Here is a 60948-nt window from a genome sequence, read left to right on the forward strand (position 1 = left end):
TTAAATGCGTGTGCTCACGTGCAACACACGTTACGTAAAAGAGTAATATTATCAAAGAAATGGACAATTTATTTATTAAAAAGCGGTAGAAGAGTACTATAAATAAAAATTTGAAGTAGCGAATGGAATTATGACAATTAACGTCGTGTCTTGTAATAAAGAAAGGAAATCACAGCCATTGATTAAAGAAAGGAAATCACAGCCATTGATTGAATATTAAAATCACAATAATCTTACCAATATATGGTTGTTTGATTTTAATGTGTGATTATTATCCATCTTTCAATGTCAACATCCACGATTAGTGTTCACATTTAAAAGTCTTTTCCCCAACTTTTCATTAATAAAATAATTATGAAAGTTATAAAAAATTAATTTTTTATTTACGTATTTACAAGTATTTCAATTAAATTTTGAGGTTGAAATAGATCACACTTTATTTCGAAAGAAAAGCTCGCTTACATCATTCGATTATTTTTACCTTTTCATCTATAACAACGATACATTCTTTATTTAATTTTTTATAATAATTTGTTTTCATAAATTTTAGTAGAATTAATTTTATCTAGGCGAATAAAAATAAAATAAATTTATTTAAGATATTACGTCAATATATTTTATTAAATAAAAATAATATTTAATAAGAAAAATTACATTTATAAATTTTATTAATTCACTAATTAATATCATTAATATATTATAGTTTTTTAATTTAATTTTTAAAATAAATCAAATATATATTATTTTTAACATAATTTTAATAATTATTTTTATGAAGGTGGTCCCTAACTAAAAATGAAAAAACAATAGCATTGGGGAAATTGCTTCAACTTGAAATCATAGATCCACGAGTAATAAAATGGGACAACCTGGACACTAACGCCCATATTATTGTTTTTTTAAGCTCTTTTTTTTTTTTTGGCTTTTGCACCTTAGTCCTTTAATTTTTCTATTATTGCACATAAGAAAATTCCAAAATTTTGCCTATTTTGCTCCTTTTTCTTTTTCTATAATATTGCTAATTTAGGCTCTTCATGTCTCACTACAAAGACCAAACCACTAATTGTCTCATTTTATTAGATATACTTTAACAAGATAATATTATCCATGTCATTCATGCTTCACTTAAGATAAGGTCAACATTTTACAACTTTGACATTCTAGATTTGAATTATATTTTATGTAAATTATTTGTGAATTTTTTCATATATTTTACAATATTAGGGTTAATATAATTTTGACATTTAAATTTAATAATAGATTCAAATCAACTGCTGAATTTGGTAATTAAGTTCACTTTAGTCCTTAAATTTGGATTTCAAAAAAGTATGATGATGTAGCACTTTAAGATTATGCCATATCATCACTTATTTTTGGTGATGACGTTGTATAATCTCGTGGTGACATGTTATAATATTTTTACATAATCTAAATTTATAGATTAAAATAGATCTTATTGTCAAGTCCAAGTATCAAAGTAAACAAAAAAAATAAAATTATTGGAACCAAACTAGATTAGCCAATTAGATCGGTTGAATAAAGAAACAATTGATATACCAGTTTGGAAAAAGGGATTTGATCTGGTTCTTAACCGAACTCTCGAAATTGATAAAAAATTGAAAAATAAGACAAGATATAAATATTTTAATTTTTGTTTATTAATTTTAACTAATTAACTATTGAACTAACAGTTAACTTGGTGATCTAATTTATTCGACTACCTATCTAAATTTTAAAAACATTAAAAATATATAAATACCAAATCAGACCTAATTGTAAAGTTTAGTAGCAAAAATTTATTACTCCCTTTATATTAAGGCTTAATAGAATAATTTGTACCTAAACTTGTTTTTTTAATTTGGTACCTAAATTTTTTAGCCCATTTGGTATGTGAACTTTATATTTTTCTTAATTTGGTACCTAAATTTGTTAAATGTTATACAAATTATGCAAAACACTAACAGTGTTAATTTTTTTTGTTATGCTACAAAATATTGTCAATATTAGAGGAAATTCATGTAAAAATAGGTATTAAGCTATGCTAAATGAATTAATATTAAATAAGAAAAAAGGTTTTTATAAACCCAAATTAAAAGAAATTTATTATTTTAATTAATAAAATAATTAATTAAATAAAACGAAAAATAATTTAACATATAAAATACAAAAAATATCATATCATCGTGACATGCCACCATACATTAATTATTTTTGCTAACTCATAACAAAATAACATTGTTAGCATATTGGAGTAATTTGTAAAACGTTTGACAAGTTTAAATACCAAATCGAACAAAAAAAAAGATTAGGTACCAAATTAGGAAAAAAGAGTCAAGTTTAGGTAAAATATTAAGTACCAACTTAAGAAAAAGTGTCAAGTTTAGGTATCAAATTAGAAAAAAGTGTCAAAGTTTAGGTACAAAATTGAAACAAAAAAATTTTAAATATCAAATTAGAAAAAAAATTAAGCTCAGGTACCAAATGTCATATTAAGCCTTATATTAATATATGATGAACAGTAGGGAACTTAATTAAGTAACAGTGGGTGATATTATCACTATTTCCAATAATAAATAAAAAGTAAAATAAATAAGAAAAGAAAAACTGAGCTCAATCACCAATGACATACGAACATTTACTGAGTCGACAGCGAGTGTGAAACATCCTCTGAAAGCGAAACTACAAAGGAATGTTCATCATCATCATCCCCTTCTTCTTCTTCTTCTTCTTTTAGATTCTAATTCCAAAAAAACCCAAAACAACCCAATTTTTTTTCACAGGTAAATTCTTAAACTATGGGTGGGGTGACGTCATCAATGGCTGCAAAGTTTGCGTTTTTCCCACCCAACCCACCTTCATACAAGCTGGTTAAAGACGAAGCAACCGGGATTTCAGTTTTAGACCCTTTCCCTCACCGTGAAAACGTCGACGTATTGCGTATCCCGACTCGCCGTGGTAACGAAATCGTTGTCGTTTACGTTAGGAACCCCATGGCTACCTCCACTCTGCTTTATTCACATGGGAACGCCGCTGATATTGGTCAAATGTATGAGCTTTTCATCGAACTCAGCATCCATTTAAGAGTCAATCTCATGGGGTATGGTTTTCTCGGTTTTCACTTAAGAACAAATTTTGTACATTACGTGTATGTTAATGGATTTGGTGTCAAAATTTTGTGGAAGAAATTAATAATTTCTAAGACCAAAGTGTTGATATTCTTGGGGTTTTTTTTTCTTAGTTTTAATGAGCTTGAGATACCACTTTAGATTATTCATAAGATCAAATTTGTTGTTCCTTGTACTTTCTTGATGTGGATGATTATTGTACATACATGATGTTTTTGGGGGCCATATTTTGTGGAAAAAGAAATAAATATTTTAAGATTAAAGTGTTTATATTCTTGGGGTTTTCTTAGTTTTGTTGTACTGCCTTGATTGAGGGTTAGATTTGTTCTAATTATTTCATTTAGTGAGAGCTTGAGATATGCCACTTTAGGTTGGTTCAACTTTTGAACTGAATTAGGAGTTTGACTTCTTACTATTCTTGGTTTCTTATTACAGATCTGTTTGCATAACTATAGTGCAAAATGGTGGTATTTAAGGAATCTTTGTTGTTATGCTTATACTTTGGTTTATCAGTTAAATTGATGATCGAATGGCGGATAAGGGGGAATGCTCTAGTACAATAGTGTCAACAAGGGATCCATATCTTTTAGCCTTTCATGGTTGTTGCTTTATCTTTTAGGAATTTATATATACATATATATTGAATTTTTGAATCTAGGGTTTAATGAAAAACGGTAATTTCTAACTGTTTATGAGAGAACTTGGTGGTTATATTCGTCATGCATGAGGAAGCAAATGTTTTCTATGAAAGTGAAAATCTAGGCAGTACCATCTTTCATGATATTGTTACATGTAAAGTTATAGTTGACATGAAATGTAGAAGAATACGGATCTTTCGTTTTTGTGTTAAACCGGCGTTGTTGTTTCAGTCTCCGTGAAACCAGTGTTATTTTTTCCATTAGTGTAACATATTGAAATCTTGAACATAATGTGTAAAATCTTTGCAGGTATGATTACTCTGGCTATGGACAATCATCGGGAAAGGTAATTATAGCTCGAATCCTCTACTCTTTACTACATGACTCAACTAATCAAATCTTACAGCTCTCGCTGAATTATATATATATGGCTTTCTTTAGCCTAGTGAGCAGAATACGTATGCCGACATCGAAGCTGCATACAAGTGTCTTGAAGAGAGCTATGGTGCCAAGCAAGAAAACATCATCCTTTACGGTCAATCTGTAGGAAGTGGTCCTACCGTAGATCTCGCTTCTCGTTTACCTCGACTAAGAGCTGTTGTTCTGCACAGTCCTATACTATCGGGTTTAAGAGTCATGTATCCTGTAAAACGCACATATTGGTTCGACATCTACAAGGTTCAACATTTTGCTCTCTATTCTATTCTATCTAATGTAAAAAGGGTGCATATGTGTATGAGCTTTATTTACATGTTTTTTTTGTAGAATATTGACAAAATCTCGATGGTTAAGTCTCCTGTGCTGATAATTCATGTAAGTCTTTGAAATTCAATATTTTGCATTTGTTAATGCATGAAACATTAGGAGGAATGTTACTTATTCAAGTTATTTCTAATTAAGTGCGAAAAATCTGCATTTGTATTTTCTCATTACATTAGGCATGTTGATTTTCTTCAGTTTGACCAGCGATGATCAATCGCATATAAATGCTTAGATTTCTAGTGTCTTCACTGTCTTCGTTTTGTTCTTATATGTTTTTTTCACAAATAGAAAAAGAATGACTTATACAACTTAAAATGTTATGACCTAGCTATGAAATTTCCTTATCTTTTACAGCTATTGACACCAATGTCTTTTTGGTAAAAGTCTCATGAAGGTTCTTGTATTAGGAGTTGGATTGCATTTTGTCTCTTTTACTGAAAAAATAGGCAAATCAGTCTCTATACATTAGACCGAAGAGTAAATTAATCTTTCTATTAAAAATTTTATTCATTTCTACTGTTAAAAACTGGTTCCTATATGTCAGCATGAGGTACACGTAGCATGCCACGTGTTAGTATTTGGTACATTTGTCAGCCATTGCAATTTTTAACAGTAGAAATGAATGAAATTTTTAATAAAAAGGATCAATTTGCTCTTTAATCTAATGTGCAAGGACTAATGTGCCAATTTTTTAGTAGAGGGGGCAAAGTGTAATCTGACACCTAGTACAAGGGACTAATGTTAACTCTATTCCAGTTTGGTCTTATTTGATTCTTTTTAATAGTACAGAGACAAATTAATCCATTTAATACTAGGACTAGTTTGATCAGTTCCCTATACTAGAGGGACCTCTCAAGTACATTTACCATTTATTTAGCTATGAAATTTGCTCATCTTTTACAGCTGTAGACACTGGATTCTTTTCAATGCACAAGTACATTTAATTCAGCTAAGGAAAACAATTTTAAATGTGAAAAAATACATATATTTATAGACACTGTACTCTTTTAAATGCACAAGTACATGCAACTTCAGCTAGGGAAAACAATTTTAAATGTGAATAAATACATATATTTATAGACAAATACATATATTTATAGACACTGTATTCTTTTAAATGCACAAGTACACGCAAGTTCAGCTAGGGAAAACAATTTTAAATGTGAATATGTATATACACGCATAAATGTATGCATTTATTTGTTTGGCCATGAAATTTGTTGATCTTTTACAACTGTAGACACTGGTTTCCTTTTAGATAAATGCAATTCAGCCAGGGAAAACAATTTTAAATGTGAATATATATACACATATGTATGTATGTATGTTTGCAAGTATGTAATATATATACATATATTTATTTAGGTAAGTACCATGGAGGCTCTTGTACTAGTAGTTGGATTGCATTTTGCCTCCCTCTCACTCAAAAAATGGGAAAATTAGTCCCTGTACATTAGATCAAAGAGCAATTTGGTCATTTTGTTAAAAATTTTATCTATTTTTACCGTTAAAAACTGGTCCTTATACGTCAACATAAGGTATACGTGTCATGCCATATATAATTGGTTATTTCATTTATCACACCAGTTTTTAACAATAAAAGTGGGTGAAAGTTTTAACAGAAAGGACCACTTTGCTCTTTGATTTGACGTATAGGGTTAATTTGCACATTTTTTGGGTGAGAGGAGGCAAAATGCAATCTGACTACTAGTACAAGGGCCTCCATGGTATTGCCTATTGGTTCAGTTTATTCATGGCTATTATGAACTTGCGAAGAATATCGGGAATGGATATTAACTTCCGGGATTGAAATTCAGGGAACTAATGACGATGTGGTCAACTGCTCTCACGGGAAGCAACTGTGGGAACTTTGCCAAGAAAAGTATGAACCATTATGGGTCAAAGGAGGTAACCACTGTGATTTGGAACTCTACCCTGAGTACATTAGGCATGTTAAGAAATTTATATCCACAGTCGAAAAAACACCTTCACGAAGAAACGGTTCTCGAAGAAGCACAGATGGTATCGAACAACTGAGGCAAAGCACCGACCATTATGAGCCACCAAGGAGGAGTATGGATCAAAGGGACAAACCACGAAGAAGCACCGATACCAGGGAGAAACCAAGGAAAAGCACTGATACCAGGGAGAAACCGAGGAAAAGCACTGATAGACCCCCAAGACTGAAGTTTCACGAGTATACGAAATTTAACAGCATTGACAAGCTTGAAAAGCTTAAAGTATCATTAGATCATATGGAAAGAATGGAGAGATCACGGAGAAGTGTCGAATACCATGATAAATCGAGTAGAAGCAACGATCAACAGCTCGAAAAAGGAAGGAAAAGTGTTGATTGGTTAGATAGAATCCGAGCAGATTAGAAGCTTTTCTTTTTGTAAAAGTTTGTTCAAAATGGAAGGGGGGAATTGGGACTGATTTCCACTAATAACTTAATTGTTTGTAGAATTGGAATGTTGTTATTCAAAGTTGCAGTTTAACAGTGTGGAGTGTAGAATTTGCTATCATTTTCTTGAGATTTGTTCTCATTTGATCTTTAATGAAAGAATCAAATCTGTCTGTTTCCGTTGTGGAAATCTCAAAGCTTGTAATTAACCACTATATGGGGTGATTGAGAAATTTGTGGGTTTTGTACTCTTTTTCAAAGTTTTAATAATATATTATTTTGTTTTATTTTTATGTATTACTTTATTATGTCACTCCCCTCTATTTATTTCATGTAATATAAAATAACTAAAATATTTTATAATAATGTATTACTTCTTTACAGATTTCAATTGTTTATAGGAGTAACCCAATTTTTTTGGCATTTTCATTTTAATTACCTAAATAAAAATACCTACAATTTGAGAAAATTTTCATTTTCGGCCGTTGACTGTGCACCCCATGCCGTATCATATTTTTCACCATCTTTTTACCCCCACTACTACTGTTCACCATCTTCTTCCCCTCTATGCCAAAAATATATCATTTTGCCTCAGCCATGGTATCAGATTTGATTTTTTGCAAACTTGGATTATAGGAATGCAATACAATATATCATTTTTCGAGCATCATACAGTTTGCGCTTTGCTTTCTTTCTGTGTACCATTGTATGTCTAATCACTTGTTTAATGAATAAAGGTGAACTTTCTGAACCATTAGCACAGGGATGCGTGCCCTATAGCATTTTTGTCTGTACAAAAGGTTCAAATATAGTAGAGAGGAGAAGGGAAGAGTGTATTGGGGTAGAAAGGCTCGGTTTAGTTAATAACAACTATAAATTGAAACATTGAAGAATAATGCAGCAAACGATGGTGGAAGCAGAGGTGGTGTGGAGGGGAAAAAGATGATGAGCAGTAGTAGTGGGGGTAAAAAATGTTCAAAAATGATAATGCGGCATGCATAGCCAATTGCCGTTAAGGATTTAACATTCAATTGACTATGTAACACCCCTAACCCATATCCGCTGCCAGAATAGGGTTTCAGAACATTACTACCATTTGCAGATCACTTAAAAAAATTTCACTTAAATACTTATCGATTCAATGCATCAATAAATATATTACCATTCAATCAATGGCTTGGCACTTGCCTAAGCATCAACAACAACACTTGTTAGTGTACTTGCACATATTTTATATAAATTCTTTTTTTCTCAATATGTCATATTTGAATTTAATACTCGTCTTAACTTATATATTTTCCTTATATTAACATATAAAAGTTAATCTCATATGTATATGTCATGATACATATCATTCTCTTACCGTTTCTTTAATAACATATATCATTCATTTCATTATATCAACATTTCATGTACCATATACTTTCCACACCATGTGTCTATATAACATGTACAAATCATAATATAAATTCAATACAAAGATAAATGATTGATGAGCTCAATAATTTCATAATTTTCATGTTCTTCCATTTCTCATATTTATCCCGTTGAATTTCTCGAAATTTCGATGGATTTTCAGAGGTACACTTTTAGTGTACAATTTCGGGTCCGTCAATTCGTACACATATGGATATACCCTTTTTCCAGAGAGCACACTCCCGCGAACCTCATCCTTACAGCGGGATTACCAGTCCAGGCTAAATCCCCTGTAATATAAACTCATAGAGTATTGTAGGGATTACCAGTCCAGGCTAAATCCCCTGCAACGACAATTACTCTAATGAGCTTGGATCTAAATTACCAGTCCAGGCTAAATTCAAACCCTAATTCGGATTTACCTGTCCAGGCTAAATCCATTTTCCACATATTCTTCGGGAGGGCTATATTAGGATAGGATCACCCGTCCGGGCTAGATCCTTTTTACCGTCTCGAGCTATTTAACAGGAAGCTCATAAAGAGCAATATCGGGAAGCTAATCCGGGCTATAACGGGAAGCTCAATAGAGCCGAAATCAGGTAGTTCACAAAGAACCATATCGGAAAGCTCACGAAGAGCCTATCGGGAAGTTCCGGATAGCCGTATATCAGGAAGTTCAAGCGAGCACTATCGGGAAGCTCACAAAGAGCCTATCGGGACGCTCTTAAGAGCTACGGTGTGTCCACAACACATGCGGATCACAATCTATCGGGACACTCCGACGAGCTATAACGAGAAGCTCGCAAGAACCATATAACGGGAAGCTCGAGAGGGCTAATATCGGGACGCTCTTTCGAGCTATGGGGTGTCTGCAACATATGCAGAACTACAACCAATTCGAGAAACTTACATCCATCGATTTTCCTTTGTTCAACGGGATTTATCATTTTATCGGGCATTATCAAATATATCCATATCAATTTCATATGCATGACAAAAATACAATTCACAAGTATAATCATGAATTTCATTCCATTCAATCGGGATTTATTTTCAATTTATATCGAGTATTATCATGAATTGAACATTCAAATCATATTTTCATCACATAACCACATATTTCAAGTGTTTAAAAATACAATTCAAGTTACACAAACTTACCTCATTGATTGTTTGTGTTTATAATTTCATTAATCCGATATCTTTTCTTTTCCAAGATCAAGTCTCGTATTTTTGTTGTCCGCATTTTTATAAATAAATTTGATCATCATTTTCATTCATTTCATATTCTAATGCATTTAATAATTACCATTTTTCCCCTAAACTTTTAATTAATGATGATTTCATCCTTAGGGTCAGGAAAATAAAATTCTTACAATTTAATCCTTATTTCCAGCTATTATTATCATACATATCGATAACAGTCCATGAATTCTATAAAATATCAGAATTTTTCCATAATTTCAACACTTTTCAATTTAATCCCTAAAACATGTTTTCCCCCGATCTTAAACTAAATTAATAATTTCATTAAATTTTGTAATTTAAATAATAAAATAATCCATTTCATGCAATTTGGTCATTTCTGACATTTTTATAAAATTGCCCATAAAGTTTTACTTATATTCAATTTAGTCCTTGAGCCTAAAACATGCAAATTAGCCATGCTAAATGAATATTCATATATATTTTCCTCCTCATCCTCTCCATTCCACATTCTTTATGTATATAACACACTTGTAAGTAACATTATCCATAATCTTTATTATTTACTTTTATGAATATTCAAGCTGTCCATCTGTGTCATAGTCACTAAATTATTTATATCTAGAGCTATATAACTCCAAATTAAGATCAATAAATTTTCCCAGAAACTAGACTCATATTTATTCTTACCATAAAAATTTCATAATTTTTGGTTGGGCCAATTAATACAGTTTATTCATTGAATTCTCCCATGTTCTGCTGTCTGACAGTTTCGACCCTTCTTAACTAAAAATTAATTATCTCCTTGTACAGGATCCTAATGATGTTTCCGTTTGTTTTTCTTGAAAATATACTCATTCATAATTCTAAACATATAAATTTAAGCCCCTAATTATTTTTATCCAATTTTTTATGATTTTACAAAGTCAGAATAGGGGAACCCGAAATCATTCTGACCTTGTCTCACAAAATTCATCATATCTCATGATTTACAATTCCATTGCTTACATAATTTCTTCTATAAGAAACTAGACTTAAAAATATTTAATTTCATATTTTATTCATCCTATAATTATATTTCTAAAATTTTTGATGATTTTTCAAATTTAGACTACTGTTGCTGTCCAAAACTGTTTTAGTGCAAGATATTAATTATCATGTTATAACACCCTTATTTTCTTTTTCTACACCATTTCTCATCACTTTCTCTTATTTTCTCTTCACTAACAGATCAAGAACATAGGACCTTATGTAAGAAAACTCTACTATAACACTGTTTCCATGCTTCGTCAATAATAACAAACTTAAAATCATACTTACCTTATTCTATTGATACTAATCTTTAACTTTATTTTCTCTCTCCTCCAGCTTCTATTTCTTGAATCCAACTTTATATTCTAACTCCCCATGGTCTCCTTAACATTTTTCTCTCTTAGTAGCTATGGAAATTCTTTTGATTTCTAGGTGAAAATGGTGAATTTTTGGTGGAAGGACCAAATTGTAAAGAAAAGAAAATTTCTTGCTTTTCCTTCTCTTCTAACGTTGGTTGCATGCATGGAAAGATGATGAAAATTCTTCATCTTCCCTTCCTTTTATACTAAATAATTAATAATAAAATAATAATGAAATAATAATAAAATAATAAAATATCTCATTAAAATAATATATATCTAATTAAATAATCATAAAAGATCATCAACATCACCATTACTTTCTATATTTCTCTCTCTTCCAATTGATTATTTTTCCCTTTATTATCTTTTAAAATTCCATCCTTGAGTCATCATTTAATTTGGTAAAATTACAATTTAGTCCCTCATAGTTCTTCACCTATTCAATTTGGTCCTAATTCATTCATTTTCCTTAGTTTCTAGATCATTCCACTCTTCAAATATTTACACTACTGGCCCTTCAAATTTTTCATATTTACACTTTAACCCCTCAAATTTTGAGTATTTACTCTTATGCAACAAAACTTTTCTCACTTTTACAATTTAGTCCTTTCTTGAATTAATATATCATAATATACTTCTCAATATTGACATAACTCAAAATTTCCCTTTTTGTCATTTTATTTCCTTATTTTACTATATCAAGGATAATATCTTACTGTAAAAATTTTCAGGGTATTACAGACTAAAATGAAAAAGATTCTAACAACGGTGATCAAATTGCATGTATTTTTATTTGGATGATCAAAATAAAAAAATTGGATGATGAATTAAGTAGTTTACCCTAATTTAAGTTACAATAAAAATGTAATTCAACATGAATATAAACTGTAACTTAATATTTTATCATACCTTGGCAATATCTTGGGCTTCACTTAGAACAATAATTTCAAGACAAGGCTCTACTAAGACTAAAGCACGAGAAACATCAATAGGGGTTGCACTCTACAAATAAGGAAGAAGTTTGGACATTAGATGCTACAAACATGAATTATGTTTGCACATACCCACATCAAAAGGTCTCTACGTTCCACTCTCCTCCTTTAAGCAATATAGAAGGAAGTTCAATATTCAAGTGATAACATACAAATTGGTGAACAAAAGAAAAATGTTCCTTTTCCTCTTCAAGTGGTTTTCATTCTTCAAAGGTAAAGCGTTATGTGACAAAGGCCAAGCATCAAGGTCTGAGATATTATCAAACAAAGCAACTTCTGATGAAGTCAAACTATTTGGATTATGAATTTCAACGTAAAATCTTTAAAAATTATTTTGGGACCGTACTTAGTTAAATCAAGGTAACTTTTATCTCAAATGATGAATTTATCTCAAACTATGAATTTGATCTTCGGTAAAACCTCCACCAAATAAATGAGGTAAAATCCTTATAAATGAAAGGATGATCAATTTAATTGAAAGAGGAAATCTTCAAATTTATTTTCTATAAGAATATATTTGTGGGGGGATAAAAAGTAAGATTTTTTGAAAATTTGTTTACTTCAAGGTTATGATTACCCCATGGAACAAAATAATGTATGCCACAAGAACCTTCAAAATTAAAGGTGGACGTGTTCCTAAAGTTGGCAGAAGAAGTTGGTTTTCAACACCTTTGACAAACTAAAAATACAGTACTAATAAATGCTAAGAATTTCTTGATAACCATAGCATCTATACAAACCAATTATGAAGGAGTAAATGAAAACCCACTTCAAACAGGTGTAAAGGGAGATAGAAGCCTCTGTTATTAGCTGTAACTTTAGTTACCCAATATGCTCCTAACAGATTTGAGAACTTATTTTTACAATGAGGATGTTTAAGACATCACAGTTTTAGCTACCTCAATAGTGGAACACAATGTTCTTCACTCACCACTGGACATCTCTTACTTGAAATTCCAAACAATCAAGCATGATAAAGATAAGAAATCTCTTGACAAAATACAATAAAAAGAAGAAAAAAGATCAAGTATAGATAAGAAGAAAATAAAGGTTTTGGATTCATAAAGAATCAAATGTGACAAAGAAATGATGTTATTTCAAAAACCCCAATTAGAGATGAATGGTGCCTAAGAACAATTAATGCATAGGAATAATGATAGAAACATTAATCATAATGCTTTAAAAGTCTCTTTAGGCTTCATCAAAACTTTTAAAGCCTCCTTAGAAATTCAACTCAGCCTAAGTCACTTTAACTTACCTTTCATTCAAGGGGCAATTGTTATACCTAAGTAAGCTAGACCCTCATGATATCATGCAACCTACATCACCCAATGTTAGAAAATAAAATTTGGCAAAGTTCGTTTTCGCCAGAAGCCTAGTCTTAGAGCCTAACACCATATGACATAAATTAGGTCCACACAATCCCCAAAAGATATATAGGGAAGAGCATCTGCTAATACCTGTTAATCCATCACCTTTCTAGGCCTGAAATCATTTACATCGGCTCCAACATTGTTCTTAGTTGACAACCCACCACTTTTGTAACAATTCAATTTTCAACGATGTCGAAAAACTTGGTTTTAAGATCAAATTTACTAAATTGAGGTCGCTAAAAATTAGAATCAAATAATTACGTTTTGAATACGGAATTGTAAGGGCAAATCAAAAAGTAGAACTAATTTGATTAAATTATTATATATAGTATAGGGACTAAATTACAAGACGAGAGATATAAGGAGATTTGATTTAGACTTTGAGCAAGTCCTTATTAAGCAATTAGACATGGTCGTAAATATAATTTAGCCATAGATTAAATGTTAATAGTGGATGAGGTTAATGACTTCCATTGACTTCCACTAGGTTTTGTAAGAATGAATCATAGCTTTTAGATTTCTATATTTGATTTTGTTGGGATTAAATCGTATAAACAATAAAATAAAAAAAGGTGGAGAATGATGAACACAAATTTTTTACATGGAAAACCTTCAAAGAGGGAAAAATCATGGGCAAAAGAGGCATCGACTTATCATTAAATGAGTAAACAAAATAATAGTACAATATAAAAAAATAAACTTAAACGTACTAAACTTACATTACCCAAAATCCCAAAAATAAAACCTTAACTCAAGAACAAAATTCTCTCCATAGTTACCGTATGAGCATGGGCTAAAGGAGGAAAGATAAGAAAGGTTCCATCTTTATTCTTTCGTAATAGAATAACTGGATGGTTGGAAGTTGTTAATGTTTTCCCTCAGGGTGAGTGGGGCAGTTTTCTCTTCGATATAGCGGTGGAGCGTCTTTTCAAGAAGTCAGGAAGGAGGCTTATGTGAGTGGTTAAGTATCTCGAAGTCTACCTTTGACTTTGTGTGATTTGACTGTCAACTGGTAATGGTGTAAGTAGTGATTTGTCTTGTGTTTTCTTTATTATTTTACGTGTTATTTTTTTTTGTGTTGAGGCATGTTTCTTAAAAGATTTTTTGTAATATTCTTAAGTTGCGTTAAAGATTAAAACATCTAGGTTTTCTTTTTTTCTTTTTATCTTTTCTGTTTTAACATTTATCCTTCTTTTTTTGCTTTATTCTTTTGAAGTTTCCTTTACTGGGGTCTGTGTTTTTCTGTTTTTCTAGCTTAGGGTAGTTATTGAGTATTAGGTTTTTTCTCATTTCTTTTCTAGATTAGGGGTTTTCTTTTCCTGTGTTTTCGTTTTTCTTTGTGCTTTCTTTCTTTTAGGTTTGTGTTTCTTTGTTGGCGATTGGTGTTAGCCGTTTCTCTTTTCTAGTGGGGTTGGGTGTTTCTATTAGTGTTTTTGTGGTTTATTGATAGTAAATATGGAAGATGATATAGTTTCAAGATTGGCGAATCTGAAATTCTTGAAAGAGGAGGCCAGAAGTGTTGTTAGTACGAAGGAGGACTAGCGATTCCAAAGGTTTTGAAAGCTGGGCAATTGGAAAATTAATGATGGAATAAAAAGTTAACAGAGAAGCTATGTATCGTGTTTTAAAATCTCTATGGTTCACAAAAGAGGAGGTAAGCTTTGTTTCCCTTAAAGAAGGCACCATTTTGGTAAAATTTAGCACTGAAGAAGATAGGAAGAGAATTCTAAACTTATCTCCTTAGCTGTTTGATCAAAGTCTGTTTAGTATGGTTCCTTTTGTTAAAGACAAAAATATGGAGGAATACGACTTTAATCTCTCATCGTTTTGGGTGCGTATCTTGAATATGCCAGTGGAGCTAATGGATAGAAAAATGGCTATGGAAGTTGGTAATGCGATAGGTGAAGTTTTAGCTATAGACTGGCGGGATAGAGGTGGAGGTTGGACAGAATTTATGCGTATTAGAATCATTATTGACATTCATAAGCCATTGCGAAGGGTTGTTCATTATGTTGATAGAGAATAGGGAGATAGTCTGTGCAATCCGGTATGAGCAACTGCCTAGATTTTGTTACATATGTGGCCTAATTGGTCATACGACTCAAAAATGTGAAAAAGAGGAGGCCAACAGAAAATTCCACAAGTCTGAATTTGAATATGGGAATTGGCTAAAAGTATCCCTAGGAATTACAAATCAGGACAGGGGGTTGTTGAGAAATGGGATAGAACTGATAAAAGAGTTTAAAGGGACTGAAAGAGAGCTATCTGGGAGGTCTTCTAGTGGGGTAGGAACAAATGAGCTGAATGAAAAAATAAAAATGGAACGAGTTAAAAACACAGAAGATGAGTCAAAATCGAGCACACCAAGAAAAATTGGCTTTAAAAATACGGAGAGATGGAACAGAAAAAATGAAGGCTAGGAGAAAGAAAGCCAGATGTAGTAATGGGGAGTTAACTGAAGAAAGCCCAAGTAGAAAGGTTCAGAGAAAATTGCAAAAGCCAATTATTAAATCTCGGGTGGAAATTTCTTTTACCCATTTCTCTCGGTAATCTATTATTAACAACTTCTTTCCAAGTTTGACACCTATAAAGGCGGCAGCTGTCAAACAGCCTCGCCAGGATCAATGAAGTTTTTAAGTTGGAATTGTCATGGGTTGGGGTCTCCTGCGACAATTCGAGAACTCAAGCAACTTATAGCTGCGAACAACCCTGATATCATTTTCTTATTTGAGACTAAAATGAATGCTGTTGAATTTCAAAAAGTTCAAAATAGATGGAGGTTACAGAATGGGCTTGTCGTCAATTCCGAAGGTCGAAGTGGGAAGCTTGCTATGATGTACAAGGATGTGGTTGATGTCTCCATACAAACATACTCTAAGCATCATATTGATTCTATTGTTAAAATAGGCAACAACAGAATTTGGGTTACTGGATTTTATGGGCATCATAATCCAAACGATAGGAGTACCTCATGGGGATTCCTTCAACGTGTGGGAGAGGTGGTTAAAGAAGAGTGGGTGGTGGGAGGGGATTTTAATGCAATGCTTAATGATGCTGAAAAGGAGGGTGGTCGCAGGATTGTGAGGGCTCATATTAACGAGTTTAGAGATTTTTTAGATGACTTGGCACTAGTGGATATTAAACCAGATCGTGGTTGGTTCACTTGGGTCAATAATAGAAATGGTGATAGGCTTATTAAGGAGAGGCTTGATAGATTCATTATGACGGTTCCTGCGATGGAAAATTATACTTTTACTTCGTCTAGTGTTGTGAGACGAATACAATCAGATCATGATGTTATTTTATTTGACTTGTATCGCCGTCAGCCTATGAGTTAACCCAATGACAATAAGATTTGGTTTCGTTTTGAGAAATGCTGGGCAAAAGACAATGAGAGTAAGAGAATTATTCAAAATGCCTGGAATACTGAAGAGGGTAACTACAATTACAAGCTAGAGAGAGTGTGTGAGCTTTTGGGTCCTTGATAGTATAATAAACACTGAAAAATAAAAAGAGAGGTCAGCAGGCTCCAGGTTCTCATTAACAGAATTATTGATACTACTAATAGGGTTGGTAGTGTTAAAAGTTTGAAGAAGACGCGTCGTAAGCTGGACTTACTCTATGCTCGTGAGGAAAAATATTTGGCGCAAAGATTGAGGGCCTAATGGCTTAAAGAAGGTGATAAAAATACTAAGTACTTTCATGTAAAAGTTACTGGTAGATTGAAAAAAAAATAGAATTGATAAGTTGAAAGATGGTCAATGTGGTTAGGCTATTAATAGCAATGATATTTATAAGGTGGCAAAAGATTACTTCTGGACCTTGTTTAGGCCGAATGACAACAATATCAACTATAGAGAGTTGGGTTTTATCAGCGAATGTATTATTAGAGAGAATAATGATTGGCTTACTAGGGAGTATATCGAGGCTGAAGTTCTTCAAGCCATCAAACAGATGGACCCTAGTAAAGCCCCTGGTGTCGATGGCCTCTCTGGGAGTTTTTTTAAACAACACTGGGATATTGTTGGAAATGAAACCTTGAAGTTCTGCTTGGATGCGCTAAATGATCAGAAGAATATTTCTTTGGTTAATGAAACCATTATTATTTTAATTCCTAAAACTAAAGATCCTTGCGATATGTCGAACTTCCGCACTATAAGTTTGTGCAGGTACATATACAAGATTGTTGCTAAGGTTCTGTCAAATTGGTTAAAAGCTATCATCCATAAGCCAAAATCAAAGCTCCTTTATTCCGGGGAGAATAATTCATGACAACATTTTAATTGCTCACGAGCTTATTCACTATCTTCAAAGTACCAAGAACGGGCCTAATAAAGGTTGTGTCATCAAACTCGATATGAGTAAAGCGTACGACCGCGTGGAATGGAATTTTATTGAGGCGATTATGTGGAAAATGGGTTTTGATAAACGGTGGACCGACAAAATTATGGCATGTGTTCAATCAGTGAGGTATTTCATTAAGTGTAATAATATGTTATCAGAAACTATTATTCCTGAGAGGGGCCTTTGCCAAGGGGGCCCTCTCTCTCCTTATCTGTTTTTATTTTGTATGTAAGCCTTTTCTAGGATGCTTATTCAAGCTCAAAACATCAATGCGCTTAGAGGCATTTGTGATAGCCGAAATGGTCTGCGGATAAATCACTTGTTCTTCGCTGATGATGCACTCATGTTTGTGCGTAACAAAAAAAATGATGTTGATTGTTTTGTTAACATCATTAGAAACTTCGCATCTACTTCTGGTCAAGAAATTAATTATGACAAGTCTATGGTCCTATTTAGCCCAAACACTCCGTCAGATCAAAAAAGTTACTTTGGTGATCTCCTTGGAATGAAAATTGTGGAGAAGCACGACAAATATTTAAGCCTCCCCATTTCGATTGGTAATAAGAAAAAAAAAGCCTTTTTTGAGATTACTAACAGATTTTCTTACAGGATAAACAGTTGGTCCAAAAGATTACTCTCATATTGAGGCAAAGAGATCTTTATCAATGCAGTGTTACAATCCATCCCTACTTATGCGTTGTCTATTTTCTTGGCCCCTAATAGTGTGATCGAAGAGCTTCAGTCTAAGTTAAGCAGAATATAGTGGTCAGGAAAGGAGAGTGGAAAATATTGGGCTATGCTTCCTTGGAAAACTTTGTGTCAGCCTAAAAGGATGGAGGGTATAGGAATTCGAGATATGCGGCTCTTCAATATTGCTCTTTTGGGTCGTCAAGTTTGGAGACTCATCAACAACAAAGATTCCCTTTGCTTTAAATTTCTGTCGTCCAAGTACTTCCCTGAAGGTAATATTTTTAATGCTAAACAGGTGGAAAAAGCTTCGTTCACCTGGTCAAGTATAGCTGCTGCTGTAGTTAAGTTGAAAAAAGGGTTCGGTTGGCAAATAGGAAATAGAGATAGTATCAATATTAGAGATGATAACTTGGGTTTCGAATATCTAAACGGGAGTACTATCATTTCAAATAACAGTGTTCATGAGATCAAAAGTGTTAGAGATCTTTGGTTGGTTAATAATAGAAAATGGGATATGGATAAGATCAACATAGTGTATGGTAAAGATTGGGGTGATAGAATCTATAACTTACCTATTGGTAATGAGGGCCAGAGAGACAGAATGGTTTGGTTCCACAATCCCCATGACTAGTTGGAGAATATGATGGGAATTTTGGATAAAAGAGCTATGGCTGACTTAATTACCATTTTATGGAATTGTTGGAATAGTAGGAACAATTTCATGTTTAAAGGTAAATTTGACAAAGCGCAGGCTATTTGGGATAGGGCTAGCAACCTTGGAAAAGAGTTTAGAATCTACAACTTGTTGTACACTCCTATGCTCCCCCAGAATGACAATATGAAGAAATAGGATAAACCTCCCAAAGGTGTTGTTAAAATAAACTTTGATGCTACAGTGAATGGTAACAGAGTGGGGTATGGGGTAATCTTTCGTGATAACAACAGCTTTGTGCTTGACGGTGGGGGGCTTCATCGATGAAAAAATGTCGGCCCAGGAGGCTGAGTGTTCAACTTTTGAGAGAAGTGTTGAGCTGCCTGGTCATCTAAATGTTAATGGAGACGTGTTGTTTGAGACTGACCATGCAAGCCTTGTCAACATCATGAACAGATGTAATACGGATATTACCATTACTGGGGATAAAATCAAGGCGTGTAGAGATGCTTTCAACAATTTCAAGTCGGCTAATTTAGTTTGGGCTAATCGGTCTGGTAATTAAGTAGCTGATTTCATTTGTACAAAAATATGTAGGAAAGCAAAAACTTGGCTTTTTGATATGGATTATCTTAAGGAGATCCACAATATTGTTCTTAATGATGTTACGTAATAAATTGTTTTGACCATTGTGGTCATCTTTTATTCAAAAAAAAAAACTCTCACCAAAACTTCATATGTGACTACATCTTATCGCCCTCAAAGAAAATTTATTTTTTAATTTCCCCCGCAAAACAAGGATACAATGACCCATTTAAATATACTAAGATTAGAGTTCTAATCATATTAAAATATCCCTAGAATAATTATGGTCTGATTGGGAGAAAAAGTCTTGCTTGAAGTCTAAAATGCGACAGCCAAATAAGAGAACACGCCGTGACGTCATTTTCTCCTCATTGTGACGTCCCGAGTCACGTTGTCACGACATCATGATCCTTCTCGTTGTGACGTCGTCATCTATTTATCTGAAAATATAAGGTACACCCCACAAATCTCCATATTAACTCGTATTTATCATGCCTCCTTTTCCATGTCCCGTCACGGGCCAAACTTGAATTTTGCAAAATGTCAACCAAGTTTAAACCGTGCTCGAACTTGGAAACTGAAAGACTCCTAGTCTGTAACAGCTTAATTTTTAGTGGTGTCAAAACAGTGATTCGAGATCACTAAATCCGACAAATGAGTAGGAAATATTATTAATTTAGTGAGTATAAGTTAAATGTGAAGTTAGGAAAAATTTTGAAATTGTGAAATGTACTAAATATATATATATTAAAATAATTAGAATTGAAAACGAGGTATCGAGACCCCGAGAATTTTAAATCGAGCCATAAATATTTTTATAAATATTTATGGAGTGTTAATAAGTTAGTATTAAAGTTTAGTCAAGAAATTTTAAAATCTTGATAGCTAATTGAACAAAAAGGACTAAATTGTATCAAATGCAAAATTGTGGGAAATGATTAAATAGCTTAAATGATAAAAGAAAGAGGGTTTAAAAGGAAAATAGACCCAAGGTCTATTTGGGCTGGACGGCAAGAGCATGAAATCACCAAGAAAATAAGGGGAATTAAGGGCAAAATTGTAAAATTGCAAAATTTACTTAATAAAGCTAGGACTAAAGTGGAATTATCTAGATTTCTCTTTATTTTTCTGCATTTTCATCAGAAAAAACACCATGGGAGAGTTTCCTTAAGCTGGTTTTTCATATTTTTACTGCAAGTAAGTTCAATTCTTGATTATTTCTTGAAATTTTTGTGTTTTTGTGACTTTTACAACTAGGTCCATTTGTTGAATTCATTAGGTCTTGATTCTATAAAAGAAATTGAAAGTTTCTATGAATATGTGCTGGAAGTATATGATGATTTGACATAGAATTAGAGCTTTAAATTGTTTATATGCTGATTTTATTGAAAGAATTGAATAGAAAGTGAATGTTTGGGACCTAAATTGTAAAAGAGTTTGAAGTTAGAGTTTTATGTGAAAATTCTGAATTTCAATAGTTATGAAATAACTTATAATGTCTAGGAAAAGTATTAATTGAGAAAATTAGTTTAATTGAGGGGTTAATTAAGTAAGGACTGACTTGTATGAAGTGTGAAATTTGGGGCAAAATGAAAATCAACATTTTGCACTAAAACAGTTTTGGACAGCAGCAATAGTCTAACTTTGAAAAATATCCAAAAATTGTAGAAATCTAATTAGAGGATGAATAAAATATGAAATTAAAGCTTATTGAGTCTAGTTTCTCATAGAAGAAACGTGTAAGCAATGGAATTGTAAATCATGAGATATAATAAGTTTTGTGAGACAATGTCAGAATGATTTCGGGTTCCCCTGTTCTGACTTTGGAAAATCATCAAAAATTGGAGAAAAATAATTAAGGGATTAAATTTATATGTTTAAAATCCTTAAAGAGTCTATTTTCAATATAAATAAGTAGGAACATCATCCGAATCTCGTACGATGAGATAATTAATTCTTAGTGAAGAAGGGTCGGAACTGTCAGACAGCAGAACAGGGGCAACTTTAAAGTATAAACTGTACTTATTGGCTAAACCAAAAATTTTGAAAATTTTATGGTAATAAGATAATTAAGTCTAGTTTCAGTTAAAATTAGCGGATCTTAATTTCGAGTTCTGTATCTTAAGATATAAATAATTTAGTGACTATAACGCAAATGGACAATTTTGAATATACATAAGTAAATAGTGAAATTATTGATAATGTTACTTGTTGCATGTTATATAAATTAAGGATGTGGAATGGAGAGGAGGAGGAGGAAAATATGTATGAATATTCAGCTAGCATGGCTAATTTGTATGTTTTAGGCTCATGGACTAAATTGAATAAAAGTAAAATTTTATGGGCAATTTTGCAAAAAAAAATGTTAGAAATGACCCATTTGCATGAAATGGATTATTTTATTATTTAAATTACAAAATTGAATGAAATTATTAATTTAGCTCAAGATCAGGGAAAAACATGTTTTAAGGATTAAATTGAAAAGTGTTGAAATTATGGAAAATTCTGACATTTTATAGAATTCATAGGTTGTTATCAATTTGTGTGAGAATAACGGCTGGAAATAAGGATTAAATTGCAATAATTTTATTTTATTTTAACCTAAGGATGAAATCGTCATTAATTAAAAGTTTAAGGGTAAAATGATAATTTTGTTTAGAGCATTAGTTGAATGTATTATAACATGAAATAAATGAAAACGACGATCAAATTTCTTTATAAAGATCCAGATGACTTGAATACGAGACTTGAACGTGAAAAAGAAAAGATATCGGATTAATGAAATATCTGATAAATGAATCGGTAACTCCGGTAATGCTCTGTAACTCTATTCCGGTGACGGATTCGGATTAGGGGCGTTACATAGTCTTTAAATCGAATTTGTATAATGCAACAATGACCAATAATACCCGAATGAGAGAGAAAACACTAACTCTCTCTACCTTAACTATAACCCTCTATGACCAACCTTGCCTCAAATACTCTACAAACTATTTAAGTCATTAAAGATAAAAAAGGGATGAGATTCTTCTCTAAATTAGGTACATGCCTAACATTTGACACGACTCCACATTCAAACGGATTATGTGGAGAACAACAAATCATCACCATTGTCTTTAGCCACATTAGCTACCTCTATAATTATTCAAAACTGTTAGAAACTGAAATTTGTGGTTCACTAAACTTCTCGATATCCAAAAATATTGTTGTGCCACCGAACGAGGCAATTTGCAAATGCTGAACTGCAGCTCTAATACCAATTTGTTGGGGATTGACCCGTATAAACAACAAAATAGAAAATGTGGAGAAGAACAAACACAAATATTTTACATAGAAAACCCTAAAAGAAGAAAAAACTACCAGGAAATGAGGCATCAACTTATTATTATATGAGTAAACAAAACGAGAGTATAATATAGAGAAAATAAATCTAAATGTACTAAATATACATTAGCCAAAACCTCGAAAACAAAACCCTAACTTGGAAACAAATTTCTCTCCATAATTACCACTAAAACTTCATATGTGACTACATCTTATTGCCCTCAAAGAAAAGTCATTTTATGATTAGCTTCGCAAAATAAGGATACAATGACCCCTTTAAATAGGCTAAGATTAGAGTTCTAATTATACTAAAATATCTCTGGAATAATCAGAGTCTAACTGGGAGAAGAAGTCCTGCTTGAAGTTTAAAATGCGTCTGCCAAATGAGAGAATATGTCGTGACGTCCCGAGTTACACCGTCGCAACGTCGTGATCCTCCTCATTGCGATGCCATTATCTATTTCTCCAAAAATACGAGGTACTCCCCACAGATTTAATTTAATAAATATTTAATATGGTAAAGTATGGTTAGTGATTGAGGAAAACAAAGGTTGAGCTTTTTATTTTTTTTCTCTACCGTTTATACTTTGAGAAAGAAAAGAAAATTTCCTTGGTTCATTCACAACTGCCGTAAGCCATACAAGCAAATTTGGTGAGCTTTTCTTTTGTGATTTTGCTAAATTTGGTGAGGGAACATCTTTCCTTAACTATTTGATTGGACTCTTTGTTAGGCCACCCACTATTAACAAGGGCGATCTCTTTAAGAGGAGACTATTTGAGAACCATGAGTTACCTATAAATACCCCAAAACACAATATAAAGGGAGACTCTCCTTCTCTCCCAACAAATCCTAAGAGGCTAAGTCCTCTCCATTCTCAGTTTTTCAACTCTCGACCCCGTTGTTGGTGAATCAGCCTTCTTCTATATGACCCTTTCTCTACTCTTATTCCTCTCCATTCTCAGTTTTTCAACTCTCGACCCCGTTGTTGGTGAATCAGCCTTCTTCTATACGACCCTTTCTCTACTCTTATTGATACTCTGTATCAATAGATATTAATGTGTTTTGGTGTATCATTTGAATTTATTAATATTTTTAAAAGATTTTTTGTACTTATATTTATTGTCCAATTTCTATATTATATGAAATATATTAAGTAAATAAATTTAAGTTAAATAAATTTTAAAATATTAATAAGTTAAATAATTTAATTTAATAATTATATTTTATTTTGAATATAATTCGGAAAATAAAAATGTCAAAACAAACGTATATTGATGTTATTTGTTTATGTTGTTATCATATATAACTTCTAAGGCGATAAAAGTATTAAGAAGGTCTCTGTATTAGGATTCAAACTGTATTTTGATTCTTTTACTTAAAAAATTAGCAAATTAGTCCCTATACATTTGATCAAAGAGCAAGTTGGTTCTTCTATTAATCCCCTCAATTTTTACTGTTTAAAACTAGTCTTTGTAGGTCTTTATACGTTAGCTTGAGCTATACGTGGCACGCTGCTGTCTAATTATACGTTAGCTTGAGTTATAAGTGGCACGTTGCTGTCTAATTATTCTATCAACTACATTAGTTTTTAACAATACAAACGGATGAAATATTTAATAGAAAAGATCAGTATGCTTTTTTTTTATCAACATATAGGGACTAATTTATCTATTTTTTAGTAAAAGGAGCAAAATGCAATATGACTATCGATACAAAAATAAAATACAATCTAACCGTTATTACAATAACCTTCATAATACTTTTACAAGTTTAGTAGCGTTGACTTAGGTTGCCAATATGGACTATGTTGCTACTCGCCTCATATCCATAGACACTTCTCATATAAACTATATATATTGTCCTTTCACGTTAGTGTAAACCTATAATTAATTTATAGATTTTTTCCTACCATTAATATTTTAACATTAAATTTATAAATATAATTGTATTCGTAATTTAAAATTTAAAATTGATAAGATGTTGAATTATTATAATAAAAATATTAAATTATATGTATAATAAATATAATTATATTGATAAATCTAATTATTGAGTTCTTGGAATTTTAATTAATTGAGGAGTTTTGAAAGTAAATAAATTAAATATAATTTTAGACTAGTATAATTGAATTCCTCTTTTTATATATATATATATATATATATATATTTATGAATTAAGTAAACTATATGAATAGTTATTTATTTACAAAAATATTTTATTATTATTGTAATGGCCAATTTTGGCCCAGACAAATAAAACAATAACAAAACCCAAAACAATAAAAAAGAGCCCAAAAATCTTAAGAATTTTCAGCAGCCAACCCTAGCCCCAAGCCTCCAGCCGCCGCTCCCCATGTGCTCGGGCAGCACGTTCAACGCTCAGCCACCACACCCCGCGCATGCCCTCCTCTTCAATGCGCCTGACACTCCCATAACCTGCAAACATTTGGAAAAGAGGAAAAGATGGCAGCAAGAAGCACAAGCAGTAGCAGAGAATAAAACAAACAATATTTTAATATGGGAATCGGCTATAAAGCCGAAATGAAACTGATTGTAAAGGGGAATTCGATATACAAAAATTGTATTACGCATGTTAAACAATCAAAAACAAAATACAAACAAAAAGGTTGAGATTAATCTCCTGTTTCGTTTTCTATTGTTTTCTAGTTTCTGTTATTTCATTTATATTTATTATTATTATTTCTTATTTTCTTTTACAAATCTATTAAACAAAACAAATAAAAAGAAAAAGGAAGAGAAGAAAGCCTCACCGGAAACGCCCGTGGCTTCACCGTCGGAGATTTCTCCTCCGTCGTCGGGGCTGAAAAGGGGTGGGGATCCTTTCTTTCGTTTCTTTTCGATTAAAAGGGCTAGGCTCATGAACTTCTTTTGGAACGCGGCCTTTCGGGTTCACCTGGAATGGGGCTAAAGATTCCTTTTCGCGCAACGCCAGCCATTGGCCCCGACGGTGGCGCGATGGACTGCTGAGAGTTCCTTCAGCCGAATAGAGAAAAGGGGGGGAAGAAGGAGTTGTGATCTTTTTTTTTTTTTTTTGTCAACTAAAAGATGAACCGACAGAATGAAAAGGAAAGAAATTTTTTTATTTTAAAGCATTCCAAATGACGTGATTTGGGGGGGGAGTGGGGTCTGTGCACTTTCCCTAAAAGGGAAATTTATGTGTTTAGTCCTCCTCTCTCGCAACCTTGTTCAATTAACCCCCATTTTCTATCTTCTTTTGTTTTTTAAAAATTTGGCCCTCAGATCTTGTTTGGTTTTCGTTTTGATCCCTAATTAACTATCCAATATTTATACTTTTATACCCCCAATTTTAATTTATTTTTAGCCATGTCCTAAATCTATTTAATTCATTTATTAACCCTTTTTAAATGTTTCATTTATATGTTATTTCAAATGTTTTATATGTTGTTTATTTACATCTATTCTAACTCATTTTAATGTACTATTTATTCAAATTCTTATTATTTATTTTAACTTACTTTATGTATATATGTCACTTTAATCTATTTTATATGTATTATTTATTTCTTTATTCCTTACCCATAATATATATGTATACATATAGTCTATTTCAAGCTTTTATATCCTTATAATGCTTCAAAAATTGTTTTGTTATATATACATTTCAAATTATTTTATATTTTAAGTTATTGTATATTATATATTTCAAATGACTCTCTTTATATTACCCTTGAACCGGTTACTATTATAAAATATAATTATATTGTCTATTTTGGTTCTTTTACGTATCATATATTTTAAATATAATTATATTGTCTATTTTTGGTTCTTTTACGTATCATATATTTTAAACTCCTTATTAATCATTTTTAAAATTAACTTATATATTATTTATTTTAAAATTATTCGTGTATGTCATTCTTTGATTTGCTTTGTGTATTATAGATTTTAAAATGCTTTATACATTATTTATTTTAAACTTGTTTTATGTATTATTTATTTTAAATTGTTTTATTGTTTACTTTAATTTCTTTCCCATATGTATTATCAATTTCAAAGTTTTATATGCATTATCTATTTTTATATACCATTTATTTTTAAAATGTTTGTATATTACTTATTTTAAATTTCTCACTACATAATATTCATTTTAAACTTATTTTCATTATTCATCTTAAATCACCTTACATATCATTTATTTTAAACCCTCTTTTACATAAGTCATTTTGAATTATTATATATATGTTAATCACTTTACATTTTCTTTTTATTTATTTATTTCAAACCCTTTTTATATATTATTTTGAATAGTTTATTATTTTAAATTCATAGAACGTTTGTTCTTAAACTTCTTGCTTTTGTATGGATCACTTATTTTTAATTTCCTATATTTTTATCTTAAACTCTTTATACATTATTTATTGTTTATATACATATATTTATGTTAAGTTGTTTTTTATATTACTATGTATGTATTTTTCATATACGTCATGTGCACACATTTTTCATATGTATATATATATATATATATATATATATATATATATATATATATATGTATATATTTTAACATTATTAGTTATATTCTTACTATCAAACATTATATATAGTTTACATACATACTCTTAATATCATGTACCTACGTACATTCATTATTTCCATTTCATATTTAATTCTAGTATCATATATATCTTTATTGTTTATAATATTATTGTCACATTTATATTCGCTTCAATGTACCTCTAGATTTGTCTTTTATTTATTTTTTATTTATTAATTTACTTTGCATTACTTCGAAAACTATATTCTTGTTTTCTAATTAATTTCAATAATCAAGGCAACGTACCGATTTAACATTAAGCCATCGATGTCATCGCTATGTTGGGTGAAAATTAATCAACTCGTGTTAAAACGGTATGTCCTTCTCAAAAATCAAAAGAATTGAAATTTCTTGTCTTTTCAATCGGATCACGATTTAATCTTATATTGAACTCGTATTTTTGAAAATCAAGACAACACGTGTTTATAAGATACCAATTTTTGGCGTCGCAAGGGTGCTAATACCTTCCTCGCCCGTAACCGACTCCCGAACCCTACTTTTTCTCTGGACTTTGACGTAGACCTAAACTCAGCCTTCCTTTTGTTAAAAAATAAATTTATTAGGTGTCCAATCACACCTATAAAAAAGGATCAGTGGCGACTCCCCTCTTTATTTTAAAATCAAACTTCAGTTTTCAAGTTTTCAATAAAATCGCCACAATTAGCGACCGAAAACGAAAATTTGTACGTCGCTACAGTTATCACTCAATTTTAATTTTTTTAAATTTTCTAGATAAGTAAAAAAATGTTTAATCACTAGAGCTTTTAAATTTGATTTTTGGTTTGTGATATTCAATTGTTAATAAAAGATTGATTTCAATTTTTTTATTGATACAATAATAAATTTAACTCTTTATATTTTATAAATTTGATTATAATTCTAATAAATTTAACATATTTAATCCTCAATATTTACACATCTGTCAATTTAGTATTGATTCTAAAAATATACTGAAATTTTGAAATTTTAAAATAACAATATTAAAATATATTTTAAAAATCTAAAATTATATAAAATACATAAAAATATAAATTATTTATTTATATTTTTAATACAACCTTTATCTAACAAAAAAAGGACAAACTGCAATATCAGAAACTATTAGTAAATTTATGTTTTGATCACTTAACTTTAAAAAATTATAAAATAGTCTTTAAACTATTCGAAAGTTTTTATTTAACTCAATGGGCTGTTGAGTTTTTTTTTTTAGGTCTAGCCAACGAACTTCAAGTGATGATTCAATGATTGGTGTAGTAAATCAATATCTATCGACAAGTAAAAAAACATAGTTTCGGTCCAAGTCGATCTAATGGTCAATATCAAAGATCGAAGAATGAAACTATTTAAATTTTAATTTGCAGACTCATGACATTAAAAGTTGAACTGTTAAAAGAGAGGAGGAAGGACTTTTCGATTGGTGCAAACGATACGAAGAGAGAAGACTATGTAACAATAATTTTAATAGTAAAATAATGATTTGAATAAAAATCTTAGAATAATTTAATGCAAAACATAAACTTACCATAAATATAAAACTAAATATCCACAATCAACGTCAGATATTCATAGCAAGACAGAAAACAATTGCGTTAAGCTTTTATTGTTCACAATTATTTATGGATTTTCATTTTAAGGTCCCCCAGAATTCGTTTAAGGTTTAGCGGCCTTGAATTTGGCTGGAAAAACGTGATAGGTTCATCATCTGACAAGTCAAACAAAAAAACTACCTTTATAAATAAAAAAATGAACGTTACTTTGCTTGCTATATTTGCAGAAAAATAGCTTCAAAACTCAAAAATGGCCACTACCGTCGACACCAACAACCCGGCTTTCGACGCCGACGAGGACTGCCCAATTAACCCATCTCACGAGTTAGCCCAGTTTGGAGCCGGTTGTTTCTGGGGAGTAGAATTAGCGTTTCAACGAGTTGAAGGTGTAATCAAAACGGAGGTTGGCTACTCCCAAGGTCATGTTCATGACCCGAATTACAAACTGGTATGCAACGGTTCAACAAACCACGTCGAGGTGGTTCGGGTCCAATTCGACCCTCAAATCTGCCCTTACGTTAATCTCCTCTCTCTTTTCTGGTCCCGCCATGATCCCTCCACTCTCAATCGTCAGGTATCTCAACTTTGCTTAAAATTCACACAAGTGTTCGTCTTTTTTACTCAATCAATGAGTACTTTTTTTTTTATAATTTTTTTCAGGGTGGAGATGTGGGAGCACAATATAGATCAGGGATATACTACTATAACGAAAACCAAGCTCGTCTTGCAAGAGAGTCAATGGAAGCTAAGCAATTAGAGTTGAAAGATAAGAAAATTGTAACTGAGATTCTTCCGGCGAAACGTTTTTATAAGGCGGAAGAGTACCATCAGCAATATTTAGAAAAAGGTGGAGGTTTAGGGGCTAAACAGTCTTCTGAAAAAGGTTGCACTGACCCCATTAGATGCTATGGCTGAAGAAAGCCCTTTTGAATATGTTTTTTTTTAATATCATGATGGCACTTAAGCTTCTTGTCTGGTAATAAACAAGTTATCATGTTTTCCTTTTGTTGTGTTCTGAAGACATATATATATATCAATGGAGTCTGGGTTTGTTGGTTTCTTTTTTATTTGAAGTGTCATTGTAACAGATAGAACATTGTCAAGTTCCATCCTTTGTGCATGTTTTTGATATTAAAAGTTTGTATCTTTTTTCAGCTTTTATTATGACAGAGCACTTAGCTTCTTGTCCGTTGATAGACAAGTTATCATGTTGCCTTTTGTTGTGTTATGGAGATTGTTGAGTGCAAGTATTTGCTAGGGAGTGTCTCACTCCCTCAACAACAGAGGGTATTGTTTTCGAGGGGGGTTTTGTTTCCCATTTTCGGAAGAGAGTCTAAAGGGATTCACGGAGTTTAGGAATTGCCTCGACTGGAAGAGACACGATTTGCAAGCTCACGGGAAAGGTGTCGGTATTATGCAAAATGTTCATCCTTAAATTCCATGAACCTTTTTGGGCTCTCCTCAAAATATAAGAGACAACTCCCCGCAGGGACAATACTTCTATTGAGGGAGTGAGCAGATACTTGCCCTCAGTAGAGATATATATACCAATGGAGTCTTAGGTTTATTGGTTTCTTTATATAACTTGGCAACAGGTAACATTTGAAAGTGAATGTTATTGAATCATTGATTGTGTTGCAATGCAATCAAATTTGAAATTGTGAACAATGTGGAACTCAATGGCTAGAATGAAAAGTTTGATGGATACGATGCTTCCATTGCAATACCACCAAGTCCATCCTTATGTTAGACAAATAAGAACATGCGAATAGGTATGAACTTTTCTTGGACTCACATAAACACTCACTTTAAGTTAAGTACGTACTCATATCTAGCACTCATTTTGAATCCAGGTGTCTATGGCTGCACAATGGGCATCCTTATTAGTTCCGGTAAGTTAGTTTCGGTCTTATCACTTCGGGTTTTTAAAGTTTCTAAAATGTGGTGCTCTATACTATTGAGTTTTTTAGTATATTCTATTAGTACTCGGATTTGATTGCCTGTCACTACAAGTTATAGGACTATAGGAGTAACTTTTTTTACTGTTTTGGGGGCAGCTTTATTGAGGACGTTAATTAACGGCCAAACTACCCAAGCCGTGGAATCCCATAAAACCTGAAATCACGAAGCTTATTGGGCCCACATGTTTAGTTTAATCACACCATTGAAGCATGCTTTGAATCCCTTTATAAAATCACCCATTTTCTCCTTTCAAGCTCAACTCTCCCTCCATTTTCATCGCAACCAAAAAAATGGCAATCCCTTCACTTTCTCTTCTCTTCCTTTTCACCTCTCTTCCTCTTGTTTCCTCTTCCCCGGTTAAAGACCCTGAACTTGTAGTTCAAGATCTTCACAGGTAAACAAACGGTTCACATTGTATTTATCGTGATTGCGGATATAATGAATACCATATCATTGTTTTGTTTTGGTTTTTGGACAGGGCCATTAATGTGTCTAGGAGGAACCTTAAGTATCTCTCTTGTGCAACTGGTAACCCCATAGATGATTGCTGGAGATGTGACCCTAACTGGGAGAAGAACAGACGGAGGCTAGCCGACTGTGCAATCGGGTTTGGCAAGAATGCCATTGGTGGAAGAGACGGTAAACTCTACGTTGTCACTGATTCTAGTGATGATGATCCCGTGAATCCGAAACCTGGAACTTTAAGACACGCTGTGATTCAAGACGAACCGTTGTGGATCGTGTTCGCTCGTGATATGACCATTCAATTGAAGGAAGAACTCATTATGAACTCTTTCAAAACAATTGATGGCAGAGGTGCTAGTGTTCACATTGCTGGGGGTCCATGCATTACCATTCAGTTTGTGACCAACATTATCATCCATGGATTGCACATCCATGATTGCAAACAAGGAGGGAATGCTATGGTGAGGGACTCCCCGCGGCACTACGGTTGGCGAACGACATCGGACGGTGATGGTGTGTCCATCTTTGGTGGTAGCCATATTTGGGTGGATCATAACTCGTTATCAAACTGCAAGGATGGTCTGATTGATGCCATTTATGGATCCACTGCCATCACCATTTCAAATAACCACATGACTCACCATGATAAAGTTATGTTACTAGGGCACAGTGATTCCTATATGAAAGACAAGAACATGCAAGTCACCATTGCCTTTAATCACTTTGGTAAAGGGCTCATCCAAAGAATGCCAAGGTAACCCAAAAATATATATACTCGTATTGTATAGGGTTAAATTTTCTCACATTGGGGCCTAAATTTTTTTCTTGTTCAAGTTAGGCCCAAAACTTGACAATTGTTCCTATATTATCCAAGGTTTTGAACTTGTCAATTGTTCTTACACTGAGATTTGAATTTTTTTTTTGTCTAAGTTAATCCTTGAAAATCTTAGAGTTTAAGCCTCATATGAGAATAATTGTCAGGTTTAGGAATTAACTTAGACAAAAAAAAAGAATTCAACCTTCAATGTAGAAACGGTTGCCTAGTCCAGATCTTAATGTAAGAATAATTGTTAAATTCAAATTTTAACTTGAACTAAAAAAAGTTAAGGTCCCAATGTGAAAAAAAGTTAAATTCAGACCCTATCATACATTTGCTGTACTTTAGTTTGGGTTAGTGACAGCATTTTTTCGATATATTTAATTTGAGTCTGAGCAAATATTCACCCTCTATGGGATCATAATTCTATAGTACACGTTTACAGATGTAGACGTGGGTATTTCCATGTGGTGAACAATGACTACACCCATTGGGAAATGTATGCTATTGGAGGGAGTGCTAATCCAACCATCAACAGCCAAGGGAATAGATTTACTGCACCAAATGATATATTCAGCAAAGAGGTGAGTAACCCCATTTTAATACTTTGAATGTATTGAGATTTGATGACTTATGGTTGTAATAATCATATTTGATGTAGGTGACCAAGCATGAAGATGCACCGGAGAGTGAATGGAAGAACTGGAACTGGAGATCGGAAGGTGATCTGATGGTAAATGGTGCTTTTTTCACACGGTCGGGTGCTGGTGCATCTTCAAGCTATGCCAAGGCCTCTAGCTTGGGTGCTAGGCCATCATCGCATGTCGCTTCGATAACAACTAATGCCGGTGCACTTAATTGCAAGAAAGGCTCTCGTTGCTGATAGTAAAAGTTATAGATGTTAAAATTCGAACTTCAAATATATAAAATGAGTTCGAATTTTTCTTTTTAAATTCGAGTTCGATGATTACAACCTCGGCCTGTTACTCAAGGACTTTGAGAAAGCAAGTGCAGATGTGTTGATATAATATTTAAATATCTATAAATTCTGTCTTTTACTTTATTTTGCATTAAATCTCTCATTTCTTTTTTTATCTTTCTCTTTCTCCCATAAACCCCAAGTGGGGAAACCATGAAAAAATAGGGTAAATATTGCCGACACTAAAGACAAAGGGAAATAAAGAATGCATTTTTTCTGTACACATATATTAAAAGCCTTCCATTCCAAGTAGTTTTGAATTGATTTGAGTAGGAAAGTTCACCCGCCACAACTGTAATTAATTAAAGTAACGCCCATACACTTAAATAATTGAGTTTTCGGTTATAAAAATTAGATTAAAAAGTAAATTAATATGATTGACGAAATAATCAAATAATAACATATGACGTGTCACATGTATTTCATGTTAATATATATAGATTAATTTTTAACGGTAAAACAGAAATACTAATTTGTTCTTTTATCTAATATGTAAGGATTCATTTACTCATTTTTTAAGTAAAAGAGAGCAAAATATAATCAAGCTTCTAATTCAAATGCCTCTATGATACTTTTACTAATAACTTAGTATTTATGACTCAAATCTACAAAATAACAAATAAAGTATTGGAGAGGATTTTACTTATACTAGTATAAAATTAAAGTGTATTACACTCTTTTGTGTAATTTTTATAATTAATTTTTAACGATTCAACTATTAATTTATTAATATAATTATATTTGTAATTTATATAAATTTTAAATTGATCTAATATTTCTATCCTATTAATTTAAAATATTATATATATTAATATTTATTAAATAATTAATTTTTTATTTAAAACAATTTAACATGCATAATTTATATAAATAAAATATAAGTACACTTTTCACCCTGAAAACTGAGAACAAGCACTTCCACCAAGACATGGACTAACAGCAAAGGAAAGACACCCGCAACATTTGTCGAAGTTTCATGGGGGTCCCTCTCAAAGAGAGTAAATGTAAAAGACAATAAAGAAAGAAAACACAAAAGCAAAGGCATTGTTTGGAACAGCTTTTGATGGAACTGTCTTTGACTAAGGTTGCTTCACATTGCATGCTTGTCTTTTCCATGTTCCACTATCCTCTTATTACTTTATTTAAGTATTTAAATGAGGCACTCAATGAGTTCTCGACTCTATGGTGCCATCATGTCCTATACCTCTCCCACATGCATCATCCACCATTACATGATAATGTTTTGGTTTTCTCTTTATTTTTAACCCTGTTTCATTGATAGGATATGATTAGGGTATATGGTATTGTTTTGAGGGGCTCAAGGGGCACATTTGCTGCCCTGCTACTGATTGATTGATTCAGTCTAAAAACATTGACTATCAACTTAAAAATATTGGATTCAACTTGTGGAGTTTTATTCATATATTTATATTATATGATTAGAATAATATTCTAATACATTAAATATAATGTATTCTCAGGTTAGTATATGTAATTTTTTAAATGCAATGCCATGTATGATAATTATATTTTTTATATTTTTCTATTATTTATTTATTTTTAATCATTTTATGCAAATATAAATTAAACATTTTAAAATTAATTTTGATTGAATTATATGTTAACTTATGATGAATTCATTTTTACATCCTTTATTCCTCTGCTTTTATATTTTAATAAATTTATTTAATTTTATCAAAACCCTTATAAATAATGATAAATTAGTCTGTTTATGTAAAAGTTAATATATAATTGAATTACATATAAGTTTAAAATATTTAAATGTAATCGAAGTCAAATATATATTAACTAGAAATTATTTTATAGTGCTTAAATATAATTTTAAAGTAGTTATTTTATAATTAAAAATTACTTGGTAAATAATATAAAAATATAATTATCTTTTTATTTAAAAATTTAGGAAGTATGTAGAAACAAATATAAAGAAGTGTAAGCAAATTTCTTCTTCATGTATTTGGACCAAATTCGAATTCAAAAGTCAATATTTTTAGGAAGGTTTTATTTGAATACCACTCCAATCTAAATAAGACTAGGCTTAGACGGTAAAACAAGTGAGGAGACCTCTGGTTAAACAAATAAAAATGTTGATTTGTATTTATCGTCGGGAGTAATGACTAATCCTCTCGTTACAAGTGCTCTATTCAAAGAAGTAGAGATAAGCAATTGGTCACGAAATGTGCTCTATTCTTATGAGCAATAATCAAAATCCCAAACACATGATTAAGTAAAGAGATAAACAACCAACACGCCACACCTTATGGTTACAAATACATTGCCTTTAAATCCTATTGTATTTGAAATGTTGATCACGTCTTGTTGGCTTCCACATAAGGGACACCATTGCAACATTGCTTTTATTATTGGCTTGTAGTACATAGAAATTATGAAAGATAACGATGAAGGGTTCGGTTGTTCACATTTTAAAGTATGTTATTCTGCTCATTGATAGGTACTGATTCACCATACCAATCATTGAATTATTGTTTGAAACTCGTCAACCAAATTTTTAAAAAAAAATTACTAGCCCAATAACTTAAATAAAAACTTTCAAATGGTTTAAAAATTATTTTATAACTTTTTGAAGTTAAAAAACTAAAACGTAATTGGGTGAAGTTTTACCCATAGTTATATTCCACTTAATTTTCATAAATAAGTTGTAGAATAAATGGTTCATTTCAACCATTGACCGTTGGAGTTTAAAAACTTGTGTAGGCCCAACTCCATTAGGGTTTGCAAGGGCTAAGGTTAAATTTCGTGGCTTTCTGGATTTATTTTCATGATAAATAGTTTTATTAAATATAGGCTCAAGCTATAGAGAATGTCAAATTTTGAGAATTTTAATGCTTGCTTCAAGTATTCGTAAGTTTAATCAATTTTAATTTTAATTAGTATTAAAAATTACTTATATTTGAATTCAAATATAAAAGTAGAATTTAAAATTGAGTATGAGGACAAATTCATTTTATCATATAAACAAATTTAATTAAACAAGTTTAAACAGATCTATATTGATCTTGAACTTGACCTAAATAAGAGTTGAAGCTTAAAAGAACACAAGCAAGATTATATATATATATATATGACCGTTAAAAGTAAAAGATCAACTTTTTTTATCAAATGCAAATTCAATTAAATAGATTAAGAGATAAGTAAGGTTGTTGGAATTAGATTGGACTGGTCAGTACATTGATTTAGAGAACGAGGTTGAATTAATTGACTTACAAATTGATATAGAATGATTGAATCAAGTTAAGAACCGATTGAATTAATTTTTTTATTTGTAATGAATTTTTTTAATAATTAATTTAACCAAACTGTACCAACTAATCATACCGGTTCAACATACATTATTTAACACTTTATCAATGATCCAATCCAAGGCAAATAGACTCTTAAATAACTAAAACAAGTCATGAAAGAAGTGGGGAAAGAGCTACTGAGGAAGGTGCATTGAAAGGTGAAGCTGTCCTAAGGGGATGTTAAGTGTGTGTTCCTTGTAATCTTAAGCACAAAATTCAACACATTTCCTGGCCCTTTTGACCAACCACACTCCCTTTTGTGTAGGTCAGGTTAATACATGTTTAGGCTCCCAATAATTCAACCCTGCCCCATGCTGGACAGCAATCGCAGACCATAACCAGGGCAGGCCCCTCATATTTTGAAAAAAATACTTCCAATATTATGTAACATTATTATTTAAAATTTAAAAAGACATTATATAAATTTTAGATGATTGAATAAGTTAGACTATCGATTTTCAATCTATCTGATCCAATCAATTTAATTGTAGGACTAACAATAATTAAATAAATAATTTAAAATATAAAATATATAAATTTTATTAAATTGATTTAACTTGTTCAACTCTTAATTTTTTTGATTTTTATTTTTATCAATTTCACGTAATTTTTAATCAATTGATTTAACCCTTTTATTCATATCGTTATATCAATAAATTTTCGATCTGTTTGATCTGCTCTAATAACATTAGTTACATCATTAAATTTTGACAAAATCTAAGTTCAGTAACTAAAATAGATCTAGTTACCAAATTCAAATACCAAATGGACCTAGTTACCAAAATTCAAGTGCTAAAATTATTTTATCCCTTTTGAAAATATTTAAATAGTATATATTTATATATTAAATAAAATGAGATTAACTTCTTTAAAATAAATTTTATATTTTTTAATCATTCAATTAATTTTAGATTTAAAAAATTTAATCAATTAAACTTCTATAATATGATTTTTCGTTGAATCCTATTAAATATTGACATAATAAATGAAGCAATAACTAACACAAAAATAATGATGTGACAATTGATATGACATTTAAAAATGAAAAAATAAAGGCATAGATGATTTAATTAATTCTTTAATTTATTTTTAAAATTTTATTATAATATTTTAATTTGATTTATTTTTGTATAAATTGTACTTGTATGGTAACATTAAATTTAAAATAAATTGTTTTAATTCATTTTTAAAATCGTTTTAATTCCAAAAAAATCGTGCCAATTAAATATATTATAAAAATTATTAAAAGTAGAAAAAATTAAATTAAATTTAAAATCATGTCAATTAATAGGGATCGTTAAAGTGGAAATTATTCTTTGTATGCTAAAATATTTAAACTAAAAAATATCGTTACGGCATATAATTGGCTTTTTAATATTTAAGCTTTACCTAAAGTTGAACTTGTCACACACAAAATGAAATCTCGATCCGAACCTACTTAGAAATTAAATATATATTGTCCATGCCCCTCACGTTTGGTCATGACCAAAATTCAGCCAACCAAAATTGGTGCCTTTCCTAGCTTTCTTATTTTAAGAACCTTCTCTCGATATTAACTTTAAAATTAATTAAAAGATGTGAGACGTTTAATTTAAGATAAGATTATATATAAATCATGAGATAAATACGATAATTTAAAATATTATTATTTTATATGTAAGTCCTGAAGTTTCTTAATTTTACAAAAATATTTAACAAATCGGTATATTTCCTATATATTTTTAAAAATATCTATTAAGAATACGTAATAATTTCTTAATATACTTATGTAATTATATAAAAGAAAAAAAAATTGTTAGTGTATTAATTAATTATACATAATTGATATTGTTAATAGAAATATTATCAGTAGCTATATATAGTTCATATTGTAATGCCAAGAGTTGCTAGAACTGTTATCAAGTGCCTGACCAAGTATGGCCATAGTTTTTGTATGAGTGAACTCCCTTTGCTCTCTTTGATGAATACGAGAGCCTTTTTTAGAGAATTAAGAGATTAGTGTGAGTCCATTTGAGTAAACAACTGACCATTTGGGTTTCACAAATAGTCTGATAATAAGATGTTTGAGTTAATGTGATCAGTCATGATAAAATTTTATTTTAATGAATTGGTGTAGAGAAGTAATGGGAGGACGAGAGTTGATATTTTCAAGAATCTTTTTTGTAAAACCCATATTTTGCCCGGCCTTGCATTAAACCCAAATTAAACAGGCCCAAAAAGTTTTACAATGGCCTAATACTGAATGAAATGAACCAAAGCCAGTAGGCCCAGGTTTTTGGAGTTTTCAGAACCCATTCCCTTTCCCCCTTGCGCTGCTGCTGCCTTCGAGCCAGCCTCTACGCGCGCCATTACTTCAGCCCACGCTTCCACCTTCCATATTTCACGTTGACACGCCCATGAACGCACTCTTCACGTCTCCACGTACCTGCAAAATGGAGAATAGCAAGGAACCGTTTGTATAGGCTATAAAGCCTTCGATTTTTTTTAATTGTAAGGGGGTGGTTTTTCTTTTCTTTTTCATTTTTCTCAAAGAGATAGAACACAAGTTGTATACAAAATACATTCAAAAAAATCAATAAAAAGCAACCAAGAGATATTCAAAGGTGGTGATTGCTGTTTGATTTCGTTTTTCTTTTTTTCTATTTTCATCAAATATACTAAGATATAAGAGAAAGGAGGAGACTTACCGGAGTTGCATCACGCTCACGACAGCTGATGGCTCGACTCCTTGCCATAGTCGGATTTTGAGGCGGTTAAAGCTTGGCCATTCGTCTGGGGGGTGAGTTGTGGAAGTAATAAAGTTTTTTTTTAAGAAACAGAAGTTAAAAGTGTTTTCTTTAGCAAAAGATTGGCTTTAAAACAAACTTTTTCTTTTAATAATAAAATAAATGCTTGAGTGTGAGAAGCAGTAACATTTGGGGGGTGGGGGAAGGCGTGTTGACCCATTTGCCAGGCTGGGTCCACGCATTTTACCTTGAATAGGTAATTTGCGTGGCCAGTCTTTCCCTTTTGCACCAGTGTTCAATTGGGCCCTTTCCATGGTTTCTTTAATTCTTTTAAATTGTCCTAGGTATTTGCGCGAGTGTTCGTCTTAGTCCGTACTGGAAGAGTCCGTTTTGGGGTTTGGTTAATTTCATTTTTAGACCCCAAACGTTGGAGTGCGTTTTACTTTGGCCCAAAATTCTGTTTAAATGGTTTGTTTTGTTCATAAATTGTCCCTTTAATTTTGTTTTTCTTCCAATTAAGTTTTTATTCATTTTTTTATAAAATAAGAATATATTAGTTTAATATATAGTTTTGTTTAACAAGATTGATATATTTACTTTTGTATATATTATTTTAGCAAGAAGAATATACTATTTTTATGTGCATATTTATTTGTTTTTTTCCCAAAATACTCTCATATATTATTTTGTATTTATATACTTTGCTTATATTAGGTTTTCTTTATTTCATGTATTTGTAACTTATACTAAGTTTTTTAAAGTGTACATTATTGACTTCCTTTTATTTCATGTAAATATTCTCTCTTAAATTTATTTTTATATATATTATTTTTAAATTTATTTATATAATTTGGTTCTCTCTTAGGGATATTATTATTTTTTATATATTTTAAATACTTTAGTATCTTTATATATGTTTTTTTTCTTTCTTTCCCATTTTCACATATGTGTCATTAGTCAAATTAATTTGTTTTACTTATTATTATATTATGCATTATTTATTTCACATATCTTCCTGCATATTATATATATTGGTAATTGTTCATATATTATTATGTATAATTTGTGGTAGGTTTAGCCTTGTTTAGTGCATATTGTTTATATTAACACTACAGGAAAATAAACTTTTAGCGGCGTTTTTTCCCTTTAGCTGCGTTTTTAAGCGCCGCTAAAAGTTTTAGCGGCGCTTGGGAAACGCCGCTATATACACCGCCGCTAAGACCAGGACCTTTAGCGGCGCTTTTTTAAGAAACGCCGCTAAAGAACAGGACCTTTAGCGGTGCTTTTTTTTAAAAACGCCGCTAAAGACCAAGACCTTTAGCGGCGCTTTTTTAAAAAACGCCGCTAACGACATGATCTTTAGCGACGCTTTCCCCAAAAACGACACTAAAGACCATATATTTCATCTTCCTTTTTAATCATTTCATATTCATTCTTACCTTAAATGATCATACAAAATTTAAATAACCTAACAATGGACACATTTTAAATTGTTTTTCAGTTCAAAAACATTAATAAGAGAACTTTTCATTTGATCAAAATGTTCATAATCAATCTTTGAAAACCCAATCTAATGACTACAATACACTTTATTCTAAAAAGTAAAATCTTTGAAACTTCTACCGAATAAACAACATGATGTTCACTATAAGAAACTTTAACTACAAGCATATTACAATTACTTGTCAGTTTAATTCCAGCAGAGCTTCTTAACTGACCTACTCCAAACCTGCACAAGTACTTTTCAGTTGAAGTTGCTGCACCCATGATCATACCTAAAATTGCAAAAACATAGAATCAATGAACTCATATAGAGTATAACAAATCATCTGTGAGCTTTGAAGTTCTTAAAATGCTACACAAAGAACTTACATAATTTATACATATTTATTTCTTTTTTTTTTCCTGGCTATAGATTTTTCAAAATAATCAATAAAATTATAATAAATTCCACTTTTAGCATAAATTCAAGGGCTTATGCAACCAAAAAATCTTAAAATTTACCCTTAAATAAATCCAAAGATCCCTATATTACTCCTATTAAATCCTTAACTTTTAATTTACATTCAAGTAAGTTCTAACTCTGGAAGAAAAACACACCTGAAACTCTGCATTACGATCCTCAACCAACGATGGAAGCTGAGAAAGGAAAATTTCAACAGCCATGTCCCATGCATCCCTGGAATGTGCAGAAGAAAATTTTAAAATAAACAACTGAGAAACAAGTTGTAAAGTAAGTCAATATCCCTTGCAGTACCACATATGGTGCTGATGGGTGACCAAAGAATCATACGGCTTACATTTATAATCATTGGAATCAATACAGTAGAAATAATTGCACAAAGTACTACAATCTAAGCAATAATTAGACAGATACAGTTTTTAGTTACTTGTAACCAAATAAGGAAAAAATGAACATTAAAGCCAATACAAATCACATTTTTAACTGAAAGACTCACTGAAGATTTATATGTAAGAAGAGCAAGAAAAAAATGGAAAAAGAACAAAACCAAACCAAAACCAACGTCCAAGCATTCCATTTTATACTGGTGAAAGATTTATCAAAAGAAACAGAAAAACCTGAACTTGAACTCACCTAACAATTTTCAGACAAATAAAAATGGTATTCATGAAAAAGTAAATAATAAGCATAATACCTTAAAAGAAGGCGAGTAGGACTAATTTCAACAACTTTTCTTGCCCAAGCATTCACTCTGTTGAAGAATAGCCACTCGGGCATGACAGGAAGCCCTTGTTCCATGTTAAATGCAAACTGCAAAGGTAACAGAAGTTAGGCCCATCCATGTCAAAACTAATGAAAAGCCACAGGGTACAGATGCTAACCACGGAGGAACCTTGATCACCAGAACCAGTATAGACACATTCAAATTTAGCCACTAACATATCGTCGTAAGGCTTACCACTACATTAAGATTTCAATTTAAAAAACGGGGATTTAATAGATGATTAGAAGCAAGCAAATAAAATTAAAAGAATAGTGATAACAGCAAACTAATGATGTAAATGAATCTTATAGAAGATATAAACACAAGGCTACAGACATACAAACCTTGCGGCAAGCGGGCTGCCATAGAAGTCCTTGATAATTGGATTTCCTTTTTCATCACAAGCACCAGCATGCTGCATATTTATATATTATAAATAAATCATATAACTGAAACATAACCCATAATCCCCCAAAATATCAAATTCAAATTCAGAATTAAAGGTACTTGTAGGGTGCTACTTTTTACAAACTTCTCTTTGAAGGAAAAACAGAACAAACACCTAGCTGACCAAAAAAGAAAGAACCTATGGAGTGACGTAACATTCCATACCTGAAAAATAAGACCTGCTGTCCCACTCCATTTTAAAAACATGCTCCTGCTTTTAAATTCCAACAATATTAAACATTGTCTGGTTTCCCTACTAACTTAAATGGGGGCTCAAAGATGCTCAAATATAGTATTGTCTTTTGACAATGGAGCATATCATCAACAGGTATTTAGTTCGACACACAAATGCTAAAAGGAAATTAAACAAAAGATATGACTGTACTATTTCAACTAACAGATGAGACACGCTGATTCTTCCCTCGTAACAGGTAAACTCCTGTATAGTAATAAGCTACTCTTTCTTTGTATAGTGACGTACCGCAATAACCAAGTCCAGGATCAAGAGGGACCAAAATCAAAATTGACGCAAACAGTAATAATTAATTTTTTTAGACAGAGTAATAGCTAAATCATGCTTGGTATAATCTTATTGGTATCCTTAATTTCGTGAAAATAATAAAAAAAATTCAAAGAATTAAAAATAATCGTCCCTTAACGTTAATAATGAGAAAAAAAAATAAATTTAATCAAAATTTGCATATACCCTCGATTGTATTTAAAGAAAAAACAATGAGAGAAAAAAAATGGAAAGGAATAAGATAACTTTACCTGGGGACTGCACAGTCATTAGGCTGCCATCTATACTTGAGGTAATTCCGATCAGGTCTGCCATTTTTCCAGCAATCGAAGCCATCGCCGACGAAGGGACAACTCGAAGAATCATAAAGAGGGTTAAAAGAATCATCAAAAACCCAACTTCCTTGAAAAAAATCACAGCTTTTCACTTCATTTCTCTTCACTTCATACCCTATGTTAAAGCTACTATGAATATCTCCGTGAACTAAAACTATAGCTAAAGAAAGTAAAACAATGAAGAAGGCAATGGTAGTAACCTAAAAAACCAAGCAAAGCAGCCATGAAAGCATAAGCAAATGAAGGTACTATAGCCACATAAGGTTCTGCATTTATATAAGATAATTTCTTTTTCGAAAAAAAATGGTGCTTTAATTTCAAGGTTTAAATAAGGTAACAGAATCGCTTTGTTTTATTAGTATTGTCTGGCAGCCAGATAAGGGCATAAATTATATATTTACGAGATATTTTGAAATTCAAAATTAGAGGACAAATAACATGATCAAACTACTGAATTCAAGGTTAGTTACTTAAAGCACCAAATACAAAATCGATTGTAAAACTTACCAAGAGTCGACAAAAAACTTCATCACCTCCGGGATGATCATCCATGAACGGAGTTACATCATAAACCTAGATCAAGAGAAATCTCAATCATAAACAATAGTTTAACTTCAAATACCTTGTTCTTGACTTCAATGGACTACTAAACATCAAAGGAGAAACGTTTGATATATAACGAAAATTTGACCTACAAACACCAGAAATCAAAATTTTCATTCCCCGTATTCAATTACAGGTAGCACTCAACTATTTTTCACATAAGTAATGTTGGATGAGAGCAGACGATGGAACTACTGGAATGGTTCATTTGCATATTTATGTGATTAGATCCCATCATTACCCTTTTATTCAACTAATTAGAGATAATATGAGTTCTGCCAATTGAAAAAACTTCAATCTATCAGACAAAAGCAACCACATAAATGGCATAAACTGTTGCAGAACACACACACACACACACACACTTATATGTATAACTAAAAGATAAATTAATAGTATCCAAATACTTGCAATTGAAAGATGAACTAAACTCACAAATCATCTATAATCAAACAAAATAAGCATGATTTTTAAATAAAAGCAAAGGAACTAAAACAATCCATCTGAGAAATACCAGAAACATTAATCGAATAAAAGAAAGAACAAGATCTGACCTTCCCAGAAATAATCAGCCAACAATCTTTGGTTTTGTTGTGGTTGGCAACCTCCTCGAAAGTGTGCACTTTAGGATCTGAAGCCATTCCTTCAACGCTGCCAACCAAAGAAAAACACCAAAAATTTAATCTAAACCCTAAACCTATAACATTTACACCAAAAATCAACTATAAGCATGAATTACTCAAATATTTACCTCTTCTCCAACATTGACAGAAACTCTAGATGTTGAAATACCTGGCCGAATCGCTTTCCCTAATACCGAAAAAAATTGAATTTTTTTTAAATATAAGGACTTTACTTAAACGAAGAACTATTAAAAAAACTTAAGGATTTTGGGGGAAATTTAGGGATTAGGGGAAATGTAGAGAATTGGGGAAATCTGTTTTAGGGTTTTGTTGGAAATGGCTAAACGTTTGGGATATCTGTTTTGGGATTTTGGGGGAAATGGCTAAGTGTCGGGCATGACACAAGAAGATGAAATTTAAGAAAAAAATACGACGCCGTTTTCATAGTGTTTTTTGTGGCGTTTTTTAAAAAAAGGCCACTAATCTCTTAATTTTCATATTTATTTTTATTTGTTATAATAGTGTTTTTTGTGGCGTTTTTTAAAAACGCCACTAATCTCTCAATTTTCATATTTATTTTTATTTGTTATAATAGTGTTTTTTGTGGCGTTTTTTAAAAAACGCCACTAATCTTTTAATTTTCATATTTATTTTTATTTGTTATAATAGTGTTTTTTGTATGCTTTTTTTAAAACGCCACTAATCTCTCAATTTTCATATTTATTTTTATTTGTTATAATAGTGTTTTTTGTATGCGTTTTTAAAAAAACGCCACTAATCTCTTAATTTTCATATTTATTTTTATTTGATATAATTTGGAAGCCATAATAATTAATTAATGATAGTCAATATTTAATAATATATATAAAGTTTATCTATTATCTCTTAAATAATTTAAACTATAATTATAATTTTAATATATTAAGATTAATATTATTTCTTTTACAATTATATAAGAAATCGTTTAATATATAAATTAAAAAATACTAATTAATCTAAACCCTAAACCTCTTAACCCTTGTCCCATAAACACTGAACTCTAAACCCTTAACCCCAAACCCTTACACCTTAAACTTTAACCCTAACCCTTAAACCCTAAATCATAATCCTTAAACCCATAATTCATCATAGCCCTTCAAATACTAGTTAACTCTTAAACCTTAAACCCTAAACCATATATCTTAAACCATAGTTAACTCATAAACCCTAACCCATATATCTTAAACCTTAAACCATAGTTAACTCATAAACCTTAAACCCCAAACCATATATCTTAAACCATAAACCATAAACTATAATGATAATTAATTCGATATTTTAAATTCAATACTATCTCTTTTATGATTATATAAGAAAATATTTAATATATTGTATAACCATAAATTTTAATAATTATTATTTTAGGGGTTATAGATTAATGTTTATGATTTTTTTGCGTTTAGGGGTTATATGACTTTTAGCGGCGTTTTGCCAAAAGAGCCGCTAATGCTCTGGTTTTTAGCGGCATTTTTTAGTAAAACGCCGCTATTGCTCTGGTTTTAGTGGCGTTTTTGTTAAAACGCCGCTATTGCTATGTGTTTTACAATTTTTGCGGCATTTTTTGATAAAACGCCGCTAAAGCCCTATTTTCCTGTAGTGTAAGTTTTTTCCATTCCATGTGTATTATTAATTTAGATCGATATTTTTTTTCCTACACTCATTATTTATTTTGAAATGTCATTTATGCATTATTATTTCATATATTACTTTTTTTCCATGGTTTGTTTCAAGTTTTCATGTGAATTACGTACTTCAAGATTTTCATATATCTTTGTTTGTTTGCATGTCGTCGATTTCAAGTTGCATCATTTATTTGTTTATTTATTTTTAAGACTTGTGCATGTTATTTATGCTTGGTATTTCATTCAAATTTGCTTTTAATTTATTAGCCTTTGAATATAAATGTCGGCATTGGTGTAACTTTGATTTTTCTATGATATTGCATCGGGATTCAAATTTCAATGTTTGTTGGTTGTCTCATTTTTATTCTAAGCAAGTTAGGTGAAGGCGTGTTGAACCGATTTTGCGATTGTTTATTTAAAAACCTCTCAAAACAAAGGCGATGTTTGATGTTTTGAAAATTCGAGAAATTGTGCCCTAACGTGCTGGGTTTCGATTTTCTGTTTGCCCAAAATAATCAAACATCCCTTTAAAAATTTCATTCGTTGTTTAAAAATATCAAAACAAGGCAATGTTTCGTGTTTGAAAATTCGAGGAATCGTGCCCTAACGTGCTAGGTTTCGATTTATCGTTGAACCAAATAATTGAATACCCTTTTAAGAATTCATTGCGTGTTTTGGAAATTATGAGGGGACCTCAATTTTTGGAGACTTAAAGTATCGTGTCCTAACGTATTGGATGTGGTATTTTATTTCTTTGGAGCGAGAGAACCTTAAAATCCATTTCGAATTGTTCATACATTTTTAAAAGAATCGTATTTTGAATCTTTTCCAAATTTTCAATGATAGGACATTAAATAATCAATTGGTACCAATTTTGGGCGTTACGAGGGTGCTAACCCTTCCTCGTGCGTAACCGACTTCCGAACTCATTTTCTCAATTTTCGTAGACCTAAAGTTATTGTTTTAATAAATTAAATGTTTTATTAAAATGATCAACATCAAGGTAGTCCGATTACACCTCCAAAAAGGATCGGTGGCGACTCCCAACTTTTCATTTTCAAAAGTCGATTTCCCGTTTTCAAAAAAATGGTTTCGACATTTTTAATATGGAGGAGGTTACTTAATAAATAATATCATTTTGGTACATATATTTTTATAAAATATCTAATGAGATATTTGAATTATTAATATATGTTTTATTACAATATATGTATTTTTGTAAAATGTTTAATGTGGTATTTAGATTTTGAAAATATTCAATGCGACATCTAAACTATATATATGTGTATGTTTTATTATGATACTTGATGTTAACACTATGAGAACTTGCTAAATCAATAAATAAAATTTGACACATAAATTTCTTTTCAAGTCATTAAGTTATTGTGATTAAAAATAACATTACGTGAAAAATTAAAAAATTAAATTAAAAAATAAATGGAGGGGCAAAAATAAAATAAAAATTATTAAAAGCCTCGAATTAAATAATTAATTGTTACAGATACAATTCCATGATTTGCTAAAGCTAATAATTATGAGATTAGTATTTCAGAAAATATATGAAATTAGTATCAATTATTAATTTAATTTAATATTATCCATAACCGGTTGATCTATCAAAAAGCATAACTTAATTCTTCAATCAAATTTATTATTACCTTCCAAAAAAAAAAATCAAATTTATTAATAAAATAACCTTAACCATATCCTTTCGAGGCATTATTATATGCTACCGCGGCGCACCACCATAGCCTGATTTCCTTTAAAAAAACGGTGTCGGTTTCAGACATATTTTAATTGGTCAACAAGCATCTGTCTCCACAAATTAATGAATGTCTCAAAAACTCCTTCGAAATCAAACCTTGATTCACACGTGTTTAATAATGGTTGGTTATTGGGACCACCATTGCATTTTATTCTTACACGTCGGATAATGTAGTTTTTTTCTCTAGCGGATGACAAATTGACAGGTGTAAATCAAGCCTAGTTGCCATTTCTAGATCGAGTGGAAAAGATCGAACAGGTGACTGGATTCCAACAAGTGCCACATCAAACTGAGGGGGAACTCTTCGGGTTGCCAAAAGTCGTTTTATTACAAAACCGGCTTTTCTGAAACCGCCTGTCGTGTCATCGTCGTTTTATCCTTTCCAGGTCAGCTTAGAAAAAGGCTGTTCAGCAAAAATCAGAAATTTAAAAGGATGAAAAGTAAAATTCAAAATAATAAAAAAGGGTTAAAAGTGAAAATATACGAATTAATTTCAGTATAACTCTGTATTTCCCAGCGCATTTTAGAAGTATACACTTGTTAGTAATGTTGACTGTTTAAATCGGATTTAGATTAGTGGGCCGAATCTAATCATATTTGAATCGGATTAGTGAGCTGAACTAGAAATTAAATGAGGTACCTGCTCTGTTGAATTGGTGATTGAATTGATTCAACCCTGTTTTTATTTTTAATATATTTTTATTTAAAAAATATTTTAATTGAACCAATTGGACTTGCAAATGACATGATTGGTTTAACTAGTGATCTAATTCTAAAAATATTAGTCGAACCGATTAGATTAAAAATGGGTGGGGTATTGGTATGATTAAAGGGATTAGATTAGTTGATTCTTGAAGTAGTATGAATCAATTGAATCAAGATAAAAAAAAAAAGTTGAATTAATAGTTGAATCGATTTTTTTAAATATTTTTTAACATTTTATTTAATCAAATTGGTGGAAGTAGTTAAATTGAAAATTAAAGATTTGAGTAATTCAAACACCGGTTTAATTTTGAAAATAGCTTAACATGTTCAATACCTTTTTGAAAAATTAATTCCTAAAATTTAATTAAAAAAGTTGAATTCATTATTTTATTAAGGGCTAAATATAAAATTAGTACCTGAATTTGTCCACTTTTAGCGGATTGGTACCTATGATTTTCTGTCTCAGATTGGTACCCGATTATTAAGTAATAATATTTAAAACAAGCCGATCAAAAAAAATGAAAGACGGATCAAAAGGGTCTTAGGAGTGCAAAACGTGGCGGCACATGAGTAGCTAGCGCTGCCACATTAGCAAAATCTTAATGTCATTAGGCTTAGATACTAAACTAGTGGATGAAAAAAAAAAGTTCTGAGGACCAATCTAGAACAAAAAAAATCATATGTACCAATCTAGAAAAAGCGGATAAATTCGGTATTAAATTTATATTTAACCCATTTATTAATCAGATTTGAATATAACTTCATTGGATTATCCATTGAATACGTATATGTTAAATATTTGAGTGTAATAAATCCAATAAAAATTAAAGTAAAATTTTAAAGTAATAAAAAATGAATTTAAATATTTAAATATGAATTCGTTATCTATTATCTATTCGGTTATCCATGAAAGAAGAAGGATTTGGATAATGAATATTTGAGCATTAAATGTAAGATAAAAAAATTAAAAATTAAGATGGATAATGAATTTAAATGTCTAAATTTGATAAATGGATATAAGAGGGTTAATGTATTTCTTCAGATTTTTATAAATAATAAATGAATATGTCTTAATCCATTATATCTAAAATCTAAAAAGGAAATACATAATAATAAATTTAGCTTTCAATGTTAACGTGTTTTAATTTACAATTTGACCCTCATTCTTCTTTTAGCTAAATTTGATCATTAATATTTTAAAAAGTATGACGAAAATGCTAACTAAGACAGTAATTTTTAAACAATGTTAGTGTGGCAACATACGTAACAATCTATATGTACTTAATATTGACATTACACTATTTATTTTATATGTTACATCAAATAGTATCTCATAAACAAATAATTTGAAAATCTTATAAAATATTTCAAAATTAAATAAATAGTATAAAATATTTGTGGATTACCATGATGGCAGTCATGTTTAAAATTTTAAAAATTTTAGTCAATAGTTCCATTTAAAAATATTAAATTGACTCTTTTTAAAGATTAAAAGTCAACTTTAACTAAAAATACTAAGCAAATTTTAAAAATAGACGTTAAAAATTAAATTATCATTATAAAAGATATGTATTTACAAATATCTAAATTCACCATCATTACTGTCCCTACATTTGTCCAATATCCCCGTACAAATGAAATATTTCTACTCTTAAATCATTTGAAATTGACTTAACTTTTATTTGAAATTCAACATAGTTAAATTTAATTATCCATAATTAAAAAATTATATTATTTATGTCCGTTTTACGGTTTATGTTTAGAATTCATAATAACCTTTTTCAACAATGTCGTCTCTAAAATTTAAAGCAGAATCATTCCTTTTATTTTGAACTAGTATTAAAAATCTCAATTTAAACTCAAATTTTACGGTTTATGTTTAGAATTCATAATAACCTCTTTCAACAATGTCGTCTCTAAAATTTAAAGCAGAATCATTCTTTTTATTTTGAACTAGTATTAAAATCTCAATTTAAACTCAAATTTAAATTTAAATGTAAATATTTGAATTTAAATTTAAAATTGACCATAAGAATAAGCTTCCACAAACATACTTAATTAAGCTTAATCCAAATCCAAATTTTTATTATTATTTTGAAAGGAAGTTTGAATTTCAATTGGAGTTCAAAGTTTAACTCAACCTTTAACCTTTAGTCAGTGTCAAAGTTAATCTTTAAAAAATTAATTAATCAATTTATATTATAATAATAATAATGTAAATCATATGTCAATTAATCTTAAAAAGGTATTAAAAACACTCCATTGCTTGAAGCAAATAATATACCAAACCCAAATCCCATCTACTCGAATCAAATCTCATAAGAAATATAACTATTGATTTTTTTTAATTTTTTTGACAATTCCATAACAATTAATCTAATTAAATCTTAATTTCCTTTAAAACAATTTTTCTCAAAGGGTAAATATACATCTCGATACTCAAACTTAACTTCAAAGGTTCAAATTGGTACTTAAGTTTATTTTTATTTAATTAGGTACTTAAATTTAGCCTTTTTTATCCACATTAATACTTACAGTAAATAGATTTTTTTTTATTAAGTTGAATTATGAAGCAAAATTCAAATGCCAACTTGAATCAAAATTTCAAGTTCAAGTACCTAATTGGACAAAACTTAAGTACCAAATTGAACCTTAATACTAAAGTTTGGGTACCTAATTGGACAAAAAAAAATGGCTTAGGTACCAAATTGAGCTATAAAGGCAAAAGGTTGAATTTGATACTTAAGTTTTTTTTGGTTTAATTAGTCACTTGAACTTGCCTTTTTTTTCTAATTTAATACTTACAGTAAATGACTTATTTCAACTAATTTGAACTATGAACCCAATTTTAGGTACCAAAATTGAACCTTAAAGCCAAGTTTAGGTATCTGTAAGCGTAGGTACCAAATTGAACTATAAATCAAGTTGAGGTATCAAAATATGTATTTACCCTTTCTCAAAATAAGGAAAAAAGTAAAATGATGAAGCGCGTGGGACAGTCAGCCATAATTTTTTTCGTCATGCATGATGACACGTCGGATGATTCATTGTCTCCTTTTTTCTGTTAGCTCTTTTCGCTGCCTATATAATTCAAGTCTCAGCCAACCTCTCTGGACATCAATCGCCAAACAACACTCTCCTTTTTCTTTAATATTCCTCCTTCAATGGAACACAGCAATTGTAACTCAACCTCCTCCTCCGCCTCCGAATTACCGGAACCTGATATCCACATCCTTACTTCCGGCGGCTTCCGAATCCCCGCTCACTCCAGCATATTGGTAAATCACAAACTCTCTCTCAACTTGTTTTAAGAGCCTTTTAGATTTGAATTTTTTTTTTCTGATCTGATTTTTTTTACAAAAAATATATATATATTAGGCAATGGCGTCGCCGGTGCTGGAAAATATAATCGAACAACCACGTAAGCACCGGAGCTCTGAACGAGTCATTCCGATTCTCGGAGTTCCATGCGACGCCGTTTCGGCTTTTGTTGATTACCTCTATTCTTCCAGGTTGGTTTACTTTTAAACATTTGGTGGTGTTCCACAGTGCGTGTTTGTTCGATCATCTTCGCCGTTCATTTCTTTCCTTGTTTTCCACGTGATATATTAATCTAACGGTTAAAAATCACCTTTGAATCTAATCAGTAAAATTATACCTCGTTTACTTTCTTTTCTTTTAAGAAATTATTAAACCTTTGAATCTAATTAGCAAAATTATACGTCCTTTATTTCATCCTTTTCTTTAAGAAATTATTAAAATATTTTCCGTATACAAAGTAAAAAAATTAAAACGTGGATGTTTTTATCTTTTAAAAAATTTAAATTCAGAGAGATAAATTTTAAGCTATAATTCTTTTATTAAAATTTTATCTAACTTTATTGTTAAAAATAATCTATGTAGATTAACATGAGTTATACACTGTTTAATTATTTGTCAGCTATTCTAATTTTTAATAATAAAAATAACTAAAATTTTTAAGAGAAAAATAAATTTATTCTTTAATTTAATATATAAAATTTAATTTACTCAATTAGAGCAGAGGGATAAAATGCAATTTAGGACATAATACTTCGCTTTCATAATATTTTTACCTAAATTTTTATATATTATAAAATTATTAGTTCTAAGAAGGTTCCACGTGGCTACTTATGCTCGGCTATGGAATTTTCTAATATTTCTCCAAAATTTGAGGATGCGGTTTCGTTTACGTTTCAGTTTTTTATTTTTTTAGTGCCGAAGTTGAATTGACCGAATTGAGTTCACTGATTTTTTATTATTTTATTTTTATTTTTATTTTTTGCAATAGGTGCAAGGAAGACGAAATTGCGAAATACGGGATTCATTTGCTAGTATTGTCGCACGTTTACTCGGTCCCACAGCTGAAACAGAGGTGCAGCAAGGGAGTTAGTCAACGGTTGACGGCGGAGAACGCGGTGGACGTCCTCCAACTCGCTAGGCTCTGCGACGCTCCTGATCTTTACATCAAGTGCATGAAATACATCGCCGCCCATTTCAAGTCCGTCGAGCAAACCGAAGCTTGGAATTTCATGCAGGACCATGATCCTTGGCTTGAACTTGAGATTCTCCAATTCATCGATGAAGATGAAAAGGTAAATCACTAAAAAATAACCCAGAAACGTTATTAAAGTCGATAATGATCATCATTTTGTTATTTTGTTAAAATGGGTTTTGACTTTTTAGTGTTCGACATAATTCCGCAGAGAAAAAGGAGAATGAGACGGCACATGAAAGAACAGAACTTGTATTTACAGCTAAGCGAGGCAATGGTGTGTTTACAACACATATGCACGGAAGGGTGCACAATTGTGGGGCCATACGACGTGAAACCGGCAAAGAAACCGAGTCCCTGCAACAAATACGCGACGTGCCATGGTGTTCAGCTGTTGATAAAGCATTTCGCTTTGTGCAAGACAAGGGTTAATGGTGGAGGGTGCTCTCGCTGCAATCGAATGTGGCAGCTTCTTCGACTCCATTCTTCCATTTGTGATCAGCCTGATTCATGCAGGGTTCCACTTTGCAGGTAAAAAATTTAAAATCATCGTCATTTGTTATTTCATAATTTATTTTATTGATAAAAGTCATTTCTCTTTGGTTGGTGCAATTAAAACTTCATTTTTAAATTTCAAGAGGCCACCAGCCTGGCTAGGGCCATGGCATTTTGCACGTGGTATATAAAACTCTGATTTGGTGGTTAGATGATTCAATTAATTTATTTTTTAATGTGATAATAAATTTAGTCATTAATATTTATATATTTTTTATTATTTTGATTATTAATTTTAAATTAAATTTAATTATTAACCTTTCAATCTCTTTTCTTTTTTTTTTTACTAAAAACGTTGATTAAAACACTATTTTTTCTTGGCAAAAAAAAACACTATTTTTTTAATGATGTTGGCATAATTTACATGCATTTCATATTGAGATAAGTCTTATATTGAGGGTTAAATTTAGTTATAAAAATAGATTAAATTAACAAAAATATGTAAATATTGATGATTAAATTATTAATATATTTAATTTTTATATAAAAGTTATCTTTACTCAGTAAAAAGCCCTTAAATTATAGAAAAATACGTTTAACATGCTTAAATTCATATCCTCTTAATTATTAATAATGTCAATTAAACTGAACTTCAATCTATCCGGTTAAATTAACTTACTGGACAATTTTTAAGATTCTACTTGTTCGATTACATTTTGAAGTTTAGCATTTGCGTTTTGTTTTTGTTTTCTACTTGGCTTTTCATCCTCCATGAAAATGTGTTTATGGCCAACTCGGAGTTGGCTTGTCCCTATCACCTTTTTAATGTATGCCTTTGATATTTATAACTCAATTATAGCTTGATATTTTATACAAATTTCAGGCACAAACAAAATATCCAATCCCCAAGAATTATGGCAATTAAGTTGCAAAATCTTGTGCTTAGTGAATAAGACTGGAGATTTTATTGCTAAGATGGGGATAGTACAATTTGTCAAATTCATACAACTGGCAAATATAATTATCTTTGAAAATGGTTATTGCCAACTTGTTTAATCTTGTCAGAGAAAAACAGTAGATAAGCCTCACCTAGTCACACCTTCATTTCATGCTTTTAACATAGAAAAATATCAACCTATATTCTATGGTGGGTCTTAAAAGATTCCATTTTTTTTGGTAGTCACCTTCATTTCCTGCTCTAACATAAAAGAAAAAATATCAACCTACCTGCTATGGTGGGTCTTAAAAGGTTCCATTTCTTTTACAGCTCATACAATATTGATAGGAGTACATCAAGTAAAAATTTTATGTAGTTATTTATATTAGTTAGATTGTTAAAAAAATAAGTAAATTAATTTCTGTATGTTAGATCAAAAAGTAAATTAATTTTTCTGTTAAAATTTCATTTCATATTTCTATACATCAATATGAGATACGTATGGCACGTTATATGTTATTATCTAATTTTTCTGTCAGTCATGTTAGTTTTTAAAAGTACAAATTGATGAAAATTTTAACATAAATGATTAATTTGTTCTTTAATTTAATGTACAATAACTATTTGTTCATTTTTAATAAAAAGATATTCTCAATACAAAAGCATGATGTTTTTATCAAGCACATAACTATCACATACATATGCTACTAAGTATGGGTGAATGCCCTAGACTAATAGGCCAAATAGTTCAAATGATCTCATCTTTTATCTTCACTTGCACACATTATTACCATAAAAAAACAACCACTGATCACTTTGAAAAAATAATATATTGACAGGCAATTCAAAGTGAAAGCGCAACAACAAAAAATGGGTGATGATGCGAAGTGGAAGCTGCTAGTGAAGAAAGTTTTATCAGCAAAAGCTATAGCTTCTTTAGCTTTAGCTACTACACCCAAGAGAAAGAGAGAAGATGAGCTGAGGGAAACAATGGATACCCATCATCAGGTATTGAAAAACTTTAGATTTTTCCAGTAGAAAAAAGGAGTTCAAAAATTCTTTGATTCATATATATATATATATATATCCCTATTGCCTTATGTATATGAAAGTGAGTTGTTATGAGCCTATCATATCATCATCTCCTTGGTTTTAGGAGAGGTTTATGGAGTAATCTTCTTATGGTGGGTAGTATGAGAGGGTTGTAGTGATGTAAAAAAGTATTCGTATTTGATATCTATATTTTAATATATGTATTTGAATTTTAAATATAGAATGGATATTAAGTTTAGTTATGTGAAACACAAAATACTTTTAATCATCTTTTCAATAGTTAGGCATGAGTTTATCTTCACATGTTATCAAAGGAAATTTTGACACCATCATTTTCAGTGCTAAAAAGAAAGCCAACAATCTCGAATCCATAATTAATAATTTCATCACTTCTTTTTACTCCAATTTTAATTCGAATAATATTTATTTAAATTTTAACTCAAGAATTTTAATAAAAATTTGATTTTAAATATTTTTATTCCGGTGAGAAAATAAAGTGCTTTTGATATATAAGCAATGAAGAGCATTTGACTTTTGGATTAAAAGTATTATGAAAAATGTGTTTTGCCATTCAACTTAAAAAATCGAAAAGGTCGAGTTATTTTTCTATCTCTCTATATATTTTTATACAACAATGATTTAAACTCAAATAATTTTTTTTGAAGAAGATAAATAATTAACCAATAAACCATAACATAGAGTACAATTTCAACATAAAAAGAATATTGAATTAATAATATGGATGATAATTTTTTTTTTAACAAATTGATGCACAATTAATGTTTGACAAACACATTTTAGAGACATTGAAATCTAAAAGCCAGTTTCATAGGAAAAGTAATGTAAGATGCTCTCATTTTGTCAATTGATGTAGGGTTAAAGAAATAGCATAAAAGCAAACCAAGAAATCCCATTGTAATCCTACTTGGCAATTTTAAGGTTGGATTTTGGATCCTATCATTCAATTCACTTTTCAATATACTTTTCCTGTTGTTTTCTCTCTTCTTTTGCATTTTAAAATTGTGTGGGAATCTTCTTTTTCTTAACCTCTTTTTTTAGATGTTTGGTTTTATTTTTTTCCTTTTAAGTAAAAAAAGTGGGGTTTCAAGTTATAAGTGTTAAGGTTTCAAGTTATAAGTATTAAGTTAGAAGAGGATTTAGATTCAAATTTTAAAAATAACAATATTTAGAAAGATAACCACGAATTTTTGAGAGAAAAGAGAGCTGAAGCTAGAGGAAGGTAGACAAAAGGCTTGACCTTTAAAAATGAAAAATAGCTCCTTTAGTCTCTTGAGTATTTACAAAATTTTAAATTAGTTTAATGATAAAATTATATTTTGATCCTCCTTAAATTTTAAAATTAAATTACATTCTCTCCAAAAACAAAAGTTCATAATTTAATTCTTTGAAAATTGTAAAATTTTATATTAATACGATAACGAAATTACATTTTAACTCTCTAAAAAATTTATACTTCAAATCTGATCTTTCTAAAAACTTTTTTAACTTCACCCTTACTCAAAAAGATTAATCTTCATATACCGTAAAATGATGATGGAAATACCTTAATTTTACTCCAAAATGGACCTTCATTTATGTAGACCACATTAGGTTTTTTTTTTACTTTTTTTTTTTAGAATATGTAGACCATATTAATTAAAATTTGACCACACATTCACGACATCTTTTAACTTATGAGAGTTGTTTTTGTCAACAGAACCGTAAAATTCGATTTTCAAAAACTTACAATTTCTTACAAGTTGGTTCGAGAAATAATACAAGGGCTGAAAGTTTAATAGGTAATGTAATCAATTTTGCACTGATTTAGTCATATTGATCGCAATAATTTATTTTATATAATTTCGATCGCATATATTAACCGATGCATGAATACTATTGAAAACTTTTTATTGTTTGTAGTAATAAATAGTAAAAACTTTAACTTTAATCATTAAAATTTAAACTATAAAGTTTACCAAACGAATTCTATATGTTTAATATGGAATAATTTTGTTTTTAATGTATGAGATGATTTTTTTTTATATTTTGAATTTGTTGAATGATGAATTTTATTTATAATGCTTATCGATCTGTATTTTATATAATTGATGAATTTTTTATATTTTTCTAATACAAGAAAACGTGAATTCAAACTTGCTTTGAAACATGTTTATCTTCCTTTTAAGAGTTAAAAAAAAGTTATAGGTAATTTTAAGTATTATATAAAATTTTTTTAAAAATATCAATAAATTTAAAACAACATACCAAATCAAACTAATACCTAACATACCAAATTTAGCAAAAAAACCAATTTGCTCACCAATATGGTATTAACGATCTTACTAACACAGCATGTGAAACATGACAATAGAACAAATAAATCTCATGTTTAAAAAAAAAGGAAAAAAAAAAAAAGAAAAACCAAGTAAATCTTACAATCATGTATGTATATTAGTTCAATGTGTTGATTATTTTTAGTCATGTTAATTTAAAATGATAAAATGCAAATATGATATTAGGATAGGTTTTTCTATAATATTTATGTGCCCAAATTAAATTTAGGATGAGTTTTGATGCGCGGTGCGTTTAGTTGCAATTAGTAAAATAATGGTGGCGGTGAGATTAGATATTATAGAGATACTGTAGCGTGAGACGGAAAGTAATATAAATATACTGCATCACACCCCACCGCTCATCCAAACTCACCTTTAGTCCAAAATGTTCACACGTTTCACGGTTTAAAATATTTTTAAAAAAATTATAATGTTAGTATTTTGGGGTAAGCTACGTTTAAGGTCACTAAATTATTATTTAGTTTATTTTTTGGTCATCTAATTTCAAAAAGTTATAAAATGGTCATGGAACTGTTTGAAAGTTTTTATTTATATTATTGAACTACTCAAATGTTTTTATTTAAGTCACTTGATTGTTAAGTTTTTTTAAAAGTCCGGTTAAAAAGGTCCAAGCAATGATTCAATGATCTTTATGGTGGATTAGTACCAATCAACGAGTAAAATAACATATCTTAGATCCAAGTCGATCTGACGGTCAATATTAGAGATCGGAGAAGAAAGCTGTTTGGATTTTGGTTTACAAATTCGTGATGTTTAAAGTTGTTTTACAAAAAAATGTGGATTGTAGAAGAGAAAAGGAAGAAGAGGTTTCAATTGATGCAGGTGGTGTAAATGGAGAATGCCATACATCAACTATTTTAACAATCCGGTGACTTAAATGAAAACTTTGAACAAATCAATCACCATTTTTGTAACTTTTTGAAGTTAAGTGATCCAAATGTAAACCTACTAATAATTTAATGGCCTTAAGTGTAATTTATCCTATTTAAAATATGGTCTGAACTAAAATAGTGGTCAGCTAATGATTAAGATGTTGGGTGTCCCCTTGAATGATGATAATGCTGAAAACTATTCCACAAGGTTGGGGTTTATTTAGGAAAATATGTTAATGGCTAATCAAACGGCGATCCAATTACTTTGTTGCATTTGTGGGTGACATTTTTTAGATTTTAATCATTGGATGAACCCTAATGTAATTTATCTTATTTTATAAATAAAATTAATAAATTGCACAGATCTAGTTGTGAATGTAAAAAAGAAAAAGTTGACCCAACTTTTTAGGCGTAATGTTGAATTTAATTTTTAACAATCACATCTTTTATTATTTTTATTTTTATTTTTTGAGTTAAATTGACCATTAATATTTTAAAAAAGAGTCAAAATGTTTTTTTAAACAGAAATGTTGACTAAAATATTAATTTCTAGCGATATTGGCATGACAATCGTTGTGACCGTCTACATATACTTCATGCTGACTTATTACTATTTATCTTATATGACTTGTCAACAAATAATTTAAAAATTATAAAAAATTCAAAATTCAAAAGAATTATAAAAGAGTTCATAAAGTTCAAAAAATTAGAATAGACTATATGTGGATTGTCATTCAAAAATCATTTGCAACTGCATCTTGTCAATGGTTAAAGACATGTCCACTATTCTTGTATCGGTGTTGATTACTGAAATGCAAAAACGGTTCTAATACCTAGTGTCATACCGAAAGGCATGAGTGACTAAACAAATTGTCATGGTTCAGTTGTACAAAGATCGCGATGCGTTGTACAACAAACTCTAATGGACTGTTCACTTTTCCTAGATTGATAAATAAAGGGGCCTTATTCTATTTCAGTAAAAAAAAATTATATATTATTTGGGTAAAAAACCCCTAATTTAAAGTATTTATGGCAAGCTTCCATTTATTTTCAGATATTTTTACTTTTATTTTGTAAAATTATTCAACACTAATAACAAATTGGAATCATAAATAATTTAGTAAGGAGTAATAAATAATTTAACTACTAATTACGGATAAGAGAGGTGTAACTATTGTAAAAATAAGATAACTATGAAAGTATATTAAATTATTTTTATATAATATATCATTAAATTAATCCATATATATAGTCATAATTTATATTTATAATTTTAAATTATTTTCCAAAATTTTAGTGATTTTCCAACATTTATAATTATATATACAGAATATTTTTAATACAATTATTTAAAATACATCTAGGGAACAAATTTGTTTAGATGAAAACAATATAATATATATAGTATTGTTTTTAAATTCTAACTTCATAAATCTAAAACGAGTTTCGATCAATCATTTATAAATATGGACGAATCTGGATAAAATTTAATATTCATATTTTAGGTTAAGTCAAACTTGGTCAAACATAGACCGTGCTAATATCATACAACAACCTATGCAATATGATATACTAAAATTTATCACATTCATCATATTGGTGAAATACATTTCAAATATATAAACTAAAAATATAAAAAATAATGATATTCAAAATAATTTATTTATTTTATAATACTAAAAAATTCACACTCAAAATATGGGTTGAAAATAAAAATTCACACTAATTTTCTTACACGTGTAATACACAAATTAATTATATCTATTCATTAAATTATACTCAATCATTCCTTATAAAATTTTTAGAAAAATGGTAAGAATATAAATTATGTTTTAATATTTTATTCGTAATTTTGAAAAATATCATTTTTAACCAAAAAATCTAGATTTTTATTTTTTTCATTTTTAAAAACATAGTATTAGTTATATTTTTAGAAATTAGTTAAATTTGAGATAAATATATTTCTTTAATTTTTAATGTTATAAATTTTTAATATATGTTTTTCAAACTTTTTTGTTGTATTATTAAATTTTAAAATT

General features: G+C 30.3%; 4 protein-coding genes and 3 long non-coding RNA genes across 7 annotated transcripts; 4 read left to right on the forward strand and 3 right to left on the reverse strand.

Annotated features, from left to right (window-relative positions):
• The first annotated feature begins 2573 nt into the window (after positions 1–2573).
• LOC108470710 (uncharacterized) lies at positions 2574–7216 on the forward strand. Its single transcript, XM_017772182.2, has 5 exons — positions 2574–3097; positions 4073–4109; positions 4205–4441; positions 4529–4576; positions 6343–7216. The coding sequence occupies exons 1-5, from the start codon at positions 2796–2798 to the stop codon at positions 6904–6906; spliced, it is 1188 nt and encodes a 395-aa protein (XP_017627671.1). The 5' UTR covers positions 2574–2795; the 3' UTR covers positions 6907–7216.
• A 17884-nt stretch (positions 7217–25100) lies between these two features.
• LOC128295069 (uncharacterized) lies at positions 25101–25978 on the reverse strand. Its single transcript, XR_008285372.1, has 2 exons — positions 25677–25978; positions 25101–25341 (listed from the first exon to the last, which is right to left on the reverse strand). It is a non-coding gene; the product is annotated as an uncharacterized LOC128295069 (long non-coding RNA).
• A 3158-nt stretch (positions 25979–29136) lies between these two features.
• Positions 29137–30192, forward strand: LOC108467177 (peptide methionine sulfoxide reductase-like). Its single transcript, XM_017767733.2, has 2 exons — positions 29137–29605; positions 29692–30192. Exons 1-2 carry the CDS (start codon positions 29282–29284, stop codon positions 29944–29946), a joined length of 579 nt encoding a protein of 192 aa, XP_017623222.1. The 5' UTR covers positions 29137–29281; the 3' UTR covers positions 29947–30192.
• Positions 30193–30359: 167 nt separating this feature from the next.
• Positions 30360–33350, forward strand: LOC108467184 (probable pectate lyase 18). Its single transcript, XM_017767746.2, has 6 exons — positions 30360–30803; positions 30885–30923; positions 31089–31387; positions 31472–32212; positions 32721–32859; positions 32937–33350. Exons 3-6 carry the CDS (start codon positions 31284–31286, stop codon positions 33156–33158), a joined length of 1206 nt encoding a protein of 401 aa, XP_017623235.1. The 5' UTR covers positions 30360–30803; positions 30885–30923; positions 31089–31283; the 3' UTR covers positions 33159–33350.
• Positions 33351–38636: 5286 nt separating this feature from the next.
• Positions 38637–39475, reverse strand: LOC108486023 (uncharacterized). Its single transcript, XR_001871403.2, has 2 exons — positions 39262–39475; positions 38637–38999 (listed from the first exon to the last, which is right to left on the reverse strand). It is a non-coding gene; the product is annotated as an uncharacterized LOC108486023 (long non-coding RNA).
• A 2481-nt stretch (positions 39476–41956) lies between these two features.
• Positions 41957–42437, reverse strand: LOC128295339 (uncharacterized). Its single transcript, XR_008285704.1, has 3 exons — positions 42371–42437; positions 42145–42223; positions 41957–42073 (listed from the first exon to the last, which is right to left on the reverse strand). It is a non-coding gene; the product is annotated as an uncharacterized LOC128295339 (long non-coding RNA).
• A 9282-nt stretch (positions 42438–51719) lies between these two features.
• Positions 51720–55939, forward strand: LOC108470505 (BTB/POZ and TAZ domain-containing protein 1). The gene is made up of 5 exons (XM_017771849.2): positions 51720–51963; positions 52064–52197; positions 52995–53298; positions 53410–53729; positions 55470–55939. The coding sequence occupies exons 1-5, from the start codon at positions 51850–51852 to the stop codon at positions 55666–55668; spliced, it is 1071 nt and encodes a 356-aa protein (XP_017627338.1). The 5' UTR covers positions 51720–51849; the 3' UTR covers positions 55669–55939.
• Positions 55940–60948: the final 5009 nt, after the last annotated feature.

Source organism: Gossypium arboreum, chromosome 7, assembly GCF_025698485.1.
Source record: "Gossypium arboreum isolate Shixiya-1 chromosome 7, ASM2569848v2, whole genome shotgun sequence".
Lineage (NCBI taxonomy): Eukaryota > Viridiplantae > Streptophyta > Magnoliopsida > Malvales > Malvaceae > Gossypium > Gossypium arboreum.

Bases quoted from the DNA above. Each gene is read 5' to 3' on its own strand.
- LOC108470710 (XM_017772182.2), top strand. From the start codon at position 2,796: ATGGGTGGGGTGACGTCATCAATGGCTGCAAAGTTTGCGTTTTTCCCA. The intron at 4,110-4,204 runs GTAATTATAGCT...GGCTTTCTTTAG, and splicing joins ATGGACAATCATCGGGAAAG to CCTAGTGAGCAGAATACGTA. The intron at 4,577-6,342 runs GTAAGTCTTTGA...ATTGAAATTCAG, and splicing joins CTCCTGTGCTGATAATTCAT to GGAACTAATGACGATGTGGT.
- LOC108470505 (XM_017771849.2), top strand. From the start codon at position 51,850: ATGGAACACAGCAATTGTAACTCAACCTCCTCCTCCGCCTCCGAATTA. The intron at 51,964-52,063 runs GTAAATCACAAA...TATATATATTAG, and splicing joins CCGCTCACTCCAGCATATTG to GCAATGGCGTCGCCGGTGCT. The intron at 53,299-53,409 runs GTAAATCACTAA...ATAATTCCGCAG, and splicing joins TCATCGATGAAGATGAAAAG to AGAAAAAGGAGAATGAGACG.
- LOC108467177 (XM_017767733.2), top strand. From the start codon at position 29,282: ATGGCCACTACCGTCGACACCAACAACCCGGCTTTCGACGCCGACGAG. The intron at 29,606-29,691 runs GTATCTCAACTT...AATTTTTTTCAG, and splicing joins CCTCCACTCTCAATCGTCAG to GGTGGAGATGTGGGAGCACA.
- LOC108467184 (XM_017767746.2), top strand. From the start codon at position 31,284: ATGGCAATCCCTTCACTTTCTCTTCTCTTCCTTTTCACCTCTCTTCCT. The intron at 32,213-32,720 runs GTAACCCAAAAA...ACACGTTTACAG, and splicing joins CTCATCCAAAGAATGCCAAG to ATGTAGACGTGGGTATTTCC. The intron at 32,860-32,936 runs GTGAGTAACCCC...TATTTGATGTAG, and splicing joins ATGATATATTCAGCAAAGAG to GTGACCAAGCATGAAGATGC.